Source organism: Humulus lupulus, chromosome 4, assembly GCF_963169125.1.
Source record: "Humulus lupulus chromosome 4, drHumLupu1.1, whole genome shotgun sequence".
In the NCBI taxonomy this organism is placed as follows: domain Eukaryota; kingdom Viridiplantae; phylum Streptophyta; class Magnoliopsida; order Rosales; family Cannabaceae; genus Humulus; species Humulus lupulus.
The window spans coordinates 106,362,904-106,434,992 of record NC_084796.1 but is presented as its reverse complement, the minus strand read 5'-3'; positions in this window follow the sequence as shown (position 1 = coordinate 106,434,992).

The following is a 72,089-nucleotide window of genomic DNA, read 5'->3' as shown; positions in this document are numbered from 1 at the left end:
AATTCAATTTCTTTCTCAAATTAGGTCTTTCAACTCATCTCTTCATCAAAAATCATCTTTTAATCATCCTTAGCATCATTTTGAGTCCAACCACCGCCAAGGGCCTCGTTTTTCCACCATTTTCACTTCATTTTACATTATTCTCGTGATTCATCACACCATACTACAACAAAGACAAACAAAAGCGTAATCTTGCACAAAACACACATAAAGACTCAAGATTACCACAAAAACACATTCTAAAATGACGTTAAAATGAAGTTATCACTAGGCTAGATTTGATTAGCTTCCTAAGTTTTTCTAAACTTAGGTTGGCAATACTAGGCTTGCTCTTCTTGACAAGCTTAGTTTCTTAGGTCGCTCCTTGCAAGTCGTGATCCTGCCCTAACTCCATGCCTCCCAAGTGATCAGAGACTAGCTTGCGTTCACTTGTTCAATCCAGAGTGCGGGTGCTCTTACACATATCATTAATAGTAAATGAAACCAAAAAATATAAGCAAACAATAAATTTATTTCTTACCATGTTTTATAAACACAATTTTCATTAAATGTGCCCGAACGCTACAAGGGATACTACATAAATTAACAAGGTTCCTACTCATACTACTGGTAATACCGGCGAAGATGCTCGACATTCTAGGCATGAGGGATCAGCTCCCCACTTAGTTGGGCCAATTTGAATGTCCGCGGACACACAACGCTCTCGACTTGGTATGGGCCTTCCCAGTTAGGTCCCAACACTCCTACAACGGGGTCTCGGGTGGCTAAGAAGACTCTTCACAGCACCAGATCTCCGACACCAAACTTTCTATCCTTCACTTTAGTGTTGAAATACCTAGCTACCTTCTACTGGTAGGACGCTACTCAAAGTTGAGAAGCTTCACGGAGCTCCTCCATGAGGTTCAGGGATTCTCATAGTAAAGCATGGTTCGTGGTCGGGTCATACGTATCTCATCGGTGCGTGGAAATTGCTTTCTCAACTGGGAGCATAGCTTCATATCCGTAGGTCATCGAGAATTGCGAATGGCCTATGGAGGTCATGGCAGTGGTGCGGTAACTCCATAATGCCTTAGGCAAATCCTCAGGCCAGGGGCCTTTCACATTCTCAAGCCTTTTCTTTAAGGTGGCCTTGAGCGTCTTGTTGACTGCTTCCCCCTGGCTGTTTTCTTGTGGGTGGGCCACAGAGAAGAAGCTCTTGATAACTCCATGCCGTTGACAGAAGTTCATGAATACTTCACTATCAAACTACAACCCATTGTCGAAGACTATCTTCCTTAGGAGCCATTATAGACAAATAATGTTTTTAATGATGAAGTCCAAGGCTTTTAGAGGTGATCGTTGTGAGTGGCTCAGCTTCGACTCACTTCGTGAAGTAGTCAACGACCACTATGAAAATTTCACTTGTCCCTTTCCCGTAGGCAAGGACCTGATAAGGTCGATACCCCAGACAGCAGATCGCCATGGACTAGTCATCTACGTAAGCTCATTTGGAGGCGCTCGAGGGATTTTAGTGAAGCGGTGGCACTTTTTTCACTTCTTGACATAATCCATCGCATCTCCTTTCACGGTGGGCCAAAAGTATCCTTGCCTCAAGATCTTTTTGGAAAGTGTTTGCCCCCAGCATGGCCCCCGCAAAAGCCCTCGTGTACGTCTCGGAGTATTAGACTAGCTTCTTGCTTGGACACACATCAAAGCAAAGGCAAAGAATAACCTCGTCGATATAGCTTGCTGTCCATGATTACATACCGAGGTGCCTGATAGAGAAGCTTCCGAGCTGTATTCTTTTCTTGCGGCAGCTCCCCAGAGACTATATTTTACTATTGGCTTCATCCACCCATCTTGGGGTTGTATAACTACCACCTCGTCAAGAGTTGAGATGCTCAAAGCAGCCAAGTAATCAATGGGGATAATAATTATCAATTCAGCATCTTTGGGGGTAGCCAACTTACCCAGAGCCTTTTTTTCGAGTTTGATCAAATATCCTTTACTTTTGCTGGACGGGAGCAAAGTTTGGATCGACATAAAAGGGTGGCAGATGATGTTCTAATCAATGCCAGTCATGTCGGAATGCGACCATGCAAACACGTCATGGTTTCCTCGGAGAAAGTCCACCAATGCTTCTCGGACTTCCGTGTTTAAGCTTCCCCCAACTTTTATTTTTCTATCGGGCTAGAGGTATCAAGAACTACCTCCTCCACCTCCTCTATTGGTTCAATGGCCATCTCCTCTTGAACCCTCGGGTCCAATTCATCGGATCGCCTGTACTTTCGATACCTCAGGCTGCTCAGGGACTGCTGCTTCCGCTACCATCAAGGGGGTCTTGAGAGGCACATTGTAACACTGTCTTGCCTTTTTCTGGTCTTCGCAGACGGTACCAATCCCCTCCTCCATGGGTAACTTCATGCACAAATGACGGATGGAAGTGACAGCTCCAAACTCTACCAGGGCAGGCCATCCCAAGATGGCATTATACGCCAAGGAGCAGTCTACCACCACAAAGGTGCAATATATGAAGGCCTGGCGAGGCACTTCTCCAAGTGTTACTAGGATCTTTATCTGCCTCATCAGAATTAGGGCATCTCCTAAGAATCCATAAAGAGTCAAGGCACATGAGGAAAAATCTACAGTGGTCAACCCTATTTTCTCGAAGGCTGACCTAAAGAGGATGTTCACTGACCTCTCGTTATCCACCAGAATCTATGGCACCATTTTGTTGGAGATTTGCCTCTAAATTACCGTTAGGTCGTGGTGCGGGAAGTGTACTATCCGAGTGTCGTCTTCGGAGAATGTTATGACTTGGTTAGTCATCCAGGGAATTTAGGCAAGCAATTGAGCCAAAGCCATCACCTCATCTTCATGATTTAAAGTTCATGCATACCTGTTCTACAAGCCTCTAGAGGTACCCCCAGATGGGGCCCTCCTGAAATGATTCCTACTTGCCCGTTCACTGGGGGAGGTCCTCTAGCCACTAGATGTTGCGGGGCCACGGGAGCGGCTGCTGGGATCTATGAAGCAACAGGCGGCATAGGCGTTCTTCCCATGGGTAGTTGTGCCTGAAGCGCTCCGCCCTTAGCATATTGGTGAAGATGCCATGAGGTTTTTGATATCATCCTTAAGCTAGAGTCACTCATTGGTGTGGTGCCCTATGTCATTATGAAAACGAAAAACTTGCTGGGATCTTGCCTTTCCCTCTCCCTCCGGATGAGTTGTGGCTTCCAATAGTGAACATGTTGTTCCGTGGCCACAAATATATTCTCTCAAGAGTCTACCAAGTCAGTATACCCAGAGTACTATGAAACATACTTCTCGCCAAAGGTAGTTTCTTGCTCGGCCTGTGCGATTCCATTTCCCTTGGGCTTTCGGCCCTTGTCCTTGCGCCTGCGTCTAATTCAGTCGAGACTTCGACTGGGTGTAGTAGACTGAGATGGAGCAGCATTGTATCCAGTGGGCAACACTCCGTATCCTATCAGAGCCGCACTGAAACCAGGGGCCGACACGACACTAAAACTTGTGGGCGGGACACTCAGGCTGGGTTGGACTCCCCCCAAACCTGGTTTGACAGGAGCGTAAGGCGAATACTGAAGCCATGAGGCTGGGTGAGGTCTAAGCGGGGAAGGTGACGGGCCTTCCTAATGCTCCAATCTGGGCATCCTCCTAGCTGATATACTCTTGTGCCCGACAAATGAAGTCGTCGAGCCATCGACATACCCACCTCTAGAGGTCATCCCACAACGGGGACCCTGCGCGGATGCCAACCTACAAGGCCATCAATTGTTGGCCATCATCAACCCTCTTGGTTCTCGTGGTACCTCCTTAAAGTTCTTGATGTATTCCTTGAGGGTCTCAAAGGGCCCTTGTTTTACGTTGGCCAAAGCATTGAGCTCGAAGCTCACCTTTCAAGCTCCTATAAATTGTCTTTGGAAGGAAGATGATAGTTGGTGACACGATTGAATGGATCCTGGTTGGTGCTTCTTTGACCACTCATCTGCCGGTCCCGTTAGAGTAACTAGGAACACATGACATTTAGTGTCCAGTGTCCTCAGAGACGCGATGCACCGACATCAATCTATTGAACTTAGAAAGGTGGTTGGTGGGGTCCCAGCCGCCATCATAAGGCGGGATGGGCGACATCTTGAAGCCTTGCAGCAAAGCCATAATGTGAGATGCGCATGGCTCCACTTCTTCATCCTCCGAGTCTGAGTCGTGGCCTTGCGGGTCACAGTCTTGGTTGACGCTCTGCATTGGGTTATCTCTTCTTCGGGTGATGAGATTGTCCTGTAGGTTTGACAAACCTTTCTTAGTGGGCTCGTCCCCATTAGTCTTATTGCACCTTTGGCATTAAGGTTGTATCGCAGCTCAGCTTGACCTCAAAACACATCGTTATCCTCGGGACCAGCCACCACAGTTTCATCGTCAGACTCAACATTCTCATTATTTACCGATATACTGATGCCACATTCTTGGTTCATTAAGATGTTTCTCGGGTGGACCCCTGGACCGTTGTTCCTACGGGGTTGGTGAGGTCCCGAGGGGACACCACCTCCAGGCCTTGCGCAGTCTGTATGGGTGCGTTGAGATGGAACGCCCTGAGCTCCACGGGCGCTGAGAACCTAGCGGTGTCCTCGGGCTCCTGGGCCATTTCCCCTGCCAGACTTCTTGGGAATCTAGTTGTCCTCGGGATCCTAATGAGCCTTTATCTGCTTTGGAGAAGTATTATAGTCAACTTTTCCTTTGCCACGATCCTATGGCAGCACTGGGGTTCCAACTCCAGTTGGATGCTTGGTGGCCACTCCACTTGGCAGATCTTGCGCCTTTTCAGTTGGGTGCTCGAGGAGCACTCTGACTACATTTACAGGTAGCACAGGTGGCACGCCAATTGGGAGCTCAGCTGACACATTACCATTAGGGTCCACTCGTAGCCCTTGGGATACAAGAGTTTCCTTCATGGCAAGTACCATGTCCTCTAGGGCGACGATGTTCCCCTCTTCGACCTCAATCTTTTGCTGTTGGGTGGCCACCACCATTTCTGGTGTATCCTCCGCATCCATGGGATGAGGATGCTCTCCCTCATAATACTCCTGGTCACCACCATCATCTTCGTCATTGTATTCGGTATTTTCATCATAATCCTCCATATTCTCAGGCAGGTCCTGGGGTGGCAGTCGATTGGTTTCCCCTCCTTCAACTCCGGTGGGAGGGACTACGTCATTTGTGATGATCCTTCGAGTGGTCACCCAGCTGTAAATGTTCGAAATTCTTTCTTCAGGTCCTCAATGAAAGCACAAAAATGTTGGCTGCCTTTTTTTCTATCAACCTAAAGAGGAGAGATTAAAGAAATGAACAAACAATAACACAATAGTTTTTATGTGGTTCAGGCTATAAAAGAGCCCTAGTCCACGAATCTCTAGTATTAAGGAGATTAGAAGCTTGTGAGGGCAAGCTCTAGTGGAGTTTTCTCAGGCAGTGTTTATATTACTCTGAGTACAAGGTTCTCTCTTTCTCTCTCTCTCTCTAAATTCCAACCCTTTAAAATGAGACTCCCAACCCTATCTACAGAGGCTGGGGACATTAATGCTAATTATATGTAATTAATACACACTCTCCTTGTTATTGGGATATTAATACCACTTTAATGCATTGGGTTGCATTAACTAGAGATCACGACCCATGCAAAATACGCAGGGCCCACTACAGAAAGTTACTTACTTTATGGAGAACATGCCCCTGGCACTGTCAGGGCGTGCACACATATTTCCTTGTCAGACGGCGTAGTGGGAGTGCAATTTGTCGAGTCGTACACTTGACAACACTGTACAAGGAACCCCAAAAAAGTTGTCAGATGATTCTCTGATGCTACAAACACGCATTCGTTGACGCCTGGCTAGTCCTATAGGTCTCGAGGACAAGGTCCATGACCTGGAGGACAACTGCTTGTAAAGAGCATGAGGACTACTAACTAGACCTCGGGGCACAGCCTCAAATAGAGACGCCCGTGCCCTGTCTTTACCTGATGCCCGTGGCCTTCTTTTGAGATATCCACCGTCCAAGGACTGACCTCGGAGCGTGGCCTCACTTGAAGAGATATGCATCTCTGCCACGTGTCTAGTCCACATAGGTTTTTTATTGCCACGTGTCCCTTGGTGGAAACACGGACAACAATATTAATTTCAACTAATATAAGGTTTTTCAAATAAAAACTAATTATTCATATAATTAATTAATTGCACATAAGTATTACTTAGCCCCGAAAAATTAATTAATTTGCAATTTAGTCCTTTTCTCCATTAATCTTGCATGTGACATCTTTACCCTTGACAGTGTAGGACAGAGGCGATACAGAGACCATGGACTTATAATACTAACCTCCAATAAACTAGACTATTAATTAAACTCTTTCATTAAATAATATTATTTATTAATTCCATTATTACTCCACTATAAATATGGAATTGGACTCTTAGTAATTATCGAATTATATTTATAGAGTATTCTCTTGTAGTACATTGACATAATCAATATATGCAGCTATGTCCTCCATTTATTTATTCTCTAATTAGAGCTGGTTAAGAATTACCATTTTACCCTTCTAATTACCTCTTGTTCCATAAGTACCATTAATTTACTAGTGAATAATTAATATATAATCATATTATAGATTTGAGCTCAATAACTATTCAGTCCAAGAATTAACCCTTAAGGGAACCAATATTCGATTTGCTAGGAAAGCATGGATTCCAATACTATAAAATCATGTTCCCAGCCATTCAAGATATTGAATCTCCAAAACAAAAGTCAGTGGCCTCATTATATTAAGAAACCTTAATGAATGAATCAAAATATCCAATAAACAAGAATAAGAGTTCATGACTACTCAAGATTTAGACTGATCTACAAATGATCATATTTTAAGATGTGAATTAAATATTTATAGAAAACAGTAAGTTTATAAAGAAATTATTTCACATCAGTCGTGTCATATATAATCATAATTATATAAAGTACATTTACCAAGATGTCTATCCACATCAGTAATCTGAAGTTAGATTACTTGCATCCAACCCTATGCTTATTAAACCGTACTAGCAACCTGTTCGTTTTTTTATCATGTGATTGACAATCCAACAGAAGCATGGGATAATATTTCAATGCAATAATAACAATTATTAAAGCATAAGAACGAATCACCCTAGGAACCATAACTAAAATGGGATCTTTCTCGTGCGCATGAATTTGAATCTAATAGAAACTTCCAAATACATTTTCTAGATGTAGAACACGTGTAGATCAAATAGTGTCTTAGCCTCGTAACCCACCATCTTCCTTACTATGATTCGTACAAAGAGAATGAGACATGTAAATGTCTATGCTATTTAATAGGATACACAAGAACACACTTTTGAATCTCAACACATGAGAGAGTGTCCTCGCAATTCTGTCGCAGAGTAATGACAAGAGAGTGACTAGATCATCAAACTACACTATCTTCCACAATTTCCTTTGATCACCTAGACTAGAGTGGGAAATTCTCATCACATGAGAAGGGAAAACTATAGAGAAAAAGAGAAAATATACGAGAGACTACAATAGGTCTCTTGAGTCTATGTTTTTGCTTTTTTCACTTCACTACTTTCAGATTACAAAATCCTAGACTTAAGTACCTATTTATAACACAATTTAGGGTTAATTCAATTTAATTAAATAATTAAAATAAGACCCTTATTAATTAATTAAATAAGTATAATATAATATATATTATATACATTGATTTCGTATCTAACGAAATCTTTAAAGTTTTATTAAAAATTTATAAATATATAATTATAATATATTTAAACAATAATTAATTAATTATATCATTTATTCAAATCAACTAATTATAATTTCAATATTGATGTAATACTATTTATCAATTCGACACCAATTTGTCATAATTAATAAATTTGCTCAAATTTCTCTTTACTTCTCTAAATTCCACATCTTAGTAAAACCGTCCAAAATTGACACAAAATAATTTTGACAATCCTAATTGATAATTAAATCAATTAATCAAGACTATCTAGATGATTTAATCAAAGACATTGTGGGGACCATGGACCCACGAATTCAAGCTAAAATAAGTTATTGTATGTTGATCCTTGATTTGGCCAACGACACCGAGTCAGAATTACGACAAGAAATGCGATGGTAGTCAAGAATGGAATCAAATGGTAAAGAAATGACACAAATGATTTATAGTGGTTCGACCCCAATGAATGGTAATGACCTACGTCCACTTAGTGTTCTTATTGATATTGAACCTCAAAAACCATGATCAAGGAACTAGGGTTCTTTGAGTTTCACAAGCTTTGATAGGATTACAATTTCGGTGGATAATCACACTATACACTCTTTCTATGAGTATTCAGAAAAAGGTTTAAAAATTACCCTCCTTGAGCCCTCTCACTCATATTTCTAGGCTCAAGGGAGTTACATGGGCCAATGGGCCTTAATTATCCTTAATATCAGCGTATCAAGGCAATAAAGAGGAAATAATAAATTCAGTTATTACAAGATTACAATCTTTAAAGGAAAGAAACTGAAGCATGCGACCAGACTGGTCGCATCTAACCGCAAGATTTGATGAAGCAACAAGGAGCTGGTCAATAGGAGAACAACACCTCTTCACCGTGACGCTGCCATGTGCCAACGACGTGTAATAAGTTCTTGCCATGTCATCAGGAGTCATTTTTGGGTAAACATTTTCCCCCCAAGTTTATTTTACTGCGACCAGCATAAAGTAAACTTAGGAAACTGACCCTTTGCGTACCCCACCAAATCTGCCAGAGCCGGCCATGCCTTCTCGAAAAAGGTAATCAATCATGTCCAACCAAGTCTTTTCGGTTTCCCAAAAAATTGTCTGATGGCTATTTCCTTTCCCCAAGCTTTGAAAAAAGTAATTCCATGATTACCTCTTTTACAGTGCCACGATCAATATAAATAATCCCCCAAGATCATTTTTTTTACTTTTTACTTTTTACTTTTTACTTTTCACTTATCTTCTTTTCCTTAAGAACATTGAAGAACTCTACACTCAGAGCCCAGAAAACCCAAACGGTTCCATCGTTTCACGGAATTTCTGCCCAGCTAACCGACTTAGTATCTCAGAGACTTGCTTCACTCTTTCATCAAAGTAAGTTTATCAACCCTTTCAGCCGTTTGAGATGCCATGCAAAATTATTTTTTACCTGTTTCGTATCCTGGGTTCTTGAGCATTCTCGACTGTTCTTGAAAAATAATTGCTTCGGGGTAGACGATTATATTGATCTGTGTTTGAGAGGGTAGTGAAATAATGCTTATAGGGTTAAGAATCAGTTTGGTAGTTGAGGTTATAGAAATAGGGCATAAAATCGAAGTAAAATTTCAATTTTTAAGCTAGTTGAAAAACTGAGTTTTTCCCGCCCTTTCAGAGTCGAAAAGTTTTTCCTAAAAAACGTTTCACTTCTGCTTTTTAATCTCTTTTCCAAACTGCTCGCTTGAAATATAGTGTTTCTTTAGAATGCTACTGATCGTATAACTTTTATACACAAGCAGCGTTATTCCAACTTTTAAACACAAGTTTTTAGGTTGTAGATTCTCATCTCCCCTTTTCTGTTTGCAGACTTTCATGCAAGATCCGTGGGGAGGTGAGAGGCCTATCGACGATGACCTGTTGGCCAAAGTTCTCAAGGACGAAGATCAACCGTCACAGCTAATTTTGGAGATCCCTTTTTCTTGTATCACCCTAAAAAGTCCATCGACCCCACCTCAAAACATGGGTCGTGTAAAGTCCAAAGCCCAGAAAAAGAAACCATCCAATCATCCTTCAAATCAGCTTGCTCCTCGGGCTGAAATTCCTTCGACCAGTGGTTGAGAAGAAAATACCCCAAGCCAGAAATCCAAAATCAAGCCCAACTCCGAAACGCCATTCAACCAGACGTTGAATGGTACCTTGCTCCTCCTAGCACAATCACTACTAGGATGATAAATAATTTCCTTAGAAAGTATGGACTTTCTGGGGTTACTCTATATCTTCCCACCAGAGACCAACGGGCAAACCTTCCTGGAGGCGCCTTCAGCGCCTGGTCGCGGTTTCACATCGAGGCAGGAGCGATCCTGCCTCTCCATCCTTTTTTCCAAGGAGTAGCCAACTATTTTGGGTTCGCTCCTGTCCAAATATCCCCTAACGGGTATTGAATGCTTTCCGCACTCTATATCCTGTGTAGTCATAAGAAGTGGCCTGTTCCTACGCCACATGAGGCTAACTATCTATTCGACCTCAAATCCAACCCCGACCAGGAAAATACGAGGTTTTTTCATCTTTTCCACCAGGAAACGACCAGCACTTTCCTGAGTGATACCACCTTCAAATCCAATGTGGGGAAGTACCATCTAGAGTACTGTTTGACTACTGACTTGGTCGCCAACAACTTAGCCTTCACCCAAGGAGGTAACAACTTTGCTCTCATGGTCGTTTATTTTCCTTTATTTTATCTACATTTTCCTTAGAAATTTAGCTTTCTTCAGGTCCATGACGGCGACCATCTCCTACTCCAGAGATGGAGCTTCGAGCAGCCTTACTGGCCAGCATGTCTGACATAGAGAAGAGCGTCAAACAGCTGGTCACTGAGGCAAACTTGAGACTGGTCAGGCTTCTGGCGCCTCATCAGGACGTGAGGGAGTCCACGGCGAGGAGTGCCACCAGCGAGGAAGTTCCCAAGCAGCACCTAGATGTGTCACAACCTTAAAGGAGGAGAACTACTGGTGTGACAATCAGGGAACCCTCTAGCACCCCGCAAGCGGCTGAGCCCCCTGGCCCTTCGGGAAAGGGAAAAAAGAAAGTCTCAGAACCCCTTGAGCCTCTTGATGAGTCTTCGGATGAGAATGGTACTGACCTCTCGCTCTTAGATAGTTTTTCAATTCCCTGTCACTTATTTGACGGGGACGATAACTTTAAGTACAGTCCCAATTTAGATTCAGACTTCTTCATGCCAGAGAGTGAGTGTAACACTAGTAGAGTATATAATGTAGCGACCATTAATGATAGCTCGGGTAATTTACTTGCAATTTTCTTTGTTTCTTTTTCTGACATAGCACACTCATTTATTTATACTATCTCACTACTCGTGTACTTGTTTTCTTGCAGACATGGCATCCTAAGACATGTTCGATATGTACAGTACACCCGAAGCTCCTGCGAGCAAGAAAAAGGCAAGCAGGCGGCATTACGGGGAATGCAGCAAAGCGCCTCCGGCTAAGAAAACCCGCACTGTGGACCCTCTGACAGCTGGACCTTCAAATAATACAACACCACCTCCTTCTCCCCTCCAACAAAAAACTCCGTCTGCACCAGTCGGGTCGACCCCTTCCCCACTAGCTCCTGTCGATCAGACACAGCCGGTAACCCCTACTCCCACAGGGGACGATAAATCCAGCCGCGCTCTAAGATCGGCCAAGGACAGGATGACGAGGATCCGGAGGCATGAGCGCAGCCGCGAAGCCATGGCTAGGACTGAGTCGATGGAGGTCGACCAGATCTTGAACCGAGCACTAAACGATCTCGCCAGTGTAAGTTGTTTCTTCCTATTTGAGACTCGACCTTTTTATTTACCAGTCATTTTAATCTTTGGTTCAGATCGCAGGCAATGCTGACTGTAACTGCCAGCCGGCTCCCCTCGGGGGTCGTCACCAAGCAATCCAAGGAGTCTGAGCGACGACATGCTGAGGAGATGAAGGCCGTCAAAGTGAAATATGCCGAGCCGAGCAGCTTGAGGCTGCTCAGAAAGAAAATGCAACATTGCTCGAGGATAAAAATACACTGGCTGAGGCGAAAAAGGAGAAGTAGGCTGCTCTGGACAAAGCTATCGAATCCAAGGAGAAGTACAAAGAGTCTCACATCATCAAATATCGCGAAGCCAAAAAGCTCGAGGCAGACATGATCGAGAGCAGGCAGGAGGCTAAAAATTTGGAGGCTCGCATCACCGAGCTCGAGAAAACCAATGCCAGCAATCTTGAGAGGTACAAGGGTGCCACGTCTAAGTGTTTCTACGACTTCTGGAAACATAATCAAGGGGCCAACTTCAGCTATCTTCCCGAGGGCATGAGGAAAACTGAGATAGCCCGATGCGTTGCTCACTTGGCAGAAGAAGAGAGAGCAAAGATCCCAGCCTCGCCAAAAATCTCCTTGGCCACCGGCGTTGAAGCCGTGGACGATGAAGCCACTGCTGCAGTCGATCAAGAACATCCACAAGACCCTCCTGCTTCTTGATTATAATACTTTTATTTTAATTTTATCTTGTAGATACATGACCTATGGGTCGTGATGTTAAGAAAATTTTTATTTTTACTTGCTACATGGGCAACTTTTTTCCTTTTAACAAACAATTACATCCGAGCAGTGACTGCTCGCGGTGTAAAGGGATTAACTTTTGATATTATAATATTTGCATTTTATTATAATACATGTTCGCATGACCGAACTTAACATAGTACTTTGGATTGATTTAATAAAATAATGTTTTTTTTTAAATACTATAAGTACCCTAGAATGCTTCCACTTATTTTGCTCATGTGTTTACATAACTTTCGATATAATTTGCTTACTAGATGCCTTATATGCCCGCCAAGTGATTGAGGAGCTTTAGGTCCTTGGTCACTTACCTTGACCAAAACCTATTTGAACATTACTACTCGTAGTAGAGTATTTAGAACGATAATATAGCAAAACAACACACGTAATGATAAAATACTTGTAATAAAGACAATAATTGGCAAGAATGACTGGCAGCGCACATTCACTTATATTTCTCGTAATAAATGGACAAATCGTGTCTGTACAAGTGATCACCGAAATGATCTTACACTTATAACCAATCAGTCACATAAAATGACCAACCCTTTTTCATAACTTGTAGAAAGTAAAATTAATACAAGACTATTCTTTAAGAAGAATTGTTTATTGATAGTACTTGCGCAGGTGTTCTCCATTCCAATATCGAGGAATGAGATCTCCATTTAAGAGAGAAAGTTTGTACGTGCCTGGATGGAGGACTTCTTCAATCTGGTACGGTCCTTCCCAATTAGGTCCAAGTACTCCAGTAGCCTGGTCACGGGTGTTGAGGAAAACCCTTCAAAGTACTAGATCTCTGATATTGAATTTCCTTTTGCATACTTTAGAATTGAAATACCGGGCGACCTTTTGCTGGTAAGCTGCTACTCGGAGTTGGGCTTGCACACGCTTTTCATCGACCAAATCCAGAGATTCCATTAATAGCTGGCTATTGGAGCCTTGATCATACGTTATTCTTCGATGCGATGGCGGATCTAACTCAATAGGCAGCATAGCCTCATACCCATAGGCCTGGGAAAATGGAGTATGGCATGTTGCTATTCGATGGGAAGTTCTGTACGACCAAAGGACTTCAGGCAATTGCTTTAGCCATGCCCCCTTTGCTTCCTTAAGTCTTTTCTTTATAGTATCCTTTAGCGTTTTATTGACTACTTCGACTTGTCCATTTTCTTGAGGGTGAGCAACTAAAGAAAAGCTCTTGATAATTCCATGTCTTTCGCAAAAATCCGTGAACAAATCACTATCAAACTGGGTGCCGTTGTCTGAGACAATCTTTCTTGGCAATCCATAGCGACACACGATGTTTTTAACCATGAAATCCAGCACTTTCTTGGTCGTTATGGTTGCAAGTGGCTCATCTTCGGCCCATTTAGTGAAGTAATCGACGACCACTATGACGTACTTGATGCCGCCCTTTCCTGTGGGCAGAGATCTGATTAAATCTATACCCCAGACTGCAAACAACCACAGACTTTTCATCTGTTTTAGCTCATTAGGGGCTGCTCGTGGAATTTTGGAGAACCTTTGGCATTTATCACACCTCCGCACAAATTCCATCGAGTCTTCATTCATTGATGGCCAGATGTATCCTTGCCTTAAGATCTTTTTTGATAAACTCTGCCCCCCAACATGGTCTCCACAAAAGCCTTCATGGACGTCTTTCATCAATTCTTTGGCATTCTCTTTTGAAATGCAACTGAGGAGTGGCATTGAGTATCCCCTTCGATACAAGATTCCATCGACCAGGATATACCTAGCAGCCTGCTGCTGAAGGGTCCTAGCTTTGTTCCTGTCCGTAGGTAACACGCCTTGTGTCAGGTACTCCATGTAAGGTGCCATCCATGTATCTGTGGGGAGGTGAGAGGCCTATCGACGACGATCTGCTGGCCCAACTGCTCGAGGATGAAGAACAACCATCACAGCTAATTCCAGAGATCCCTTTTTCTCGTATTTCCCCAAACAATCCATCAACCCCACCTCAAAATATTGGTCGAGTAAAGTCCAAAGCCCAGAAAAAGATACCATCCAACCCTTCTTCAAATCAACCTGCTCCTCGGGTTGAAAAACCATCCAACCCTTCTTCTAATCAGCCTGCTCCTCGGGCTGAAATTACCTCGACCAGTGGTCGAGATGAAAATATTCTTGACCTAGAAATCCAAAATTAAGCCCAACTTTGAAACGCCATTCGACCAGATGTCAAATGGTACATTGCTCCGCCTAGCCAAATCTCGGTTAGGATGATAGCCAACTATCTTAGGAAGTACGGACTTCCTGGGGTAAATTTAGTTCGACCAACCAGAGACCAACCGGAAAACCTACCTGGAGGCACCTTCAGTGCCTGGTCGAGGTATCATATCGAGGCACGAGCGATCCTGCCTCTCCATCCTTTCTTCGAAGGAGTAGCCAACTATTTTGGGGTTGCTCCTTTCCAAATAACCCCTAACGGGTATAGAATGCTTTCCGCACTCTATATCCTTTACAGTCATAAAAAGTGGCCTGTCCCTACGCCACACGAGGTCAACTATCTGTTCGACCTCAAATCCAACCCCAACCAAGAGAATACGAGGTTTTTTAATCTTTGCCGCTAGGAAACAACCCACACTTTCCTGAGTGATACCACCTTCAAATCCAATGTGGGGAAGTACCATCTAGAGTACTTTTTGACTACCAACATGGTCGCCAACAACCTAGCCTTCACTCAAGGAGGTAATATCTTTGCTCTCATGGTCGTTTAATTTCCTTGTATTTTATCTGCATTGTCCTTAGAGATCTAGCACATTTCAGGTCCATGGCTGCAACCGGCTCCCACTCACGAAATGGAAGTCCGAGAAGCACTCTTGGCCAGCATGACTGACGTAGAGAAGATTGTCAGACAGCTAGTCACAGAAGCTAACCTGAGACTGGTCGGGCTTCTAGCACCTCACCAGGATGTGAGGGAGTCGACGACGGGGAGTGACACCGGCGAAGAGATTCCTGAGCAGCACACTGACGTAACCTCAAAGGAGAGGACAACTGGAGTGACAATCAGGGAATCCTCTAGCACCCCACGAGCAGCTGCTCCCCCTGCCCCTATGGGCAAGGGAAAAAAGAAAGCTTCCAAACCCCTTGCACCCATCGACGAGTCTTCAGATGAGAACGATATTGTCTTCTCATTCTTAGATAGTTTGCCAATTCCCTGTCACTTATTTAACGGGGACGACAACTTTAAATATACTCCAAACTTAGGTTCAGATTTCTTCCAAGCAGTAAGTGAGGGTAGCAGTAGTTCAGTAAGTAATGTAGTGACCAGTAGTTATAGAACGGGTACATTACTTATAATTTCCTTGCCTTCCATTTTAGCTTCATCTATACATATTGTCTCACTGCTCGCAATGTTTCCTTACATGCAGATATGTCGTCTAAAGACATGTTTGATCACTACACCACCACTGCTACTCCCTCGAGCAGGAAGAAAGATAGTAAGAGGGTTCGCGGAGAAAGCAGCAAAACTGCTTCAAAGAAGGCCCAGACTGAGGGTCCTTCTGTAGCTGCTCATTCCGAGGAAACCACGCCACCTCCCAGAAAAGATACAACGCCGCCTCCTTCCTTAATCGACCAGTCGTCTTCAACTGCACCAGACGACCAACACTCTACTCCTCCAGTGCCTACTGACCAGCCACACCACACTCAACTCGAAGACACTCTGGCCAGCACCATGGTCAGTTCGGCCAGGGAGAGAATATACAAACTCTCCAAGAACAAACGTAGTCAAGAGGCCATCGTCGGCACCAGCTCCATGGAGGCTGACCAAATAATAAACCGAGGGCTGAACAAGATACCCAGTGTAAGTTGTTTTCTGTTGTTGAGTCATTTTACTCTGTTGATTTCTGCCATCATCTTATTTATTTTATCTGATTGCAGGGATTGTTGACTATCACTGCTGGTTGGCGCCGCAAGGGTACTTAGGTTACCCAGACCAAAGACTTTAACATCAGGCACACTAAGGCAGTGAAGGTGCTCGAGGGGAAGAATGCTGACCTGCTCGAGAAAAACACAGAATTGACCAACCAAAACGATGAACTGTGCGAGCAGAAAGCCCAACTGACCGAAGAGCTGCTGGAGTTCCGGGCTGCCGTGAACATATTTAATGAAGATAAAGAAAAATACATGGAGAGTGCCAAACTCAACTTCCAATAAGTCAAACATCTTGGGCTCGATCTGACTGTGAGCAGGAAGGAGACGGAGGAGATGGAGGGGCGCGTTAAGGAGCTTGAAGAGACTAATGCCAAAAATTTGGAGAAGTATAGGGAAGCCACTCACCTTTGCTTTTACAAGTTTTGGAAGCATAATCAAAAGGACGACTTCAGCTATCTATCTGAACACTTGAGACGAACTCAAATAACCTGATGCACCATTCGCTTGGAGGAAGAAGAAAGAGCCAAAATTCCTGCTTCCCCTTAGATTTCCTTGGCAAAGGGGATTGACGGCGCGGACAATGAAGCTGGCACTACTGTCGACCAGAACACTCCTCAAGATCCTCCAGCCTCGTAGTCTTTTATTTTTCTTATTATTTTAGTATCTTTTGAATACGCGACCTACGGGTCGTGATGTAAAGACAATTTCATTTTTTATTTTTATTGTTGCATGGGCAGCTTTTACTTTTAACAAACAATTACATCCGAGCAGTTACTGCTCGCGGTGTAAAAAGATTCCTTTTGATATTATAATATTTGCATTTTATTATAACATCTGTTCGCTTGACTGAACTTAGCATAGTACTTTGGTTTGATTTAACAAAATAAATTTTTTTGAAAAATTCTCTAAGTTCCCTAGCATGCTTTCACTTATTTTTCTCATGTGTTTACACACCTTTCAATATGCTTTGCTTACTAGATGCCTTATATGCCCCCCAAGTGATTGAGGAGCTTTAGGTCCTCGGTCACTTGCCTTGACCAAAACCTGTTCGAACATTTCAGCTCGCAATAGAGAATTTAAAATGGTAATATAGCAAAACAACACACGTGATGAGCAAAATACTTGTAATAAATACAATAATTGGTAAGAATGACTGGCTGCGCACAATCCCTTATATTTCTCGTAATAAATGGACAAAACATGTCTGTACAAGTGACCAACAAAATGATCTTACACTTATAAGCGATCAGTCACATAAAATGACCAACCCTTTCTCAGAACTTGTAAAAGATAAAATTAATACAAGCCAATTCTTTAAGAAGAATTGTTTATTGGCAGTACTTGTGCAAGTGTTCTCCATTCCAATAGTGAGGAATGAGATCTCCATTCAAGCGAGCAAGTTTATAGGTGCCTGGTTGAAGGACTTCTTCAATTTGGTACGGTCCTTCCCAATTAGGTCTGAGTACTCCAGCAGTCTGGTCGTGGGTATTAAGGAAAACCCTTCGAAGTACTAGATCTCTGACATTGAATTTCCTTTTACGCACTTTAGAATTGAAATACCGGGCGACCTTTTACTGGTAAGCTGCCACTCGGAGTTGGGCTTGCTCTCGCTTTTCATCTACCAAATAAAAAAATTCCATCAATAGCTGGCTATTAGAGCCTTGATCTTACGTTATTCTTCAATGCGATGGCAGATCAAACTCAACAGGTAACATAGCCTCATATCCATAAGCTAAGGAAAATGGAGTATGGCCTATTGCTATTCAATGGGAAGTTCTGTACGACCAAAGGACTTCAGGCAATTGCTCTAGCCATGCCCCCATCACTTCCTCAAGTCTTTTCTTCAGAGTATCCTTTAGCGTTTTATTGACTGCTTTGACTTGTTCGTTTTCTTGAGGATGAGCGACTGAAGAAAAGCTCTTGATAATTCCATGTCGCTCACAAAAATCTGTGGACAGATCACTATCAAACTGGGTGCCGTTGTCTGAGACAATCTTCCTTGTCAATCCATAGCGACACACGATGTTTTTGACCATGAAATCCAACACTTTCTTGGTCGTTATGGTTGCAAGTGGTTCAGCTTCGGCCCATTATGTACAGTAATCAACGGCCACCACAGCGTACTTGACGCCGCCCTTTCTTGTGGGTAGAGGTCCGATTAAATCTATACCCCAGACTGCGAACGGCCATGGACTTTGCATCTGTTTTAGCTCATTAGGGGTTGCTCGTGGAATTATTGAGAACCTCTCACATTTGTCACACCTCCGCACGAATTCAATCGAGTCTTCATTCATTGATGGACAGAAGTATCCTTGCCTTAAGATCTTTTTTGATAAACTCTGCCCCCCAGCATGGTCCCCACAAAAGCCTTCGTGGACCTCTTTCATCAATTCTTTGGCCTTCTCTTTCGAAATACATCTGAGGAGTGACATTGAGTACTCCCTTCGGTACAAGATTCCATCAACCAGGATATACCTAGCAGCCTGCCGCTGAAGGGTCCTAGCTCTGTTCCTGTCCATAGGTAACACGCCTTGTGTCAGGTACTCCATGTAAGGTGCCATCCATGTATCCGCCGCCTGGATCATCAAAGAGGTCTCCTCTGTTTGGATGCTTGGTGCAGATAGTCGGTCAACTTGCACTATGTTCAGAGTGTCAGCATCCTTGGCACTTGCCAGTTTGGCCAAAGCATCAGCGTTTGAATTCTGGTCACGAGGTACTTGCTGGAGAGTGTACTTGTCGAACTGTGCCAATAGATCCTTCGATTTATTCAAGTAAGTGACCATTTTTAAGCCTCGGGCCTGGTATTCTCCAATGATCTGATGGACTACTAACTGAGAGTCACTGTAGATGTCAAGTGACTTTATGTGCATACTCTTGGCTAACCGTAATCCAGTGTGCAGTGCTTCATACTCAGCTTCGTTGTTAGAAGAAATGAAGTCAAGCCTGATTGCGCAGTGAGATTGATGCCCCTCAGGTGTTATCAAAATCACTCCTGCTCCTGCGTGCTGCTCATTAGAAGAACCATCCGTAAACAACTTCCAAGAAGGAGTTGGGCTTTGAGACTCAGGTTCTTCATACCCTTCTAGCTGCTCACTGTCTGGAAGCCCAGTGAGTTCTGGGACGAAATTGGCCAGAGCCTGTCCTTTTATCGTTGCTCGTGGCATGTAAGAGATATCAAACTGCCCAAGTTCGACCGTCCATTTCAACAATTTGCCTGTGGCTTCTGCAGAACTCGCCGTAGAGGTTGGTCGGTCAAAACTGTTATTGGGTGAGCTTGGAAGTAGGGTCGCAGCTTCCTAGAGGTTAATATTAAGCAATAGGATATCTTTTCAATAGGTTGATACTGAAACTCCACTCCTATTAGCCTCTTGCTTACATAATAAACAACTTTTGCATGCCTTCCTCTTCTCTTACTAGGACAGCACTAGCAGAGGATTCAATGATCGCCAAATAGATGAACAAAGTCTCTTTATATCCCGACTTTGATAGAATCGGAGGTTGTGACATGTGAGTCTTTTAGGCTTGAAAACCTTGTTCGCACTCCTCCGTCCATTCAAATTTCTTGTTGCCTCTAGTAGATTAAAAAATGGGACGCATTTGTCCGTCGATTTGGAAATAAATCTACTGAGAGCAGCAATTCTTTTGGTCAAGCTTTGAATATCCTTGATCTTTGCTGGCGATTTCATATCGACTAGGGTTTTGATCTTCTCGTGATTGGCCTCAATTCCTCGCATTGTTAACTATAAATCCCAAGAACTTCCATGATCCTACTCCGAAGGAGCACTTGAGGGGATTTAGCTTCATCGGATATTTGTTCAAGACGTTGAAGCATTCTTGCAAGTCCCCTATATACCTTTCTGCCTTCTTCGACTTAACAACCATGTCATCGACATATACTTCCATGTTTTTGCCGATCAGCTCCTTAAACATGTTGTTGACCAGTCGCTGGTAAGTCGCACCAGCGTTTTTCAAACCGAAGGGCATTACTTTGTAATAGTAATGCCCTATGTCAGTCCGAAAGCTAGTGTGATCCTCATCAGGAGGATGAATACTGATCTGATTATATCTGGAGTATGCATCCATGAATGAGAGAATCTCGTGCCCTGCAGTGGCAACGACCAACTGGTCAATTCTAGGGAGTGGGAAACAATCCTTAGGGCAGGCTTTATTAAGGTCTGTGAAATCCACGCATGTTCACCAATTACCATTTGGCTTGGGAACAAGCACGGGATTAGAGACCCATGATGGATAAAACGCTACCCTGATGAATTCATTCTCCTTCAGCTTCTCGACTTCTTCCTTTAGAGCCTTTGATCTATCATTGTCGAGCAGCCTCCTTTTCTGCTATACTGGTAGAAAATTCTTGTCTATGTTCAGGACATGTCTAATGACTGCAGGGTCTATTCCAACCATGTCTTTATGCAACCAGGCAAAGACTTCTTGGTTTTTCCTAAAAAATTCCACTAGTGCTTGCTTCGTTGTTCTCTCTAAGTTTTTACCGACTTTCACAACCCTTGTCAGAACTTCTTCATCGAGTTGGACCTCCTCAAGGTCCTCGATGGGTCCTATCTCTTCATCAAAAACCCCAAAGTGAGGATCTAAATCTTTGTCCTCACTTTGGGCAACGCTCTATTTGGTGACATCATCACCTGATTGGGCTAGTACACCAACAACCATTTGCGACTCTTTTTCGACGACTTCCGTCGATACACCTTTCTTTGCTTTAGATACCGAGGCATTGTAGCACTCCCTTGCTTTCCACTGACTTCCCAACACGCATCCTACCCCTGCATCAGTTGGGAACTTCATGGCAAGGTGCCATATTGATGTAACGGCTCACAGGTCGACCAGAATAGGCCTCCCAATTACGGCATTGTATGCCGAAGGACAATCAACTACTATGAAAGTAGTGAGTAATGTCCTATTTGCAGGTGCAGTCACTGTCATAACTGGGAGCCTAACTGACCCAGTTGGGGTGAGCCCTTCACCAGAAAAACCATAAATGGTTTGGTTGCATGGTTCTAGGTCCTTGACGGACAATTTCATTCTTTCCAGTGAAGACTTGTATAAGATGTTTATTGAGCTTCCTGTGTCAACCAACACCCTTTTAACCATCATGTTGGCGATTTGAACGTCAACGACCAGCAGATTGGAGTGTGGGAATCGTACGTGCTGGGCATCGTCTTCAGAGAAGGTTATCAATTCCTCTTCTGTTCGAGCCTTCTTTGGTGCTCGATCCTCCACACTCATCATCTCGATGTCCTGGTCGTGGCGTAGGGTTCAAGCGTATCGCTCCCTTTCCTTCCCACTACCCCATGCAAGGTGTGGCCCACCACAGATGGTGAGTAACATGCCTGCCACAGGAGTTGGCTGTAGAGGCGGCGAGCGTTGGCGTGCAGGTGCCTACTCATTGCCACCTTGAGCCTCTCGCTAAGACCCTCATGCGGCTCGCACATATCTCCTTAGATGTCCCTGCCTGATCAGGAACTCAATTTCGTCCATCAACTGGTTGCACTCATTGGTGTTATGTCCATAGTCGTTGTGACAATGACAGAACTTTTTTGTATCTCTCTTGGAGATATCCTTCCTTATAGGTGCGGGTTACTTATAAGGAACATTGGAGCTGGTCGCCTAGTAGACCTCTGCTCGACTTTCGACAAGGGCCGTATAATTGGAGAATCTTGGGTCATATCTATTGCCCTTGGGGAGTTTATTCTCAGACGTCGGTGGCTCATTACCTGCCCTTATTCCACCATTCCTACCGTTTTCGTTCCCATTGCCCTTGCCATTTCCATTGGGTTTATCCAACCCGTTGGCAGCCTTGGCGGGTTCTTCCTTAGGTCCCTTGTCTTTCGTAGGAAATTTCCCCTCGTTGGCAATCGCGTCTTCGAGCTTGATGTACCGATCTGCTCGATCCAAAAACTCGTGGGTACTCCTTACCTCGTTCTTCCTTAAGTTGTTCCAAAGGGGAGAATGGTGTCTGACCCTGACAGTTAGGGCCATCATCTTTCCCTCCCCGCCCACTATTTTAGCTCCAGCTGCTGCTCACATAAAGCGCTGGACATACTCTTTTAAGGGCTCTTCCTCCTTTTGGCGTATCTCGACCAGCTGGTTGGCCTTAGTGGGGTGTACGCGACCCGCATAAAATTGTCCATAAAATTCCTTCACAAACATCTCCCAGGATACAATACTGGCAGGAGGGAATTTAAAGAACCACTCCTCGGCGGTATCAGATAGTGTGGTAGGGAAGATCCTGCAGCGAGCATCATCCGACACCTTCTGAATATCAATTTGTATCTCAAATTTGTTGACATGAGATACTGGGTCTCCATACCCATCAAATTTTGGCAGTATTGGAATTTTGAATTTACTGGGGGTTTCTGCCATAGCAATCCTTTGCACAAACGGAGTGCCCCTCCTTCGATCGTACTTTATGTGGGATGTTCGATTCCTGACCAGGTGTTGTACTGCCTGGTTTAGGGCATCGATTTGTGCCTGAACCGCGTCTGGGATTGTTGGGGCGACTGGTGCTGGAGGAGCGTACTCATTGTGCCTCTCGCGACGGTCGTTGAGCACGTCCCTCAAATCATCATCCCTGCGCCTCTGTTCGCTAACTCCTAGCCGATCAAAGACGTTATTTTGTCAGGGTTGCCCCCCAGTGTTATGGCTCGTCGGCCTATTTTCTCTAGGTGGGGGGGGGGGGGGGTCTGTCTCCACCTCTTTCTTCATTCCTCATAACAACATTACCCCTGCCCGAATCAGCCTCTTTATAGTCATGGACATCACTAAACTGTGGCCAACTATGGCGCGATCGGCTACTCACGTTGTTTCCTCCTCAAGTTGGCATCCCCCGAGTGTCAGGGGGAGGCCTGCACTGGTCGTGGGGTCCCCATGCATTATTATGAAATGGGGGGCCCCTGACTGCAGAGCTTGACTCGTTGTACCTTCTATTGGGAGAAGGACGCTGCCCCCTGCTCGGTGGATTTGGCACTTCGTCCCCTAGGCGTCTAGGGCTGCGGGGCGGCTGCCCGGACCTATTCTGCCTCTGGTGTTGGGGATTGCCTTAACCAGCTTGAGATGGAGGCTGCTGCTCAGGATCCTGAATTGGCACATCATCCTGAGCTACAGGTGGCTTCTCCGGCCTTTGAGGGCTTGCTGGCTGGAGCGGAGGACTTCGATTGGGAGCCCGTTGAGGTGGTGCACTCAGTGGCTGATCCACTTGAGAGGCTGGCACAACTTATCCTCGAACCAATTGAATGGCTGCTTCAAGAGCGGCTGTGGCATCCCTCTGTCGACGGTCAATGTCGCCTGCTGCTTGTTCAGCTCCTCGCGCTAACACTCAATCTCCTTTTGCTGCAGTGCCAAGGTTTCTGCTGCATTCTCCTGGTTGGCCCTCTATAGATGATCTACAACTGAGTTGGGTATAAATTACTGTTTTACCCCTCATTGTATTTTATCCTTATATACCATTATGTTTCTTGTAAATGACTTTTTTGTGAACTTTAATCACAAAAATGAGTACTTAGTCATTTAACTCATTGAACCAAACTAAAAGGTGATCATCATTTCACTTCTTGCTAGAAGCTATAGATGTCCACACTCAATAATACTGCCAAGTCCCCACGATGTAAGTATGCGCTAGTCCGTAGAGTAAGCTGGTAACGAACAAATCAAAGGACTTGAATAATACAATCAGTTATAATACTAGCCACTCAAAATTAAGTTTGAATTGACATATAGTCAACTTTATGATATGACTATATGAAATAACGGTACATTTACTTATCTATCTAAAGTCTATATCGATCCAGTCCGATGTAACAAATACATCCGATCTTATCTACTTTGCTAATGTTTTGGAATTAACATAGCACTACAATGTGTAAGTAGACCATATCGTAGATTGGCAAGTTAGTGTAATCTTGTGCACAAACTAATCTTAGCACTAACTTATTTTGGAACATATAATCATATTTATATTCCACTGTGATTACGTCACTATAAATATGATTAGCTATATGATCGAGATTTAATACAAGTTTATAATAAACAAATACTCATGAAAATAAAACATGTGAGCAAAGTGATTGACCAAGTCAAAAATTATTTATATTCTTTTATTGATGATAAAATGAGATTACAAAGAAATTGAATTTTAATTAGGGCATAAAACACCCAACAAACTCTCACTTTCTCTAATTGAAACTAATGCCTTAATTCGACTAATCCTATTTCCTTGATATGCTTATCAAATGTAGCTTCTGGTAGTGTCTTTGTAAATGGATCGACAAGATTTTCTTAGATGCAATCTTCATAACCTTCACATCTCCCCTGGCCTCATATTTTCGAATTATGTGATACTTCATTTCTATATGCTTACTCCTCTTGTGACTTTGATGTTATTTCGGGTTGGCTATCGCTCCTGTAATGTCACAAAACAACACAAGTGGTTTATCCATATCTTGAATAACACCAAGGTCTGAATAGAACTTCTTTAGCCAGACTATATCCTTAGCTGCTTCAGATGCAGCTATGTACTCAGCCTCCATATCAAAGCTCCATCACCAAGTGTAAACACCATTCCAGAACTAGACGTCCTGTCATCGACATCAATCTGGAAATCTGAATTGGTGTAGCCTACAGGGTTCACAACACCACCCTTGTAGACTAACATATAATCCCTAGTTCGTCTTAAATACTTCAGGATATGCTTAATTGCTATCCAATGTTCGAGTCCTGGGTTTGACTGATACCTGCTCACTACTCCCACTACATAACAGATATCTAGTCTAGTACACAACATAGCATACATCAGGCATCCAACTACAGATGTGTAAGGAATTTTTTCATTGCATCTTCCTCTTTAAGAGTCTGGGGAGACTGCTTCTTTGAAAGATGAATTCCATGGTGAGACGGTAGATGTCCTTTCTTGGAATTTGACATTGAGAAACGTTCAAGCACTTTATCAATGTAAGCTGCTTGAGATAGAGCAAAGATTTTGTTCTTTATATCCCTAATGATCTGGATACCTAGAACAGAACTTGCTTCACCCAAATCCTTCATCTTGAATGGAGTGCTCAGGCAATTTTTCACATTTGATAATTTCTTAACATTGTTTCCAATGAGTAAGATATCATCTACATAAAGAACTAGGAATACCATTTGCCCTTAGTTGGTAAACACAAGGCTCATCAATATTTTGTTCAAAGTCATAGGTTTTGATTATCTCATCAAACCTAAGATTTCAGGAAAGAGAAGCTTGCTTATGTCCATAAATGGACCTATTCAACTTGCAAACTTTTCCTTCTTGTCCAGCTACTTTAAATCTTTCTGGCTGATCCATATAAATGACTTCGTCAAGCTTCCCATTATGAAAAGTTGTCTTGACATCCATTTTCCAAATCTGATAGTCGAGAGTAGCTGCTATGGATAAAAGGATGCGAATGGACTTGAGCATGGCTACCAGAATAAAATTTTCCTCATAGTCCACACTTTCTTTTTGGGTATAACCATTTGCCACTAATCAAGGTTTATAAGTTTTGATCTTTCCTTCAACACCTTGTTTCTTCTTGTAGATCCACTTGCACCCAATGGCCCTAAAGTCATTAGGTGCTTCCACAAGATCCCAAACGGAATTTGAGTACATGGACTCCATTTCCTATTTCATGGCTTCGAGCCATAATTCATTTTCAAAGCAAGTCATTACCTGTTTGAAAGACAATGGATCATTGCCACCAGTGTTACCAACAACCATATTGGTTTCACCATGCAAACCATAGCGAACTGGGTTCCTTGCAACCCTCCCACTACGACGAGGCTCCGTGACAGTTTGCTCAGGAAAAGTGGTACTTTCTTCATTTAAATCGACTTGCATCAGTTGGACCTAAAGAGTGGTAATTTCATTATCAACTTGCATTGATGGTGATGGAACATTGGTTGGAGTCAATTCTTCAACCATCTCCTCTAAAACTACTTTGTTGCGCGGTTTGAAGTTTTGAACATAGTCATTTTCCAGAAAAGTAGCATTCGTAGAAGTAAACACTTTCTTTTCTGAATGACCATAGAAAATTCCACCTCAAGTTCCTTTAGGATAGCCAAAAAACATACAAACTTCATTTCACAGTTCTGGCTTTCCTTCCTTTTCTGCAGGTTGTGGGCGGGTCACCCCTAGATTCTATAAGGGCATAAACGATGTTCATGACCATTCCAGCATTCTAAAAGTGTTTTGGGGATTGATTTGGATGGCACAACATTTAGAATGTTGTTCAGAGTTTCAATTGCATGTCCCCAAAATGAAGTTGGAAGAGTTGAGTAACTAAGCATGCATCTAACCATTTCCAATAAAGTTCTGTTCTGGCGTTCCACTACACCATTTTGTTGTGGAGTACCCGTGGCAGTAATTTGAGATCAAATCCCAATTTCAGTTAAATGATCTTGGAACTGCATATCCAAATATTCTCCACCCCTATCAGATCGCAAGATCTTTAACATTTTACTTAATTGGTTTTGAGCCATAGTTAGGAATTCCTGAAACTTTGAAAATATTTATGATTTCCTATGCATTCTGTAAAGACATGAGTATCTAGAGTAATCATCAATAAAAGTGATGAAATACTCAAAACCACCCCTGGCTTTCACATTAAGAGGTCCACAGACATCTGAATGTACTATTCTAAGTGGTTCTTTGGCCCTATCACCCTTCATAGAGAATGGACGCTTGGTTAGTTTGCCTTCCAGACATGATTCACATACAAGTAATTCACCTAAGGTGAGTTCCCTCAAAGGCCCATCCTTTGTAATTCTTTGAATCCTATCATAGCCAATGTGACCTAGTCTTAAATACCATAAATATGTCATGTTATCGTTATCGATCTTTTGACGTTTATTGGTCCTAGGTTTAGCGACTTTGAATAATTCATTATTAAACGCAAGGGGCTCATTAGGATGTAGAATATAAAGCCTGTTTTCAAAACATGCAATACAGAATTGTACTCCATTGAAAGAAATAGATATATTCAGACTTGTAAAGTCATAACAAATCGTTCTAATAGCAACATGGAAACTGAAATTAAATTTCTACTAAAATTTGGAACAAAAAAATACATCATTTAAAATTAAATATTTATTTCCAAACTTCAAGCGAGCTCTTCCTCTAGCTTGGACTGCAACGAACGCTCTGTTCCCAACTCTAAGCTTTAAGCCGCCTTCGTCCACCTCCTCCCACGATTCAAGAAGTTGCAAAGAATTACAAACATGGTTAGTAGATCAATAGTCGATAATCCAAACAGATTAATCATTCTCTAAAACACATGTTTCTAAGATAAATTAACAATAATCATTACCTTTGTTTTTCGCTGCTAGAAACTTGGGGCGATCCTGTTCCCAATGCCCTTTTTCATTGCAGTGAAAGCATTTACCTTTACCTTTCTTGTTCTTCTTTTTCTTCCCCTTAGGCATCTGTGCATCTAGTTGTGCACTCATCTTTGCAGCCATTGTAGGCTTGAGGTTGGTATTATGCCCACCATTCTTCTTGTTTCCGGCTCTCGACGATGAAGCTATGTTAGCTTCATCCATAGTTGGATCAGCAGCACCACCAGTAGTGTTCTTTTCTCCTCCCTTACTCGGTCCACCCATGATAGACTCAAAAGTATGAAGCTCGTTCATGAGTTGCATCAGACCATAATTAAGTTTACCAATCATATAGTTGGCGGTGAACAATAGGAAAGATGGAGAGAAACTGTTGAGGATTAAGCCGACTTGAGTCTCCTCATCTATTGTAGCTCCATGCAGTTCAACTTCCTGAATTTAATTCGTCATCTTGATCAGGTTATCAAGAACGTGCTGAGACACTGCCATCCAAGCATTAGCATATTTTTTGGCTGCCTAAAAACGAGTTTGCATAGACTTTCCCCGAACATGACTTGGAGCTGATCCATGATTTTGTAGGTCGTCTCGAAATTCTCCATCTTTGTCTTGAGAGTGCGACCATACTAGTCAACATGTAGTATTTTGCCTTGTTATAAGCTGCCTACCAATGCTCGTATTTGTCTTTTAAAGATTTGGTAGCTCCTTCAGCTGGAACTTTCAGGGGTTCCTCAGTCATGACGAACTTGGAGTTGTCACCAATCAACACAATGTTGATGTTCTACTTCCACTTAAGGAAGTTTTCTCCAGGGAGTTTCTCCATCGAAAGTTGAGAAAGGATGGGAGTAGACACAACCATAATTAAAACTACCATTAATCAATAATATAGAAATCAATCACTTTTGCTCAATAAATTTTTTATTCACACAAATTTTAAGAAATAACACAACATATACCAAATATATGGAAGATATGAGGAAAAATACCAAAAACAATCATATCTCTATTTCGTTAGGTTTTTAACTAATCTATGATATCCTTGTCTCGGTTGGCGAGAATAAAAAAATACCATTAGTTAAATAGAGTCGTAAACTCATTTAATAATGGACGCCATTATTAACAACCTAATATTTGATCACAATAAGAAAACAAAATTTCTTATTTTATGAGCTAGACCCACGGTTTCAATAATCATAGATTAAGTCCTAGCAGTCACCATTGGGGTGAGACTATTAGAATTTGACCTATAATTATCTATCTTTCGAAATCTAACATTGTCAAAATAAGTAATGAACACCTTTCGTAGGGGGACGAATCAAAGCGTCTCGAGACCCCCATTAAGCTATCGACCTTGTTAAACTAACAGTGGAGATCTAATACAATTCTTAAAACAAGCTCATTATATAATTAAGTATTTTTATTATCATTTTTTTCGAAAATTAATGACTAAGGTTCTTCAAAAAATTAATTTGTAAAATAATTTTTAAAACCAAAGTCCTATAATCTTTTATTAATTCTAAAGTGTCACATTGAAAAAAATTCAATTAAATTAGAATTAATTTGTTCTTAATCAATTATTAGGGTCAACTATCTACAAAAATAAACCTAAGACAATTAAGTCCAACTCAAGTAAATTGGCCTTAACAATTGAGTTTGCATAGAGGAGGATTGCGTTCAGTACGTCGTACCCTCTACTAATGCCCCCTAACTTCCACACAAAGCCCAAAATATATGAATTTAAATCTTCATTTTATTAATTGTTATCAATTGATTAGACCAACTATAATCATGCAAAGCAAATGGGCCTTCACAAGTGGAATCACCCACAAGAGTGGAATTTAAACTTTACATTTTCTAATAGGCCCAAATAAAACCTATCACATTATGAATATTTTATTTGGAAACCAAAACCACGTATATATCCAAGACATGTGGATCACTATATGCATCTAAGCTCAATTGCAAAAATCACATATAATTCACAGATATGTCACATAATTGAATATTCTAATCATGTTACTAAATGAGCAATATCTATGTGTTTGTGCAAAAATGTCACAATTGATCACATTTGCAAAAATAACATAATTAATTAATATATAATTTATCTACACAAAATTCATAATTAATTACAATTTTACAAAAATAATTAAGTCAATTTAAATAAAATCTATCAACAATTAACTAAGTTAATTTCGATTTTATTTATCAACAATTAACTCGATCATGTTATTTTAGGAAATATATTAAATTAATAAAATTTTATTTAATATCTATGGGATATTTTATTTTATAGAATAACTATACAAAAGTCTAATAGATATTAAGATATTAATAAAACTAATTTATATTTTTGTACAAAATTAATTAATTTTTTTATTATGATAACCAAAATATCTTAAAAATATCCATTTTCAAATTCGACCAAAATATCTTATTACTTTACAAAAAAATATCTATTTTCAAAAAATATCCTAGATATTTACCATAACTTTAAATATCAATATCTAAAAGAAGATATTTTGATAACTTCAATTACAAAATAAATTAATAAAAAGATCATAATTTAAAATTAAAATATTTTTGGCAAAAAAAAATTGGTGAATAAAGCCCACCACGAGGACGCCGTATGAATGCCCTGGCGACATTTTACTGTGTGCCCAGTACACAAACTGCCCAATCAATCCCAAAAAAAATTTAAAATTCTGTGTAGTTTTTCAATCCTAATGTAAACAAAAATTGGAACAAATACCCTTAAACACAATATGCTTCATACTAAAACAAAATCCAATCCATTATGCTAAACGTATCTCAAAATTCATTAAACATATTCATGCATGAAAATATTGATTACCAAGTCTCTGAGGCAAGTTGTGGGTATTACATTTTACAGGATCATAAATATTTTCATGTATGTTTCATATATTAAACAAATTAACATACAAAACATCCTTGAAACATGTTTATAATGAATTCAATAAGTAAATCAAATAACAAAGTTTAAGATTCATACTTTTACGCAATGAATAATGAGATTCCTTCATTCACTCTCTCTAACCCTTGTTCCTTTCTATCGCAAAGTAATGACAAGAGAGTGAACTAGATCTTAAAACTACACAGCCTTCCACAATTTCCTTTGATCACCTAGACTAGAGTGGGCAATTCTCAACAAAGGAGATTGGAAAACTATAAAGAAGAGGAGAAAAGATATGAGCGGCTACAATAGGTCTCTTGAGTCTATGTTTCTGCTTTTTTCATTTCACTAGTTTCAGGTTACAAATCCCAATACTTTAGTACCTATTTAAAGCAACACTTTAGGGTTAATTCAATTTAATTAAATAAATAAAATAAAACTCTTATTTATTAATTAAATAAATAAATAAATATAATATATCTTATATACATTGATTTCGTATATTATGAAATCTTTAAAGTTTTATTAAAAATATATATATAATTATAAATATATTTAAAAAATAATTAATAAATAAATTAAATTATTTATTCAAATCAAATAATTAAAATTTGTGTTGACCACGATTTTGGCCAACTGCGAGTAGACGCAAAAACGACAATAAACCTTAAATAGAAAATAAATAACACAAGTAGTTTTATAGTGGTTCAACCCTAATTGTTGGTAATAGCCTAATCCACTTCGAGTTGTGATATATATATCCTACACTTAAGATCAGATGAACCTGACCCAACTGAGTTTCTTAAGTGTAAGTAGAAAAACATAGAGTTTCTCTCTAGAGAATACAAGCTTTCTCTCTCTAAGCTCTCTCAGAAAGTGCCCCAAGAATGCCCTAAGTAACAATCCCAAAGTCTCAAAATTAGAGAGTCTCCAAGTCTCAAGATGATCAAATCCCCCAAAATGATGCCATGAGCTCTTTATTTATAGGCTCATGGATCGTACATGAAAAATATCCTGTTTTGACGGGGTCCTTGGTTGTTCCAACCAACTTCAATTAATAAATAATAAACAAGTTTAAATTACAACAATATAGCTATTACTTCGGGATATTTGAGAGATTCCCACGGTAGTTGCAAATGATTCGGGTTGCAGCTGTTACTAAGGATTTACTAAACAATCACTAAATGGTAACTTCTGAGATTCTAATCTGTTGACCGACCAAATCCATCCTTCGAAGTGATTGGTCAGGCATGGCAGACCACTGGTCGGGCATGGCACATCTCTGGTCGGGCATGGCACATCACTGTTCGGGCATGACAAATCACACCACTGGTCGCACATGGCACACCACCGGTCGGGCATGGCACATCGCTGGTCAGGCATGGCACACCACGGGTCGGGCATGGCACACCACTGGTCAGGCATGGCAAATCACACCACCGGTTGGCTAAAGTTATTCCTGGCGAGTAATATCACAACTCCTTAGGTTAAATCTCAACCTTTTCATCTCTTTAACACATTTGTTGTCTATTAATGTGTCATTTATTGACCATGCCCTGCCACTTGTCCATCCGATTGCCACGTCATTGAACAAAATATTGGGGATAACATTTTCTCTCCAAGTTTATTATATGATTTTCTCATATGATAAACTTTTCTTCTAACTCCTTGCAAGGATCTGTAGTAAATTTAATAATTATTATGTCTTAAAATTCCAAAAATGACCTTCTATATTCTCCTGGCTTTTCAAGTAAACACACGGTTGAACTTTTCAGTCCATGAAAATGGTAGTTATCAGTTTCCCATCTTCCATTGCACTCTTGGGTTCATGGGTTTGTATGAACTTTGAAGTATTCTTGAAACTTTTTGAAAACCTTAAAGTTCCCTTCTTGATCTTATTTGCACAGTCCAAGATCAAGAACATATGTTTATGCATCATGCTCCTTACCCTTTAGCCCATCAAACCCGTGGCCTTGGCCATTCCTAGCCGATCAGACTGCCCAGATGCATGCCCTTGCTCCTCGGACACCACTCCTCAGGCATGCCATCCTCTCAGATGCACCAGCTCTTCGAATGACCAGCCCAGTAGCTCCTCGGATGCACAACTATTCGGACATGCTGCTCCTCAGATGCACCAGCTCCTCGGATGCCCAGCCCAGCAATTCCTCGGATGCACGGCTACGCTGCTCCTCGGACGCACCAACTCCTCGGATGCCCAGCCATCAGCTCCTCAGATGCACGGCTACGCTGCTCCTCAGGCACACCAACTCCTTAGATGCCCAGCCAGCAGCTCCTCAAATGCACTGCTACGCTGCTCCTCGGACGCACCAGCTCCTCGGAAGCCCCTCGAGCCGCTTGGACACGCGACTCCTTCAGACGTTCAGGCACACGGTACAGCCACTCAGACATGTACCCCAGCTACTCGGGGGCATTGCACAGCCCCTCGAACACATGCCCGAACCACTTGAACACCCCAGCTTAGGCCTTATTCCTCCGAACACCATTCGACACTCAAAAAAACTTGTGTGAGTCTCTCAAAATTACCAATATTTCCCAAAAGAATAAATGTCTTTATTTGGGGAAAATTTATCTTTCCTCTCAAAGAAATTGTTTTTCATTCACTCTGTATTTAGTTTACTCACCTCCCCTTATCATTTGTAGATGAATCGATTCGACTACATGGGAGGTGACGAACAAACAGACTCCGATTCCTCAGTTCCCACTTCAAGAGACACATTTTCGAGCCGTGATTCTTCTTCCAAATCTCCCAGCAAACGAACTCTTGAAAACCGTCTCCGTCGTCTCAAGAAAATCCTACCGCAGTCAGCTTTGTATTTTCTTTATAAAGATTAGTTCCTTAAACAACAACATCAACACCAACCGATGAGGGTTAAGAAGTCTAATCGAAGATTGAAAGTCTAACTAAGTCTGAGAAAGATCTCCAAAAAAAGACTGAGCAGGCTGAGAAAATAATTGCTGACCGAGATAGATCGTTGAAGGAGTTGGTTGATGAGAACAACAAGCAAGTCCAAGCCAATAAGACATTGATCGACTAGCTGAAGAAGAAGACTCAAGAGAATGAAGAGCTAAAACAGGATAAGGAAACTGATCCAGCTCGTTATGAAGGTATTTGCTTCAACTGTTTCTATCAGATTGGGAAGTTAAACAAGCCTCTCAACCTCGAATTTCTCTCTGAAGAAGCCAAGGCTGAAGAACTCGCCAAATGCAAAGCCAAGGTTGCAGAGGAGGCAGCTCTTCCAACTGACATTGTGCCTGCGTCTCCTGCTCTATCACTCCGACCAGAGGAGGTCTTGGATATCAACGATGGTGTTGATCAGCTAGGGACTAGTTTACCCGACAAATAGACACTCTTAGTCGACCAGAGAGCTTCCTATCCAACAACAGAGTTTCTTACTCGACCAGTGATACATGCTCAGCTGACTAGGGAAGTTGTATCTGCTCTCCTGACCAGGAAAACTTTGCACCTGACCAGCTAAACGTTGTATCTAGACAGTAGTTTACTCTTTTTTCTTATACTTTTGTGAAGACAATTGCTGCTTAGCAGCTTTGATATTTTTCTCGTACAGCCGAGTTGTTGGCAATTATACTTTAATTTTCTTTGCTAACTTGAAATATTAGAAGTTTTTTGTGAATAGTAAAGTCACTCTGATGTATGCCTTATATTTTAGCATGAGTACTTAGTTTTCTAACTTAGAAATTCTAGACATTTCATAAGTCCCTACTAAGTATACTTTCTCACACTCATATTTTTCTAAAATTTTATGAGCATAATGTTTATTGTCACACGAATATTTGCTCTTAACTTGAAATCTTGAAAATTTCCAAGTTACTTAAGCTTTGTCAAACAAGTTAGCTTAATGGCCTTTTTTTACTTCGAAAATTTACAGGTCAGCCTAAAAACAGATATCTTAACTCATGCTCTTATTGCCTGTGTTAAATTATATACCAGTATACCCCATGTGCCCCCCAAGTGATCGATGGTTGAAAGATCCTTGGTCACTTTCTACTTGACCGAATCTGTTCGAGCATTTAATTACTCTTGAAACACATAGAATATATGGAAAATATTCGAGCAGTTGAACACTGCTTGAACGTATCGACAAGTTGAACACTGTCCGATTTTACCGGCCAATTGAACACTGTTCAGATAATTAACACACATGCACATTTGTAGCAAGAATTGACCAAGCTGCGCGTAGTCTCTTTTATTACTCGTAAATCAAAAAAAGGACAAAACGCGTCTAATAACAAGTCTTAAACAACAACAAATTTTCAAAAAATAAATGACTGGTTAGCAAATAACCAGCTCATTGTAACGCCCTACTGCCTTAGAGCCGTTACTAAGTGAGTTTAAAATGTGCAATTAACTCGCTAATCGAGGTTTTAGGACAAAAGTGTAATTAAACCATAATCAGAGTCATAAACTTTAAAAATAAACCATTTACTGAAAATTATAAAGTGTTCAACATTTGGGATCCCAAAATACCGTTTAGAAATATTTACAACATAAAAATATAAACAGTGTCGGCTAAACGACAAAACCTAGGTTTCGTACAATCATCTCCCAAAATACCCCTGGCCGTGGCAGCCAGGCAGGCCAAACATGTACACGCCGCTTCACGCTCTTCGTACTCATGGTTTGTCGACTTTCCCCTTGCCCTTACCTGCACCATAGAGCACCCGTGAGCCGAAGCCAAGTAAGAAAACCCTCACAAGCAAATAACATATGCATATCAACACTTAGCATTTAAACAAGCCATCAACAGGCAATACACATACGGCCATGTCGTCCCAGGTGCTTTACCAGGCCCTAGGTTCGCAGTCCACACCGTAAGGATATCCCAGGTATCCTTTAGAGTCTCGCCCTGGCAACTTGCACTCCGCGTGCTAAACACTTCATGTGCTTAACGCCGTTCGCGGCCCTCGCCGTTCCCTGCTCTTGCCGTTCATTCAAATATATGCACACATAGCATAATAAAGCAAATACTTAACATGAATAAACTCAATCAAAGGGCTATGCCCTGCAACACAATCATATAGGGCCCTGCCCTCCATACAAGCTCTACGGGAACAACAGTTTTCTTACCTGTGTCCCGAGCGTTCCAAGCACTGATGTCTTGAGCACAGTCCCCTAGTCCGAGCCTCGCTGAAATCCTAGTCACAACGCATTAACAATATTCATCCATCAAGTTCTAATCCATTAAATAACTTCGAGCCATAATTCTAATCTCCGGGACATTGAATTTTATCAATCTGGGTGATAAAATCCATCTCGAACCTTAACTACTGAATTCCTGAGCCTAAAACCTCTTAAAAACCCCAAAATGCACTAAGCGTTGTGGCCCTAGGAATTCATGCCGCGGCCACCAGCTCAACCCGAGGCCCTGCTTCATTTTAGCCTACACGCGCCGCGACCCTTCCTGAAGGGTGCCGTAGCGTGCCTCCATTTCCAGGCACCCCAAAGTTCTAAGGGGTCGCGGCTCAGCAAGAACAGCGCCTGTAACGCCCTACTACCTTAGAGCCGTTACCAAGTGACTTTTAAGACAAAACAGTGCAATGAACTCGCTAACCGAGGTTTTTAAATCAAAAGTGTGACTAATAAAAAGTTAAGGCTGTAATCTTTGGAAATACGTCGTTTCATTAAAACTTCTAGTATTAAACATTTGGGATCCCAAAATAAGGTTTGAAAACTATTTACATCTTAAAATAAGTTTACAGTTGACTAGTTATAAAAATCATAGGTTATTACAGCCATTTCTCATATAAACCCCCAACCAAAGCAGTCGGGCAGGCCAAACATGTACGCGTCGCTTCACGCTCTCCATACTCATGGTTGGTTGACTCAGCCTTTGCCCTTACCTGCAACACAGAGCACCCGTGAGCCGAAGCCCAGCAAGAAAACTCATGCAGAACATAACATATGCAATTTATACAGTTTATCATATCAGATAATCCACAGATAAACAAGTCAACCATTAGACTAAGCAAACACGGCCATGCCGCCCCAGAAGCCTTACCAAAGCCTGGGGTCTCGGTCCTTACCGTAAGGATCTCACATGTATCCTCTGGGTCCTACCCTGACTATAAGCATCCCATGTGCTAAGTGTTACTTCCGGCCCCGCTGCCGTTCTCGGCCTTGCCGCCGTCGGCCATATCCGTTCATTTCACTATAATCACACATATAGTATATCTCAAAATAACATTCAAACAAATATCAATTCATTTAAATCTGCACCCTAACATGTAATGCAATATAGAGTCGTGCCCTGCAATCATCTCATCATGCAACATGCAATATAGGGTCGTGCCCCGCAATCACACTATGGGCCCATGCCACATCCTACGGGTGTTATAGTTTTCTTACCTTTCAATTCGATAGCTTAGATGACCTGACTCCTTGAGCACGATCCCACTCGAGCCTTAGCGCACACCTAGGCACAAACATAGGTCAAAGTCAACACCAAACCCCAAGTCCGAATACCTAGCCTCGGGACCAATCCCGAGCCCCCGGGAAGTCCTAAATCCCCAAAACAAAGTGGCGGAATCGAGCCCCGAACCCTAGGTCAAAATCCCTCATCAAAAACCCAAAAATCCACTTCTGTGAACAGTGTAGCGCTACAACGCTCTAAAGAGGGCACTGTAGCGCTATAAGCAGAACACCCCCCCCCCCCCAAGAACAGGGGCTAGGGCTACAGCGCCCACTGACTAGCGCTAGTTGCAGCCCAGCAGAACCCAGAAATCGCTTCTTGCGATTTCCTTCAACCAATTCAACCCCAAACTTGTCCAAACCTTTTCCAAACCCAAAATCAAGCTTATAAACACTCTCCATTCATCCCAAGCATCCCCAAATCTCAAAACCCAAGCACAAACATCCCAAATCTCAAAATTCACCATGAACAACCCTAAACCCAGAAATTCAATCAACAACAAAGTTAAAGGCTTAGAATTCTTACCATTGATGCAAATTTCGACCTTGATTCAACCCTAGACCTCCTTAGCTTGTCCATCCTCAAAGCTTGCCCAGAAATTCCCTAAAATTCCCATCAACTCAGCTCAAAACACAACTCAAACCATCAAAACCCTTAAAACTGAAATCTCTAAAAACTTACCTCAAAAGTTGATGTGTTCTTGCTAATCCTTGCCAAATCTTCAAGTATAACCTTAAGATTCTTGATGCTTAGCCTATCCTAGCTCTCCACTGAGCTTTGCCCCAAGAAAAATGGAGAGGAATGGTGCAAGAATGCACAAACCGCCCCATTAGGAAAACCCTCTGTTTTTCTCTCTTTTCTTTCTTTCCTTTTTCTTTCTTTCTCTCCACAGCCAACACTTCTCTATAAATCCCACTAAGGGTAAAGCCTTATTTAATCTATCTCCAAAAAGCCAAATGACCAAAATGCCCTCCCTATAAATTCTAAATCCTTTTGTCCAAGTAGGGCCATTTTAGTCATTTTACCCAATTACCGCTAATCCTCAAGTGTCTCTAATATTTTCCCGTTGCTTTCCAACACCTGATAAATCACCAAATAATATTCCTCGATATCAAAATAAACACCAATAAACTCAACAGATCCAATTTATACCCCAGGCTCGCCCCGAGCCGGGTACAAATTCCCGCCATGACTTACCGCTAGCCTGCTCACTGGGATCGCCTCGAGTCACAAATCACAGATACACCCACATACCACTGTGGTCTCAACAATCATCACATATCAATGCAGTTATGCCCAACATGGCCAAAATTACAGTTATGCCCTTCTAACACGATCCGGGCCTACATGCATACTAATATACATAGTCATGCATCTCAGATAAACAAATAGTCATATAACATGCTTTAAATCATAATCATGCATTTAACTCATAAAATCACACATAAATCCCATCATGCCCTCCTGGCATGCTAATCAAGGCCCTTAAGCCTTATTAGCTATTTTGGGTCGTTACAACTATCCCGTCCTCATAAAAATTTCTTCCTCGAAATTTATCCAAACACATCAGTCAGTAAACCCGCAACTCTGACCATAATTTCCAAGGCCCACCGCCTTTACTTTACTTTTCAACAACACTCTCACAAGAGTAACAATCTTGCCCCTCAAGATTTTGTCTAATAGCCATACTCTCGATAGCTTCTTGTTTACACCGCAACCCTGCTGAAACCTGAGGGTCTGCCTAGATTACAATGACCAATTCATTGTCTTATTCCTGATTCCAAAGATACTCAAAGTCGTCACCTCTACTAGGTGGGATCAATTGGTAGGCCCCGCTGGCCTAACCCTTGGTAAAACTTCATAATTTTATGTTGAATTAAGAGTCAGAACTCTCCCTTCTTTCTCTGAACACCTTACAGATCCTCGTCTGTTATTACGCAGAGACGCAACTCTTTCTTCCCGGAACTTCATTTCCTCATAACTTAGCAATTTACCAGCTCTTTATTCTTTCAAATAGGTAGACACTCCTGCCTTAAGAAGTTTCAACGACCTCTTTGGCTTTCTCTCTGAACTAAAGCCAAACTGTAGTATTCACTATCATTCACCTCTTACCAAGCCCTATGTCGCATTACATTAACAAGACACCAGCAACTGCCACCACGACTAATTCATCAGGGATTACACTTCCCTTAATACCTCAAGTATTCGCCTACTCAGCGCTTAATTCTTTAAGATATCTGATAAACTTTCAGACTGCCATTTCACTTGCAATCAACTGATAATCCCAGATTCCCACTCTGTTCTCTTCGTTCTCTAGATCCTTTCCAAAAATTTAAAATACTATAGGGTCTCAATTCAGTATCATCGACGTTCTATCCTGAAACCAGTTCACTTGACCCAACAACATTAACTCAAACAACCGAGTTAAAACTTTTCATGTCCAAACGTCTTACTTAAGGTCTATTGTGGTCCATCCCCACGATACACCACCACATCACCTAACCCCTCAGGGTCCAAAGGAAAACACTAGATTCTGTCACCCGCTCAACCCTCCCGGTACGACGTACCCTAGGAGGTGGAATGATATCCATTCAGAATTCTTATTCATAAACCAAATCTAATTGGATCCTTTATCCATTCCTGGTATCCTAACTTGTACCACCTTAGCAGGGTTCTTCCCTACTTCAACCAAAGCCAATGCTTCGGATTCCATAGCTCAGTGAAACCCACCAGCTAACCATTACCTATTAACGTTATGCCGAACTCAGTCATTGCCTTGTCCACTCCATTACAATCTATAGCGTTATTCCCTGACTGACACACGCCTCCCAGTTAGGAGTTCCGCCTCCAATTATATCTCCCCTCGCTCAATCGAGGATTTCAAACACTGATCATCCGTCTATTACTTTTCACCGCATCTGGATCTCAACGTTATCTTTCTTACTAACACCCAATACTCAAGCACCTTATGATATGCATAAATGTCAACTTAACGTTCCAAGGATATCAACCATGATCCATTCTTTCATCTCTCGCAAGGTTCGATCCATCCTCGCGCCAAATGCGCCTAGGCGTGCACAATCTGTGATGCACTCCCACCGTTCCATATCCTCGTCATAGTTCAAGTCCTTTATGCTAATACTCTATACTTAACCATATCACCCACATATTCCAGCATCACCAGATATCAATCAATTCTTACCTTGTCTTCTGAATTTTCTGATTTGACACCACTCATTCCGTCTAACCTCAAGTTTTACTAATCTCCTCATCTCTGATGTAGTTGTCTCCGGAGGTGCTTATGCAATAGATGACGCGCTTACCAGTCTTGTTATGCTTTCTACTCTTTAGATATTCATCATTAGCTTCTCTGCGGCTTCAGATCAAATCTCCTCATACCTGTCCTTCCTTCTCGTAGCTCTACACTGAGTACTCTTGACGACACCCAAACTAACACTCCGTAAAACCTTACCTGAGACTCCGCCTTCTGGGTACGAACGTCTTCCGCATAGTCATTTGCTCACCATTTCCGTCTGGGAGTAATCCACATGTACTGCTCGTGAGCTTGAAGGGGACTTGCCCAGACCATTCACGCATTCTCTACCTAAAGAACTTACCTGTGCTGCTGCAGCTTAAACCATTCTAGAGTCTTTGTTACCAACTCCTCACACCCTACCCGGTGCAAACTAGACAATTTTCCGAAATGTCTCTATCCTTGGTTTCCAGCTGGTAATAACCAGGTCCTAGATCAACTCTTGGAGACATCGTCCCATCTTGTATCCAACGTTGTACTTTTCGTTCTAACCCGACGATGCTATCAATCCCCGCAGTATAACACTCTGGCTACTCCAGGGTCAAATTCCTTCGATTGCTTCAACAGACTTTCTGTCAGCCAAAACCACCTTTTACATCATTCTTTATACCAATCCTATCTGTAGTCTGACCTTGAAGTACCCCCAAATCTTCTTTACATACCCACATAATTCTCCCACTGGTCAGCCCAGTTTCCACTCAGTCTCATTTTCATACTCCAGATGCTATCCTCAACAATCCAACTGCCAGAGTTTCTAATTCCTTCTCAATAAGCATTACTGTCCTCAGCCTCCCGAATAACACCTTTGAGGCAACCTCTCTATGTCCATCACCCTCTTGGAGCATTCTCAACACCGAGTCCTTCCAGTTCGTTACATACCCAAAGCATAAGCTCGTCAGTTAAATACTCATCCTTGAGGACTCAGCCTCGAACTTTGAATGTATCGATGCATTCCAGTTCTCCGTTTCCTTCACCATGGGAAATCCATCCTAACATCTCGAGTCATTCTATGTAGAAGTCATGCCCTCACCTGACCTCCTCTCAGGTGGCATCCTCTCCCTCATGTGCATACCAAATAACCTCCCTGGTTCCTGTCACCATCTTGATAACTACCTTTTCAATCAGGCTTCTTTCCAATCTCAAATTAGGTGCCCAAGCACTGTCTGGGGTCCTTCTACCTCAAAAATTGAGAATCCTTCCTTGCGGAATTCTAACAATAAAAGTACCATCTTATCAACCAGACCTTTCCCCCTTTCTGCCAAAACCAGAAGCCACAAAACTATCCGGGGTTCTATCAACTTGATTATCACAATTCTCTCTTTACTAACTCCATCAAAGGAAGCACTGCCTTTGCGGCTCTAGCACTCATGCTCTATACATCAACCATCAGTTCCTCGAACAACATGGCCCTCTCCGCCATCCACATGCAGGCGATAAATTCTTACATCAGAGCGGCCCAAATACCTTGGACTATCCCTGAGTTCAATCTTTAAATGGGTCGCCATCAATTCCGGATACATCCATCAGTATAAATTCCCGAAATGAATTATCCAATTCACCAAACCCATTGATTTACACTGTTGTTACCCCCAACAGTCCAAACCAAACTTATAAGCCCACCAGTCTCCACGGTTCAAATCATGTCTTTAAAATCTCTTCTATCAATCACCATCTAGGTTCTTTCCAGCCCAAAAAGCCAGTACCTCAGCCCGAGTACCATTTCCAGGCATCTCCTTGCCTCAACATTTAACACAACCCTCTAATCAGGATCTCTCATCCTCTTAACCAAGGGTGGAATTAACCTTGCCCATCCACTGATAAATTCCTTGTCTTCCCGTATTTTCCTCAAAACTAGAGGATAACACCCTTTAAGCCTTTCATATAATACCCTTATCCGTCCATACCTCACAGTAAACCAACACCGGTAACCTTACTGTTAAAACATCAAAATCAGCTATTTCCCCAGAGAAATCCGCTGTTCTTCTATCCCATCTCGACTAACAAACTCCACAGCTTACTCACACACTAGTGACCCTCTGCTGTTGCTTTCAGGGATAACTGGAGATCTCAACTCCAACTTATATCTAGAATCCCCCTTTCAACACAATATTAGGTCCCCAAAACCCTTCTAGGAACAAACAACACGAGTTCACCTGTCAAAACTGACCCAACTCATGAACTTTGTGGTTCAAACTCTGAACCAAACCACAACTAGATCCAAATGACCACAGTTATCATGCACACACAAGCATATATAGGCTGAATCCACAATGATATACATTTAGCTACCAGATTTTAACATCACTAAGTATACCCAGGTCTCAACATGCTTCATACAAGCAAATAAACGGATATAACATACAGATTCAATTTAAACAATCAACCACATAAACTCAATATGCGAACCATTATGCCAATATTCATCCACATGCATAATAATGTTATTCAACACGCATTAATCTCAACATGCAACAGTCAAGGGCCCAGCCCAACAGTATCTCCTGCATATGTCAACTCATTACTCATGCTCCATATAGATAAGCAGGCAAACAAGGCATTCAAACATATATATTCAGACATGTTAATCAATCATACCAACCAACCCTGAGTCGAGCTTGTCACTGACAGCGAGCGTACATGTTCGGTCGATCTCCAGAACCAATAAACCTTGGCTCGCTCTGATACCAAGTTGTAACGCCCTACTACCTTAGAGTCGTTACCAAGTGAGTTTTAAGACAAAACAGTGCAATGAACTCGCTAACCGAGGTTTTTAAATCAAAAGTGTGACTAATAAAAAGTTAAGGCTGTAATCTTTGGAAATGCGTCGTTTCATTAAAACTTCTAGTATTAAACATTTGGGATCCCAAAATAAGGTTTGAAATCTATTTACATCTTAAAATAAGTTTACAGTTGACTAGTTATAAAAATCATAGGTTATTACAGCCATTTCTCGTATAAACCCCCAACCAAAGCAGTCGGGCAGGCCAAACATGTACGCGTCGTTTCACGCTCTCCATACTCATGGTTGGTTGACTCAGCCTTTGCCCTTACCTGCAACACAGAGCACCCGTGAGCCGAAGCCCAGCAAGAAAACTCATGCAGAACATAACATATGCAATTTATACAGTTTATCATATCAGATAATCCACAGATAAACAAGTCAACCATTAGACTAAGCAAACACGGCCATGCCGCCCCAGAAGCCTAACCAAAGCCTGGGGTCTCGGTCCTTACCGTAAGGATCTCACATGAATCCTCTGGGTCCTACCCTGACTATAAGCATCCCATGTGCTAAGTGTTACTTCCGGCCCTGCTGCCGTTCTCGGCCTTGCCGCCCTCGGCCATAGCCGTTCATTTCACTATAATCACACATATATTATATCTCAAAATAACATTCAAACAAATATCAATTCATTTAAATCTGCACCCTAACATATAATGCAATATAGAGTCGTGCCCTGCAATCATCTCATCATGCAACATGCAATACAGGGTCGTGCCCCGCAATCACACTATGGGCCCATGCCCCATCCTACGGGTGTTATAGTTTTCTTACCTTTCAATTCGATAGCTTAGATGACCTGACTCCTTGAGCACGATCCCACTCGAGCCTTAGCGCACACCTAGGCACAAACATAGGTCAAAGTCAACACCAAACCCCAAGTCCGAATACCTAGCCTCGGGACCAATCCCGAGCCCCCGGGAAGTCCTAAATCCCCAAAACAAAGTGGCGGAATCGAGCCCCGAACCCTAGGTCAAAATCCCTCATCAAAAACCCAAAAATCCACTTCTGTGAACAGTGCAGCGCTACAACGCTCTAAAGAGGGCACTGTAGCGCTATAAGCAGAACACCCCCCCCAGAACAGGGGCTAGGGCTACAGCGCCCACTGACTAGCGCTAGTTGCAGCCCAGCAGAACCCAGAAATCGCTTCTTGCGATTTCCTTCAACCAATTCAACCCCAAACTTGTCCAAACCTTTTCCAAACCCAAAATCAAGCTTATAAACACTCTCCATTCATCCCAAGCATCCCCAAATCTCAAAACCCAAGCACAAACATCCCAAATCTCAAAATTCACCATGAACAACCCTAAACCCAGAAATTCAATCAACAACAAAGTTAAAGGCTTAGAATTTTTACCATTGATGCAAATTTCGACCTTGATTCAACCCTAGACCTCCTTAGCTTGTCCATCCTCAAAGCTTGCCCAGAAATTCCCTAAAATTCCCATCAACTCAGCTCAAAACACAACTCAAACCATCAAAACCCTTAAAACTGAAATCTCTAAAAACTTACCTCAAAAGTTGATGTGTTCTTGCTAATCCTTGCCAAATCTTCAAGTATAACCTTAAGATTCTTGATGCTTAGCCTATCCTAGCTCTCCACTGAGCTTTGCCCCAAGAAAAATGGAGAGGAATGGTGCAAGAATGCACAAACCGCCCCATTAGGAAAACCCTCTGTTTTTCTCTCTTTTCTTTCTTTCCTTTTTCTTTCTTTCTCTCCACAGCCAACACTTCTCTATAAATCCCACTAAGGGTAAAGCCTTATTTAATCTATCTCAAAAAAGCCAAATGACCAAAATGCCCTCCCTATAAATTCTAAATCCTTTTGTCCAAGTAGGGCCATTTTAGTCATTTTACCCAATTACCGCTAATCCTCAAGTGTCTCTAATATTTTCCCGTTGCTTTCCAACACCTGATAAATCACCAAATAATATTCCTCGATATCAAAATAAACACCAATAAACTCAACAGATCCAATTTATACCCCAGGCTCGCCTCGATCCGGGTACAAATTCCCGCCATGACTTACCGCTAGCCTGCTCACTGGGATCGCCTCGAGTCACAAATCACAGATACACCCACATACCACTGTGGTCTCAACAATCATCACATATCAATGCAGTTATGCCGAACATGGCCAAAATTACAGTTATGCCCTTCTAACACGATCCGGGCCTACATGCATACTAATATACATAGTCATGCATCTCAGATAAACAAATAGTCATATAACATGCTTTAAATCATAATCATGCATTTAACTCATAAAATCACACATAAATCCTATCATGCCCTCCTGGCACGCTAATCAAGGCCCTTAAGCCTTATTAGCTATTTTGGGTCGTTACAGTGCTGCGGCCCGACCCCTCGAGCCCAGAAAAACTCACCATTTTCTCTTCCAAAACCAAGCCAAATACCCCTGAAATCCATCTAACAACCTAATTTAATTATCCTAGAGGTTCCACTATGTTCCCAGCAGATAAACCTAACAAACTCCAGCTTTAAAACTCATCAAACCCAAAATTCAATCTCAAACTTTAGAACCTTAAGAAAACCAGAAACTCAGCCAAATAATCACAGAATTCAATGGTTAGAATCACAATTAAAGGTTTACCTTAGCCCCTGTTTGAATCCTCAAAGTGATGCTGAGCAGTTCTCCAAGTTTAAATCTCAAATCCTAACTTGATTTACAAAGTCTCCCCTTGGTAAGGTTGAGAGAAAACAATAGAAAAGGAAGAGAGGTTTGGGTCGGTTCTCACAATTCTGAAAGCTATTTATGTTTTGTTTTATTGAATTTAGTCTCTAAGGTTACCTCAAGGCTCGGGGTACCAAAAATGTCCCCGAGGGCAAAATGGTAAATTTCCCCCATATTCCCTCCTAAACATCCTAACCTCAAATATATCTCCAAATATTTATTTCCATAACCCGATAACCCCATAAAACGTCTAGTACCCGAAATACCCATCAACTCGCCCCGAGTCGGACTATCTCGGATCGTGCAACACAGATATACCACAAGTATATCACAATTATCATAATTATACCCTCAACGGGCTAAAATTACAATCATGCCCCTAATAACCAGACGGGACCCACATGCATATTTAATTCACCTAAACATGCATCACTAATCACATATTCACACAAATTCACATATTAAACAATAATTCACTTATTTCCCTCCAGGCACGCTAATCAAGGCCCTAAGCCTTATTAGCAAATTTGGGTCGTTACACTCATAAACCAAACTTAAATAACAAGTTAAACAACTTAAAATTAAGCTACCACTCTGAAAGTGGTATTTAGACATAATATATCCATAGACGCTCGCCATTCCAATGGTTCCTGATCAAGCTCCGTTCACCCAATCTCATCCTTGCACTCTAGCTCATGTCGAAGTGTCTGGGCATACTTCTCCTTTTCTTTGTTACTATCCCCAGCCAAGTGTGGACCTCCACATATAGTGTCTAAGGTAATACCCACAGGCCTTGTTTGCAAGGGTGGAGATCTCTGTCGTTTGAAGCCAAGATTGTTGCTGCTTCCTTCTCCTTGGGGTGTCTCTGCCCGGTACTTTTTCAACTGGCCCGACCGGAGAAGAAATTCTATCTCATCTTTGAGGTGATTGCATTCATTCGTGTCGTGAATGAATAGCAAGACATCTCTTTCATGTCTTATTCATGTCTCTCTTACTCATCTCTTTCCTGATGGGTGGAGGTTTCTTTTAGGGAACCTCTTCATGACTAGCAAGACACATTTTTGCCCGGCTGGTCGAGAGAGTGGTGTAATTAGTGAACTGAGGCTCATAGTTGGTTGGCTTTTCGTTTGAACTCGACTTAGCCTTCTTTTCTTCATGGCAGTCAAACCTGTTATTCCCACCATTTTGACCGTTTCCACCATTCTTAGGAGGCTCAGCCGATCCGCCCGGATTGTTTATGCCATTCTCCTCTTTCTCGATTGCATCATCCAATTTCATTTACTTGTCTGCTCGCTCAAGAAATTGTTGAAGTGTTGAAATTGGATTTCTATGTATACTATCCCACAAAGAACTCTGGTAAGTGATTCCAGAGGATATGGCAACCATCTTCCCCTCGTCTCCTACAACATTTGCTCTATTGCTTCTCTCATGAATCTCTGTATATAATTCTTTAGAGACTCATCCTTTCCTTGTTTGATATCTGCCAAGTGGTTGGCATAAACTGGTGGAGTCCAGGTAGCGCTGAAATGTCTACAAAACTCATTCCTGAATGTTTCCTAAGAGGCAATGGAATTCGGCTTAAACATCCAATACCACTCCTGGGCAGTATCTGACAATGTAGTCGGGAAAACTCTACACCGATAATCGTCACTTACCCCGAGTAGTTCCATCTGGTCCTCAAATTTCCCAACATGTCTGATGGGATCTGCCTTTTCTGTATATACCGGCAGCACCGATGCTTTATATTTTGTCAACGGCTAGGCTGCTTTCATCAATCCCGGAAGGCCGTTTTGATAAACCTTGCACTGCAGCCATTAGTGCATCAAGCTGGGCTTGGATGGCTGGTGCAACTAATGAGGCTCCAAAATTTTGACCTCCAGGTTGGGCATTTCCATCTGCAGCACTGTCGTCAAGCATTTCTAATTGACTGACAGGGCGATTCAGATCTTGCCCTTCGACTGGGACGGTCCTCCTCTTGTTGGTGATAACGTCCCTTAGATTCTTTCGGGAAGCATGTTTTCCTACCCGATCGAACACCGTACTTTTTTATTTTTCAGAGGGCTTACTACGCGGGACCTGCCTCTCCCACTACGCTGTTGGCCGGGATGTAGTGGTGGCTTTTCGGTACGTCCCGGGCAGTCTTTTCCTCAATGTTGGTCGTTGCCCTTTTTTCTTTATCTTTTGATCGGTCAATCTAATGAATGTCACCCTCGTCTCAACCATGTCCATATTTGTATCTAGGATTTTTTTTTACCTCGAGGAGCTTTGGTTTGGTTGTTTCCAGGTGGAGTGTGCTTACTATCCGACCGATAACTCTCTGATCGAGAGGTTTCTGACCGGTGACTTTTGGAAGGGGTTTTAGAGTTCTCCCTTTGTGTTGATGCAGTTCTAGAGTGGACTCCTTCATCTGCCCAACCAGTCTGATTGCTTCGACTCCGGTCAAGTCCCTGAGAGTCTGCCTTCCAGCAGGGGACTTCCGACTAGCATTGTCCTTTCGTGCTCCTTTGGCGGCTGCTCGTGCCGTGGCTTGAGCATTGGCTTGGGCCAATTGGGTAGCCACTTTTAGAGCATGTGCTGCTTCACAATGTCTTAGGTCGGCTTCCTCCTGTCGTTGCTAATCTCTTCGCTTCTGGCCTCCATATCGCGCCTTTGTTGTTCTAACGCAGCTCTCTGCCTAGCCAACTCTTCAGTGAAAGACTCTTGTTGGGCATTAAATTGCATCATCTCCTGTTAGAAATCCCCAATGGCCTCCTGGAGTTGTTCGACCTTTGGAGTTGTCTCCTCGAGAAAGACCCTGGGCTCAGTGTCAGGATTCTCAGGTGCAGGACCTTCTGGTCTAACAGTTTCCTTTGCAGTTGATGTACCGGGCTTCCTGGGCACCATATTGGTAGGATAGTAGCGAGTTTATTCTATTCAGGCTCTCAACGAAAGCACCAAAAATGTTCACCACGATTTTGGCCAACTGCGAGTAGACGCAAAAACGACAATAAACCTTGAATAGAAAATAAATAACACAAGTAATTTTATAGTGGTTCAACCACAATTTGTTGGTAATAGCCTAATCCACTTGGAGTTGTGATATACGTATCCTACACTTAAGATCAGATGAACCTGACCCAGCTGAGTTTCTTAAGTGTAAGTAGAAAAATACAAAGTTTCTCTCTAGAGAATACAAGCTTTCTCTCTCTAAGCTCTCTCAGAAAATTCCCCAAGAATGCCCTAAGTAACAGTCCCAAAGTCTCAAAATTAGAGAGTCTCCAAGTCTCAAAATGATCAGATCCCCCAAAATGATGCCATGAGCTCTTTATTTATAGGCTCATGGATCGTACATGAAAAATATCATGTTTTGATGGGGTCCTTGGTTGTTCCAACCAACTTTAATTAATAAATAATAAACAAATTTAAATTACAACAATATAGCTATTACTTCGGGATATTTGAGAGATTCCCGCAGCAGTTGCGAATGATTCGGGTTGCAGCTGTTTTTGAGGCTCTACTGAAGAATCACTAGATGGTAACTTCTGAGATTCTGATTCGTCGACCGACCAAATCCATCCTCCAAAGTGATTGGTCGGGCATGGCAAACCACTGGTCGGGCATGGCACATCTCTGGTCGGGCATGGCACATCACTAGTCGAGCATGACAAATCACACCACTGGTCGGGCATGGGACACCGCTAGTCGGGCATGGCACACCACTGGTCGGGCATGGCACACCACCGGTCGGGCATGGAAAATCACACCACTGGTCGAGCATGGCACACCACCAGTCGGCTAAACTTATTCCTGACCAGTAATATCACCACTCCTCAGGTCAATTCTCAACCTTTTCACCTCTTTAAATAACACATTTATTGACTATTAATGTGTCATTTATTGACCATGCCCTGCCACTTGTCCATCTGATTGCCACGTCATTGAATGAAATTTTGGGGATAACAATTTGAATATTGATTTAATACTATTTATCAAATTGACACCAATTTGTCATAATTAATACATTTTTCCAAATTTCTCTTTTCTTCTCTAAATTCTACATCTTAGGAAAACCGTCCAAAATTAACACACTAAAGATCAATTAATAATTAAATCAATTAATAATCAAATCAATTAATTGATAATTGAAACGTCCAAAATAATTTTGACAATCCTAATTGATAATTAAATCAATTAATCGAGACTATCTAGATGATTTAATCAAAGGCATTTTGGGGACCATGGACCCATGAATTCAAGCTCCAATAAGTTATCGTAAAATTATTATCGAATAATTTTACTACCTTATTAATCCATCATGACTCCACTAAAGACTCAGATTTGCACTATTGAACTCATAGAACGCTTTAAACTTAAGTAAATACATAATCCATTGTTACAACCATAATTTGTCATTCAATCCTCTATGGATGATATACAACTGATTCGTGTGCAAATTACTATTTTACCCCTCATTGTATTTTATCCTTAAATACCACTAAGTTCCTTGTAAATGATATTTTCGTAAACTTTAATCACAGAAATGAGTACTCGATCATTTAACTCATTGAACCAATCTATAAGGTGATCATCATTTCACTTCTTGCTAGAAGTTATAGATGTTCATATCTATGATTAACACTCCCACTCAATAATACTACCACGTCCCCAAGATGTAAGTATGGGCTAGTCCATAGGGTAAGCTAGTAACGAACAAATCAAAGGACTTGAATAATACAATTAGTTAGAATATTAACCACTCAGAATTGAGATTGAATTGACCTATGGTCAACTTTATGATATGACTATATTAGATAATAACGATACATTTACTTATCTATCTAAAGTCAATATCAATCCACTCAGATGGAACAAATACATTTGAACTTATCTACTTTGCTAATGTTCTGGAAAGAACATAACACTTCAATGTGTAAGTAGACCATATCATAGATTGACAAGTCAGTGTAAATCCTCTGTACTAACTAATGTTAGGAGTAACTTATTTTTGAACACATAATCATATTTATATTCCACTATGATTACATCACTATAAATATGATTAGCTATATGATTGGGATTTAATAAAATTTTATATTAAACAAATAATCATGAAAATAAAATATGTGAGCAAAGTGATTGATCAAGTCAAAATTGATTTCTATTCTTTTATTGTTAATAAAATGAGATCATAAAGAAATTGATCTTTAATTAGGGCATAAAACCCCAACACTATAGGGCTTTGGGCCCTATGGTATTTTATCACTATAAAATATTATTTATCGGACATTTATCATATTATTTTATGTAGTATACAATTATACCACAAAATTAAATATGATTAAATTATTTTTCAATAAAAATTAATTTCACCAAATTAATAATATAATTTTATTTCCCATTAAATATTATTTCATAAAAAATATTTTAAATACTATTTCACAAATAATATTAGTTAGTGAGATTAAAATAATACTTTATTATTTTTTTAAATATTTTCTTTTAATACCAAAATCCTACCTCTGTGTTACGAGGACATTATGGACCCGTAGTTCTAAGCTCCAATTATTTAATTAATTTCACTAACTCTTAGTTCCATTAATTAATTTATTAGTTACAAATTATTCCACTAGAAATTCATAGTTGAACTCTCAGAATAATATTCTTACATTATTAGAAGCTCTAATTATAAAAATATTGTCCATTGATTTAGTCATTTTCATGAGTTATGACCCTCTGCTGGTTGCTCATAATTAGAGCTAGGTCTTAATGTTCGTTAACCTCTCTAATTATGTCTTTATCAATTAGTTCCATTGATCCTCTAATGAACATTATTCTATAAATTTAATTATCGAATGAAATTTCTGTTCTCTAACATAAATTTGAGCGCTCTATGTTCAAGCCTCGAATCAACACTAAAAGTAACAACTAATCTGCTTTAATTTTAAGTAAGGAGTAGATTCCATATCTATGAAGTATGTTTCCAGCCACTTGTAGTTCTATGACTCCAAGATATCAGGAATTCGATCGTAGGAATATTAAACCTTACCTATTAAGTCAAAAGTCATAAAAGCACAAATACGAGTTCATTACTCAGTTAAGGAATGAGGTCAAGTCTCAAAAGACCATGGATTGATGAATGTTGAAATTCTATATTTTAACAGAGATTATCAGAAGTAATTTCTTTCATCGTGTCCCAGTCCAATACAATCTATATTGTATACTGTACCTTTATTTCTTTGTGTCGCTACACTTAATAATCTGGATAAATTGCTCTGTCTTAAACAGAAGATAGACCGTACCGATAATCTTTATTAAATAAAGCTTCCACTCTATTTAGCAATTATGGACAATTTTTATATTATTATCTTGAATTAAATCATCTTGTATATATATATCATTATACATATACTTAATTCAAGACCACATCAATAATATTGGATCTTCATGATAAATGGCATGTATAATTAAATACAAATATGAGTGCAAAATATTAACTTTATTTTATTAACATTAATCGTTCATACAGAATACACATTAAGGGAACAAATCCCAACAATCTCCCACTTTCCCTAAAGCATATGAGACATGTCGCATAATCCTAAATCTAAGAAATGACTATCAAAACTCGTAGCAAGCAACGTCTTAATAAAAGAAACAACATGGTTGTTTGCTGATTCAATCTTCTAAACGATTACATCCCCTCTTTGTACTATCTCTCTTGTGAGGTGGTACTTACACTCTTTATGATTGGCTCTCTTATGGCTTCTCTATTCTTTTGAGTTGGCAACTGCTTCGCTGTTGTCACAGTAGAGTATGATTAGTTTATCCATATTTGGAACAATTTCCAAATCACACAAAAAATTCCTAAGCCATACAATCTCCTTAGTTACTTCGCTTGCAGCAATGTATGATGCTTCCATGGTGGAGTTAGATGTGAAAGATTTATTTATACTCCTGCATATAATTGCTCCACCCCAAGTGTGAAAACAGATCCAGACGTAGATTTCCTAAAATCTTTGTCAGATTGGAAGTCAAAATCTGTATATCTAATTGGAATCAAATTCTCTTCGGAATATACTAGCATATAGTCTTTCATTCTCCTAAGATACTTGAGAATGTATTTGACTTTTGTCCAGTGATCGAATCCTAGATTTGACTGGTACCAACTTACTATACCCACATCATAGCAAATGTCAGGTCTAGTACCTAACATTGCATACATTAAGATTCCTACTGTGGAGGCATATGGTATCGATCTCATTTCCTCTTCCTCTTGGGGTGTCTTATGACATTGGTTCTTGGAGAGGTGAACACTATGACAAGATGGGAGGTTTCTCTTCTTGGAGTTCTGCATCGCATACTTCTCAAGTATTTTATCTATATAAGATGCTTGAGACAGTGCCAGCAACTTCTTCTTGTGGTCACGGATTAATCGTATCCCAAGAACGTAGCTTACCTCTCCCAAATCATTCATTTGGAATTGGTTGGCTAGCCAGACTTTTATGTCACATAATTTATTCACATCATTCCCAATGAGTAATATAAAATCTATGTACAAAACTAGAAATACCACTTTTCTTTGTCAATTTTCTTGTATACACAAGGCTCATCGATATTTTGATCAAAACAATAAGATTTAACAGCTTGGTCAAATCTTATTTTAACGTCCCAAATTTCTAATAAGGCTTAGAACCTTGATTAGTGTGTTGACATGGCATAATTGGAATTATATGTGGAATTAATTGGATATATGTGTGATTATGTGGCATACATCATTTACATGGTAATATGAATATATAAATATGCATGTTTATGTGTATTAAATATGCATGTGGGCCCATTCTTGTTAATAAGAGCATATTTGTAATTTTGGCCCGTTAAGGGTGTAAATGTAATTATGGGTATCATATGATTGAGACCACATTATTATGTGGATATATTTGCGATATTTGGCTCGAGGCGATCCTAGTGAGCGGAATAGTCACATCGGGGTTAAATACCCTGCTCGGGGTGAGCCTAGGGGTATTTTGGCAACTTGGTGCGTATTTGGGAATTTACCGCGTAACAGGTAGTAATTTGGCGATTATTTGGGTATGCCGGGATTAATTGGTAACTTATAGGACTACTTGAGGATTAGCGGGAAAGGTGGCAAATGACGATAATGCCCTTGGGGCGTTAAAAAACAAGATTTAACCTTGGGGCACTTTGGTCATTTTGGTGCCAATGGATAACTTAGGAAGCTGGCAGGAAGTAACCAGAAACACCAAAAAACACTTTCAACTCAGTTACTCTCTCATGAGTTCTCTCATAATTTTGATTTGAAGCTCTTGAGCCTTGGAGAATTGGGAGAAGGGATTGTTGGGGATTGAAGCTTAGTGTGGAGTTGGAAGCACACAAATTGAAGAAGTAGCTAGGAATGGGTTAATCAGAGGTAAATTTATGTTTTAAGTTTTGAGTTTAGTTTTCTTTGAGTCTTGGAGTTTGGTTCGAATTTTGAGTTGGGGTAAGATCTTGGTTAGTTTTGGGGGTATAAATGGTGCCCATGATGCATTGTTAAGAGTTTTAGACTCAATTCTGGTTTTATTTTATGATTGGGGTGAGATTTGGTGACTTTGGTTTTGGGGAAAACGTAGGATAAGTGCTGGAAAAATTGGGTTCACTGAATTTCCTTGGCACCGCGGCACTAGGCAGTTTGCGCCCCGGTACGTGTGCAGGAAATGCCTAGGAATGCTCTCTGTTATGTGTAAATATTTGTAACTATTGTGTCATACATGTGTTTGTGACTGAGCGGCAAGGGCTGAGATCGGCCATAGGCATGCTGAATGCCGACTGCCATGGTAGACTCATCTGAGGGTACCGTACTCACCCGCTCGGTTAGAATCATGAACTTGGTGCCTGGTAAAGCACCTTGACCAGCTTAGGCCGCTATTGTGAATTTTAATGGAAGCATGTGGATTGTCTGTCATGTTTAAATAGTTATGCATTTATTAAAATCAGTTATTTTATATGCTAAGTTGGTGAAGTTTTTTTGCTGGGCCTTGGCTCATGGGTGCTCTATGGCGTAGGTAAGGGCAAGGAACAGGTTGACAAACAATGAGTTGGAGGGCATGGAGTAGTGCGTACATGTTTGGCCTACCTAGCCGCTACGGTTGGGGTACTTTTGAGGAGCGCAGTGTAAAAGTCTCATTTTGTCACCTAGGTTGACTATACAATGACTTTTGAGGTGTAAATATGTCTTAAACAACATTTTGGGATCTCAATGTAACTCTTTTATGATGTTAATGAAAGTTTAAATCTTTTATATGGAAGTTTTATCAAATGAGTCTTTACTTTAATTTAATTACACTTATGGGTCTAACACCTCGATTAGCGATTCAAATACACATTTTAAAACTACATGGCAACGACTCTAGGGTAGTAGGGCATTACAACTTGGTATCAGAGTGTGCCAAGGTTTATGGTTTCTGGAGATTGACCGAACATGTACGGTCGTTGCCAAAGACAAGCTCGACTCAGGGTATTAATTGAAATATTTGCTTAGTTGCTTAACTGAATTGCCCTATCTGCCTATTGATATAAAGAGCATGATGCGTATATAATGCTAGGGCATGGCCCCTTGATTGGTATATGATTATGCTATGTGTATATTGTACTGGTTTGTTGTTTGTGATTGATCGGTTGAACCGGGGAGTGGTTTCTTTGGATGTTGTTATCGTGCCTCTTGTGTGGCATTATTGATTGCTGGTGTAATGTCCTCCTAATCCAGGACCGTTACACTGTGTACTTTAAATAGTGTCAGACTTGCTAATCAAGTCATTTGGTTATAAACGTGTAACTAAGGTTGGGGTACTTTTGAGGAGCGCAGTGTAAAAGTCTCATTTTGTCACCTAGGTTGACTATACAATGACTTTTGAGGTGTAAATATGTCTTAAACAACATTTTGGGATCTCAATGTAACTCTTTTATGATGTTAATGAAAGTTTAAATCTTTTATATGGAAGTTTTATCAAATGAGTCTTTACTTTAATTTAATTACACTTATGGGTCTAACACCTCGATTAGCGATTCAAATACACATTTTAAAACTACATGGCAACGACTCTAGGGTAGTAGGGCATTACAACTTGGTATCAGAGTGTGCCAAGGTTTATGGTTTCTGGAGATTGACCGAACATGTACGGTCGTTGCCAAAGACAAGCTCGACTCAGGGTATTAATTGAAATATTTGCTTAGTTGCTTAACTGAATTGCCCTATCTGCCTATTGATATAAAGAGCATGATGCGTATATAATGCTAGGGCATGGCCCCTTGATTGGTATATGATTATGCTATGTGTATATTGTACTGGTTTGTTGTTTGTGATTGATCGGTTGAACCGGGGAGTGGTTTCTTTGGATGTTGTTATCGTGCCTCTTGTGTGGCATTATTGATTGCTGGTGTAATGTCCTCCTAATCCAGGACCGTTACACTGTGTACTTTAAATAGTGTCAGACTTGCTAATCAAGTCATTTGGTTATAAACGTGTAACTAAGGATAATGACAATGGTTAGGGTTAAAATTTTTGGTCAAAACAAAATGTTGACTTTTCATTTAAAAGTTTATTATATACATGAGATCCAAAAATAACACAAACATATGTTTAAAAGGTTATATACATATCAAAATACAAGCCAAGCCGACCTAGGTGGCAAAATAGGGGATAAAACCCTAGTTCCTCTAAGATATCCTCGGCCTTGGTGGACGAGTAGCTGAATATGTACACACCACCACCGAAGCACTCCAACTCATGGTTGGTCTAGCTTTCCTTTTCCCTTACCTGCACCACATAGCACCTGTGAGCCAAGGCTCAACAAGAAAACTTAAACATGTGCATGAGCAATAAATACAGTTTCCAAATACATATCTAGCATGCCCAACAGTAATAACCTACTCATGCATGCATACAATTACAAATAAACGATCATTGGATCATTCTGGGACCCACTGCCCTAAATAGATGACCATAGAGTCGATCCAGGGCTCTGTGCCCTAGCTATGTGACCATAGAGTCACCTGGGGCCCTTACCCTTAGCTCTGAGTAACTAGCCCTAGAGCTAGCCAAGCGCTTTGTTTTCCAACGACCATAGGGTCAGTCAACATAATTGTACGTCTCTGATTAGGCCTAAGCCTCTCAACCAACGTACAATGCTTTATTGCCGCCCTTGTCTAATAAGTCATGCCCTGAACCAGGTATTCAGATACAGATACAGGTATAGATAAGCATACTTCAAACAATACAACACTCTTGGCAGTCCAACCTAGGGGAGGTCATCGTGAACTATCTACGACCCGTGTGGGTGGCCCGAGTACGCACCCTCCTCCTCTACCACCGATTGCACCATACTCCTGCCAGAGGGATCCATGCCCTTCTTTGCACAAGCCTGACAACAGTTTGCGGGTGCACTCTGTGAGTCCCAGCTCCAGAACTCGCTTTTACGAGAATGAGATACGCAAGTTGCACATAAAAAATAGAAGGTTGGAAGCTACAATAGAGAACATGCAGGAGGTGTTGAATGACCTGCTGCACGGAAGGTCAAGCATACCCCTTCCCCAGCATAGGAGAAAAATGCATGCATGAGGAGAAACCACCATAGCCGTGGACGGTGATAACACGCAGCTCTCCACTTGTTATACCCCTCACCCAGAATGCAAGGAATATTATACACTAGTGGCGAAACTTGGCGCGAACCCCACCTACAGGAGGTGCGGACCCAAGATTTCCCCCACAAAAGCCTCACCTGACTTGAGGGGGAAATTTAACCAGAGAGGGTCTGGAGTAAAAACCACACCCCCGCAGCTCCCCCGAGGGACACAGCCAAAGCAAGGGTTTAGTCTGAGAACCCGCAAGACTCCTTAAGCAAAAATAAGAAGGAACAAGATACCGAAATGCAAAGCCCTCAAGGCAAGATTATCACTGCACCTGGGGGGCACAGAGATGACAAAGAATTTGACCATGATTCTTCGTTCACAAGGGAGATCCAGGTTGACCAACTCCCCACTAGCTTTAAAGAGCCTCGTATAACTCTGTACGAGGGTACAACGGATCCAAAGTATCACTTCGAATCCTTCAATAACTTGATGAGGTTAAGGGGAGTCAACATCAGAGCAAAGTGCCATTGCTTTGTTCTTCAATCCAAAGTATCACTTCGAATCCTTCAATAACTTGATGAGGTTAAGGGGAGTCAACATCAGAGCAAAGTGCCATTGCTTTGTCCTTACACTTAAAGGAGTTGCGTATAAGTGGTTCAAGAGGTTAAGGCATGGAACAATCAAGTCGTGGCAGCAATTCTCTGGCGAATTTCTTCGGCAACACCATGCAGTCTGTGATTACGTTATGCCAATTACCAACCTTGCTAACATAAAACAAGGCGAGAATGAAAGTCTAAAGAGCTATATCCATAGGTTCAATATGGAAGCAACAAAGCTGGGAAGTTTAACTAAAGCGGAACTCAAGATGGTTATTGCAGCCGGAGTCCGTCCAGCAAGCAAGTTATGGAGTAACATGCTTAAGAGAGAGGTTACAAACTTAGATGACTTCTTCGAAAGAGCACAGAAGTATATACGTGTGGAAGAGGGCCATAAGAACTTTCATGTTGAGGGAAGTAAACCTTCCTCCAATCACCCTTCTACCAATACATCTGATTATTCTATGTAAAAGAGAACATCATGATAGAGGAGTCGCTGATTGTTATCCAGATTTCCTGATAGCGTTTAGATTGATGACCTCGGGGAAGCAGAATTATCGCTGTCTTTCACGGTAGGTGACCAGAGCTCGCGGAGGAACAGAAAGGCTTCGCCTCTCCCGTTTAGTGTCCGGATTACTCTTCCAAGCAAACACAATACGGAAACTCGTCAACTCTCCCGGACCCCCAAAGGGGCATCCTTCGGGGAAGCTCCTTCCAGGAGAAGCTCTTCGAGTGGTCTCCGCGGAAGCAGTTCCGTGCCTCGCACGGAACAATGCCAAACGGTCGAGTCCTGGAGGAGGCATATTTGGAATGATATCCACCTGACACAGGATCCCGCCTGACACGCCCGTCAGGTCAAAGCCGCACACATCCCAGCACGCCTAAGGGTACCTTTTCGCCTACTGTTCCGCTGACAACTTGGAAAAGACGGCTGACTTTGTGTGTTCCCCATACTTTCACGTAAATATACCCACATAGAGTCTTGTAGCCATGCTACTACAGTAATTGTATCCCTATTTATGGCTGGTGTAATTAAGACTCATGTACGTAGAGAAAAACCCTAATCCAAAACCCTAGCTATAAAGACCCCTTCATTTTACAAGAAGAGGGACGGAAAAATGATATAGCAAAAACTCTACTAAAATCTCTCTAGCTTCATCTTCTTCAAGAGAACCCGAGAGAAACACTGTGAGTGTGGGAAGTTCTTGTGCACCAGCCATCTTACTGTAACCTTTTCCAAGTATAATAACATCGACTCGTGGACTAGGCTTGTTAACGCCTGAACCACGTAAAAACACTGTTTGTTTAGTTACATTTCAGCATTTCTACAGTTCTTATCTTTTTATTATTCTGTTAGTTATTCGTTCCCGAAAAACTCGGTAAACATTTTGGTGCTTTCATTGAGAGCTGTAGGAAGTTGTTAGTCAGCTCTTTTTCTGTGTACGTTTTTTGTATTCACTTCATGCTAAAGAGATGGTGACTACGAGAAAATCCGCTGTTGACAAAAATGCTACGGTCAACCCCGATACCGTGATGGAAGATGTGGTGCAAAGCGAACCCTTAGACTACCAAGGTGAAGACCCGACATCCCGCCAGGATCGGGTCAGTACCGAAGATACAACATACTTAGAAGACGAAGAAGAGTATGTCCAAGACGGTTATTACAAGGATGGCTGCTACTATGAGAAGGACCCAGAACTGGTCCAAGTAGCCGAAGAACTGGTGGCCACTAAGGCCAAGCTTGCTGAGCAGGAGCGCGTCTCCGAAAGAATGCAACGCATCATGGAACGCCTCCAAAGTAAGTTCGGAGATCTAGGCGACTCGGACGAGGATGCCTCTGTTCTAGGTGGTGCTGATGCCCCCATGCCGGATCCAGCCGCTGCTGGACCATCCAAAGCCGCCCCTAACAAGGGCAAAGAAAAAGTTGGAGAGCCTGTGCGCGCTGACGCCCCTGCACCTCCTAAAGGCGTGAATCACCAGGCCGACTGCCCCCCCCCGCGCGCAGAAGGTCTCTGGCGCTCCTAAGCCCAGACGTCCTTCAGCCCCAAGGGGGCACTCTGTGCCTAAAGGGCCCGGTGCTAAGGCACCCAGGCCTAGGGGAAGGAACAACCGCCCCAGTGATTCCGTCAATCAGGACGGTCGGGCTGCGAACTCGCACTCCGAAGATAGCTGGTCCACGGTGGACCTAAGAAGAAGGTTGGAGGCCAAGTATGAAAAGGCCAAAGGAGAAAAGGCCCGGCCTCGCGGAGATGACCTCCGAAATCATATTAATGACAAGCTCCGGGGACGTGACCTCCCGGAAAGTGATACGAAGAGGCTCGAGGAACAGATTGCTGCCTTGACCAAGCTGGTCCGGAAGCAAAGTGGGGTCCTGTCAGACTCTGAGGAGGAAGACCCGGAACCATGTATTAGGAGGATCGCGGAAACGTCCCTCCCGGATAACTTCAAAATGCCTCACATAGAATTATATGATGGGAGGACAGACCCGCGTACCCACCTAGCTAAATACAATAAAATGATGCAAGTGGCGCGTGTCAGTGAGGACGCCAAATGCATGTGCTTCTCACTCACCCTTACCAAGTCCGCGGAGGACTGGTGGAAAAGATTAGCTCCCGGATCAATCCACAGTTGGAAGGAGCTACAGTCCGCGTTTAGGAGGCAGTTTATTGCTGCCCGCGACCACGACATGGAGGTTGGTTCCTTAACCAACATCAAGCAGCAACCCACTGAGAACCTCAAAGCTTTCATTCAGAGAATGATGGAAGCTGCTGCAAAAACCAAGGTCAGCGATGACATGAAGCTGATCGCCCTTCAATCGGGCCTTACTGTCGGCTCCCTGCTATGGGGGGAAATGCAAAGGAGACGGGCAGAAACGCTGTCCGAATTCATGTCAAAAGCTCAGGGAATCATCAACCTTGAGGATGCCTACCAGCAAGCCTTTGGAGTTCCCCCGGCTCCAACGCCTTCCGTGACTGCGCCGAGCTTTGCTTCGCAAGCTCCCGCACCAGCCCTCACGCTTCCAGGAGCCCGATTCACTCCAAGTGTGTATGGGCCTTCCGCGTCTGCTCAGACGCCGAGTCAAACCCATTTCTCTGGGTACGGAGCAGTACAAACCGGATGTAGTATCGCTCCTGGCATGCCGCAGCCGCAAGCGGAAGCCCCAGAACGAAATTTGAGCCAATCACGGAGCAAACGAAGCGGAAGAAACTCCAACCGGGGAGACCATTCAAAGAAACCCCGGAAAGACTATGAGCCCAAGTTCACGGAATATACCAGTTTGATAGACTCGCGAGAGAATGTCTATCGGGCGACCTGTAATATGGTCAACTACAGGAAGCCCCCGAAAGTGTCTCACGGAGGAAGGCGTCCGCGAGACTCCAATAAGAGGTGTGAGTTCCACGGAGACGTGGGGCACACCACGAACGAGTGCCTTCAGCTGAAGGATGAGATCGAGTCCCTGGCAAGAGCGGGACACCTCGGCCAGTGGGTGAGGATACCCATTATTTATCCCGGGCAGGGGATAGTTCACGGAGCTGCATATTCCCCGGGACAGAGGGGGGCTGCTAGCGCTCCTGGAGCCGGTCACCCCCAAACTCCCGGGTCTCAGTTCCCCGCACTTCCTGCTCCACCCGCTCTGGCGCCCATTGCCTTGTTGGCTCCAGGACCAGGCAACCCATATCCGCCCGGCCTTGCTCCGCCACCCGTTGACGGACACGTCGCCACCATTTCCGGAGGACCACACCTTGCCGGAAGCACCCGCAACTCCCAGAAGAGGTACTTGAGGGAGTTAGAGCACGCTGAGGAGATGTGCGCCTTGGTTCAATCACCTGCTCAACGTCCCCGAATGATGGATCTTCCCATCACCTTCACGGAGGACGATGCTCGACATGTGCACTTCCCCCACAACGATCCCCTCGTGGTGGAAGCCCAGATTGCCAATAAGAAGGTCTCACGGATCTTGGTCGATAACGGAAGCTCCGTGAACATCCTCTTCAAAGCGGCCTTCCACGCGATCGGATTGACCGAGACAGACCTGGCCCCATGCCCCATCCAGCTTCAAGGTTTCAATGGGGATGCACTCATGCCATTAGGGAAAATTCAACTGCCAGTCACCCTTAGAGGAGAAAGCGACGCTTGTGCCTTCAAGCATAGCACATTCGTGGTGGTCGACTGCCCCACGGCGTATAATGCCATCTTAGGCCGACCGGTCCTGATCGATTGTGGGGCCATAACCTCGATACGCCACTTATGCTTGAAGTTTCCATGCGACGATGGGCGTATTGGCACCCTCCGAGGAGACCAAAGAAGTGCACGGAGCTGTTATAACGTCTCCATCCGATCCGTCTACACGGTCCAAGAGACGTTTGCTGCCATTCCTTTGGCGGAAGAATTGCCAGAAACTGGGGGTGCTCAGGAGGCATACTTTGACGAACTCGACCCCAGAGTGGGAATCGAGAAAGCAATAGAGCCGATGGAGGAAGTCGAAGAGGTGATCCTCAACCCGGGAGAACCCACCAAGGTCATTCAGGTGGGGAAAAACCTGCCGTCGGCCGTTCGAGATAAGATCGTAGCCACTATGAAGGATAATCAAGATATCCTGGCATGGTGCCACGATGATATGACGGGGATTAATCCCAATGTTGCGTGCCACGCACTCAACATAGACCCATCTGCAACTCCAATTCGCCAAAAGAGGAGGCCGCTGGACCCAGTGAGATCCGAAGCCGTCAAAGCTGAAGTGGACAAATTAATGTCCATAGGCTTTCTCCAGGAGTCGCACTATCCCGTGTGGTTGGCCAACCCAGTTCTGGTCCCGAAACCCAATGGGTCCTGGAGAATGTGCATTGACTTCACGGACCTAAACAAGGCCTGCCCGAAAGATTGTTTCCCTCTCCCGCGAATCGATCAGATGGTAGACGCTACTTCCGGGTACGAACTCTTATCCTTCATGGATGCGTACTCCGGATACAACCAGATCAAGATGCATGTCGCGGACCAGGAACACACCAGCTTCCTCACAGACAAGGGTGTCTACTGTTACGTGGTCATGCCTTTCGGTTTGAAGAATGCTGGGGCGACGTACCAGCGTCTGGTAAACAGAATGTTCAAGGACCAACTGGGGAGGAACATGGAGGTGTACGTGGACGACATGTTGGTAAAGTCCAAGACCTCCGGGGACCACAGTGACGACCTTGAGGAAGCTTTCGCCGTGATCCGAAAGTACGGGATGAAACTAAATCCAAAGAAATGTACTTTCGGGGTCTCGTCTGGGAAGTTCCTCGGTTTCATTGTCAGCTCCCGCGGAGTGGAAGCCAACCCTGAGAAAATAAAGGTGTTCATAGATATGCCTTCCCCCCGGAAACATAAGGATGTCCAGAGCGTTACCGGAAGGATAGCTGCTCTCAGCCGCTTCGTATCCAAGGCCACTGACAAGTGTATCCCCTTCTTCAATGTGTTGCGAGGAAACAAGAAGTTCGAGTGGACCCCCGAATGCGAAGCAGCCTTCCAACACCTCAAAGAACATTTAACCCGAGCTCCCATTCTGTCCAAACCCGTCGAAGGAGAGGCGTTGTTCTTATACTTAGCTGTGACTGAGCATGCAGTAAGTGCCGCTCTCGTCCGGGAAGATGGCCGCATCCAGCTCCCTGTGTATTACGTAAGCAAGAGGTTATTGGACGCCGAGTCCAGATATTTGATGATCGAGAAACTCTCCCTCTGCTTGCTGATCGCTTCACGGAAGCTGAGGCCATATTTCCAGGCGCACACCATCAAAGTACTCACCAACCACCCTCTCCGACAAGTCCTGCAGAAGCCCGAGTCTTCTGGCAGATTGCTTAAGTGGGCCATGGAACTGAGCCAGTTCGACGTCCACTACCAACCACGTGTTTCCATAAAAGGTCAAGCTCTCGCGGACTTTATTGTGGAATGCTCGGGAATGAACGACCTCCAGGAAGATCTTGTCCCGGAACTTCCCACCTGGAAGGTCTATGTAGACGGAGCCTCAAATGAAAAAGGAGCTGGAGCGGGGGTCATCCTAATATCTCCCCAAGGGCATCAGCTCCAGAGCGCCATCCGTTTCGCGTTCCCAGCATCCAACAACGAGGCAGAACACGAAGCCATGTTAGCTGGGTTACGACTGGCCAGAGAAGTCGGAGCCCAAAAAATCGAAGTATACAGCGACTCCCTACTTGTGGTAAACCAAATATCCGGGGAATACCAGACGAAAGGCGAAAGAATGGCTGCCTACGTGTCTCTCTCCCGCGATCTACTGCAGCATTTCAAAGGCTACCAAATCCGCCAGGTCCCCCGGGACCAGAACTCACTCGCGGACACGCTGGCCAAGCTTGCGACGGACCCGGAGATTGAACAGTATGGCTTAGTCCCCATCGGGCACTTAGAAGCCCCCAGTACTTAGACACGAAGGATAAACGCCATCATCGACCATTCCCACTCCTGGATAGGACCCATCCTCAGATTTCTCACCACCGGAGAGCTCCCCACTGATAAAGCTGACGCAAGGAAGCTCCAATATCAAGCTCCCCGATACGTGGTTATGGATGGAAAGCTTTACCGCAGGGGGTTGTCCATACCCTTCCTTAGGTGTGTTGCCGGAACCGAAGTCAGCACCATCATCCATGAGATTCACGGAGGGTTCTGTGGCGATCATACCTCTGGGCTGAGCCTCTCCAAAAAGATCCTTCGACAAGGATACTTCTGGCCCACCATGAAGAAGGATTGTGTGGATTATGTCAGGAAGTGTGAGCAGTGCCAGAGGTACGCCAAGGTTCCGCGAGCGCCGCCTACAGAAATTACCCTAATGACCAGCCCCTGGCCGTTCGCCGTTTGGGGCATTGACCTAGTAGGTTCCCTCCCAACTGGAAAGGGTGGAGTGAAGTACGCCATAGTCGCGGTAGACTACTTCACCAAATGGGCTGAAGCTGAACCTATGAACACGGTCACATCTAAAAAAGCACTGGATTTTGTCATCAGGAATATAGTGTGCCGTTTTGGGCTTCCACGGAAAATTGTGTCCGACAACGGAAAGCAGTTTGACAGTGAACACTTCACGAACTTCTGTGCTTCGCATGGAATTATCAAAAGCTTTTCCGCAGTCGCCAGACCCCAGGCTAATGGGCAAGTGGAAGCTGTAAACAAAATATTAAAGACCACGTTGAAGAAAAAACTCCAAGCCTGCAAGGCTCACTGGCCGGAAGAACTTCCGCGAGTACTTTGGGCCTATCGCACAACAGAGAGAACTTCGACGGGGCACACGCCTTATTCCATGACCTTCGGTTGCGAGGCCGTCATCCCAGTAGAAGCTATGATCCCCTCTCACAGGCAAGACACCTACGATCCTACCCGGAACCATGCCCTCCTCCTGGAGTCCTTGGACATGATCGAAGAGCTCCGGGAGCAGTCGCAGGTCCAACTAAAAATGTACCAAGGCAAGATAGCCCGACACTTTAACATGAGAGTCCAGAGCCGTACATTCGAAGTTGGGGATCTTGTCCTACGGAGAGTATTTCCTGCTACGCAGGATCCGGGAGTAGGAGTCCTCGGACCCAACTGGGAAGGCCCCTACGAAGTCCAAGAAAAAGTGGGCCATGGGACGTATCACTTAAAGAGATCGACGGATCTAAAGTCCCGCGCGCCTAGAACGCGGAGCACCTCCTCCGTTACTACCAGTAGGCCCTGGACCATCAAGTCGGAAGTCCTTGGTGAAAATAGCAAAAGTGAAAAATGTGGAAATAATCCTCCCTGTTGTAAAACTCACGCCTAGCAGGCTAATTTAATGAAACACGGAGAGATTCACTCCGCTTTTACTGCACTTTTTATCCCTATGTTCAAAGCTGCGTTTTAACAAGTGACCACGCGGTCCGGAGACGTCCGGACCCCACGCTCACTTGGGGGGTATACATGGCTAAGGCATAGCCATACGCCCCTTGAACAAAACGTACACAGAACACCACTTATGTGCTAGCATTGTGTTTGAAATTTTTAAATTGTTTGAAATTTTTAAATTGTTTGAAATGTTTAAATTGTTAAGCTTAGGTTTATTTGTTGCCATGAACATGCTTGCATTACGTGTCATATGTGCATTATGTGCTTATGTGAAAATTGCCATGGAAATGCCTGCCATTATGTATCATGAGAATTATCTCCTGTGTAGCCCAGCGATGGACGGGACTGGGGGTTGAGGCACATTCATAGAGCTACGCCACAACACCCCCAACTCCCTGACAAGTCCTTTGCAGAATTCTCCGCGATCGCTGTAGATCTTTGCTTCGCAAACTCCAGCTCCGGGTCTCGGAAGGCAAAAGATGGCAAGATCCGCGAGCGCTGTAGAGCTTTGCTTCGCAAGCTCCAGCTCCGGGTCCCGCAAGGCGAAAGATGGAAAGATCCGCGAGCGCTGTAGAGCTTTGCTTCGCAAGCTCCAGCTCCGGATCCCGCAAGGCGAAAGATGGCAAGATCCGCGAGCGCTGTAGAGCTCTGCATCGCAAGCTCCAGCTCCGGGTCCAGCGAGGCGAAAGATGGCAAGATCCGCGACCGTTGTAAGCCTTGCTTCACAGGCTCCAACTCCGGATCTCACAAAATAATGCATGGCAAGCTCCATGGCCATTGCAAGTTTCAGCTCCAGAAGCAGACATGCTCGATCCCCCCACTCACAGCCGGCTTTGCTTCGCAAAGCCCCTGCTCCAAGATCACACCTGGTGGGCGTGGCGATTTCCCCGACAGCAATAAGCCTTGCCTCGCAGGGCTCCATGCCAGGTCCCTGAAGTCAGCCACCATGAGGTTCGCAACAACAGTTAGTTTTGCTTCGGAAAGATCTAACCTTAAGTCTAGCGACGCTCACCAAAAGAACTCCCGTTCCAAACAATGGAACGACTCACCTTAGCAATCCCGGCGAACAGTATAACTACAAGTCCCGGGATTGGCTATTTGCCTCAGGAAAGCTAAAGTACGGTGAAAGGAGCCTGGTCGTTGGAACCAGGAAACCTTCGTAACCTAGAAACTACATGGGAAAAAGACATCATCCGTTAAAGCTTCAAGTGGGAAGTGCATAGGTTTTGGCCGTTGGAACCAAAACCCCATACGCCCCTACAACAGTTTCTACCGTATAAATGTCTACCCTAAGCGCAAAGATAAATAAAGAACTCGGCAGAAAAGAAAGGAGAATGCTATGATTATGGCAAAAACTCAAAACGAAAAATAATTAAAGATAAAACCCCTTCAAGCATTGGGGGTAACTACAGCTTCCACGACCGCAGCATCGGGGGCATCGGTTTCAACTGAGGCTGGCGGAGTCGGCTCATTGGAAGGAGGAACTTGGTCATGAGAAGGTTCAGAGGTCCCCGCTTCTCCGGGATCTCCCGCCTCAGGAGCTTCAACACGTTCGTCAATGTTGTAAGTTTGGACGTACGCCTCTGGGCCCTGATCCCACACGAGTAGCTTCTCCCTCATGGCTTCGGCATCATCTCCTAGATAGCCTAATACCTCCGGGTTCACTTTCCAGAGTTGATGCATGAGGACCACATGCGATATATTAATCGTCCTGTTCAGTATCACCTCAGCATCCTCCTTCTCCTTCAAGCGCTCCGCCTCGGAGGTTGCCAGCTGTGCTTCCGCGACAGTTAGTTGGGCCCTAAATTTTTCCATTTCAGTCCTGGAGGCATCCCGCTCCCCCTTAAGAGAATCAATCTCCTTGCGCTGCTCCCTATTTTGGTTCAGCATGGATTGTTTCTCGGTCACATGCCCCCTGGCAGTGAATTGCAAGGCCCCGATCTCTTTATCCTTCTCGGCGAGCCCCAACTGCAGAATAGACACGAGATCCCTGCTCCTCTTATGGAGTTGCTCCTCCTCGTGCAGCTTACCCTGAAGAGTGGAATATTCCTCTTGCCGCTTAAGGAGGAGATCGTTTTTTGATTGCAAGCGGGCTTCCAGGGTATCCTTCTCCACCTTGGCTTGGGACAGCACTTCCCGGAGCTTGGAGTTTTCGGCCTTAATCCCATCCGACCGCTGTCTAAACTCATTCTCTGCCTTGGCCCGGTACTCTTGGTATTTGGCAAGATATTTCTTCTCCGCCTCTTCTTCAGCCGTGCGCCGGGCCTGATCAATTTTCTCCGAAGCCCCCAAGGCCTGTTGGGTCAGTTTCTGTTTCTCCGCCTCCAAGGCCTGGCGAGCCAGTTGGCTCTCCTCCAGCTGAACCAGAGCTGCACCAACCTCCCGGAACGAGCGTTCCGCGATCATAGAGGCCTGCAAGGAAAGACAACAGAATGAGCTAAAGCCTGACCAAAAGACAGGTGATCCCAAAAAATAACAACTGACGGCTTACCCCGGACAGTTGCTGCTTCACAGCGTGTGTCAGCAACAGCGGATCCTTGCTGCTACTGATGGCCCATTTCTCAGAATGGAGCTCGCATAAGCTCAGGGCCATGTCCTCCATCATCTCAGCTCCGAACGGCGCCAATGCACGTCCGAGCCTAGGCACCAGCCTCTTCTCCAAGGCTGGACCATCCAGAACCGCTCCGGCCGGGTGAAGAGATCTCACCCCCTCGGCCAGTTCAGCTCTCTTCACGGCAGACAAGTTATCTGCCCTTCCCTGAGTAACAGCCTTCTCCGCCTCTAACCGCCTCTTCAAAAAGCTATCAGCCCGTCTTACACCCTCCAGGAGGGCAGCGGGGAAACTGGTCGGCTTCCGTGGGAAGTGGAACTTCAGGCCAGGCAGGGGAAGGTTGGTTGTCTGAGAAGAAGGAGACCCCGGAAGGGTGGACCCCCTTTGAGCTGGGGGAGGAGGCAGGCGGGGTATTAAGGCCCCGGTCTGTTGCTTTTGCTGCTGCGGCAGCAGAAGTAATTGCCCTTGTTGCTGCTGCTGGTTTGGATGTTGTGGTTGCTGCAGCTGTGACGATGGTGATTGTGTCTGTTGTTCTTGTTGCTGCTGTTGTTGTAGTTGTGCTTGCTGTCGTTGCTGTTGTTGTTGCCTTCGACCAGGAGAAGAGTGTCTAAGGCGTTTCTTCTTAGCACCCTCAGCATCTTCTCCCGGATGCTTGCTCACCCCAGTTGTCTTCACGGGGAACACAAGCCCTTCCCCGTCGCTGCTGCTACTCGAGACCATCATGGTCTCGGAAGGCCCGTCAGCAGGAGATTTCTCTACCCTCGGAGACACTTGCGCCTCGCCACTCGTCTTCTTGGGGGAGGCCGTTTTACCTCCCCTACCAGCCATGGTCTTCCGTCCTTTCCCCGTGGACGGGTCTTGGCTAGTGGCGGCCTTCTTAATGAGCAAAGTCACTCTCCCCAACATCTTGGCTTCCGGATACTCTGCAAGAAACGTACAAAGCAAGGTTAACGAACCAACGAGCAATGAGAAAGAAAATAAGTAAGAAGCGGCAATCAACAAAAAAGCACAAGCAAGCGCGCCAGCAGGGAACAAGAAACGAGAAAAAGAAAAGTTTGAAAGGGACGACCATGCACGAGAAACGTGGATGGCCTTCCCCGAGCAAAACAAAACATCGCTTCCTGCTCCAGGAAACTCCCGTGCTCCTTGAAGTCCGGGAATGACATGCTGAGAGAAGAAGGGTCAACCATGATGACACCTTCTGGCAGACTATCGTCACTCAGACACCAGAGGAGCTCATCTACCTTATCGCAATACCTGTCGAAAGGTATCCTACGCGGATCTAGCCTAAGGAAACAGGGATCAAACCCCATCTGAGAGGTCCGGGAAACCTCAGACAGGCTGGGGGTGTGAATCAACCGAAAACTAGTCTTACCTCTCCCGGAGGTACCTGCCCCCGGAGCCCCTATGTTAGGGTAAGCCGCGGCGTGGCGAGCCTCGATCTCCTCTTCCTCCGGCTGGGGGTCGGGGAACCTCTCCGCCCAACTAGGAGATAAAGTATTTTCGTCCCGGGCTGCTTGGGTGATCACCTTAGACAGCTCCAGGGAAATCTGCTCCCGGATGTCAGCCGACACCTGAGTCTGCCCCCTGCCACTCACTGGCTCGATATTTTGGAAGGAGGCGAGTAACCCATACTCCCTCAACGATTCGGAGGTCACAAGTCCCTCCACTTTCAACTCTTCCTCAGAAAGCCCTTCGTAGAACTTGGACCTCCTTATCATCTCCGCGCAGCGAGGTGTCCGCGGAACGACTTCTGCAAAAATCAAATACAAGCGTTAGAGATCCTCCCAAAAGGAAAATCAAACGCAAAGAAACAAAGTTGAAAAGGAGAGGAAGGAGCGCTTACCAGGGATTTTGAAGTCCAAAGATAGGGCTGGCACCCTCTTCATCGGGAAGCCAGTCGTCAGGAACCAGTATTCCCGGAGGTCTGGAACCCTCGCGGTATGACAAGTAGGGCACATCACGTCCGGGTGCCTTTCTAGCCTGTAAAACCCCACCTTGTCTGAATGACCCCTCATAGGCTGAGACTTCAACCCGTAAAAGTACAGCACCTCCTCCGGGGTAGGAGCTTCCAGTCTCCGGGACTTGCAAAAGATGAACCACCCTGCTAAGAGCTTGTAGCTGGGAGGAATTAACTGGAAGGGGGCAATCCCCGCCTTCACACAGAAATTGGCGAAGTAACTCCTTAGGGGCAAGTGCGCCCCACACACTATGTGTGCCCAACTCTAGGCACCGAAGCCCTCGTGACTCTGGCTAGCTGACTCGCCCAGCACCGACAGACGGTGCCATATCAGACCTGGGATGTTCTTCAGGCCTGCCTCAGAGGAATACAGCTCCAGCATGCCATAATTCCTGAAAATGTTCGGCTTTTGGTCCATCTCCCAGATGGAACTATTGGAGGTTGGTGGGCTAGCCGCGACCACTTTCGCCTTTCCTTTCCCCTTTCCACCAGCGACAGGAGAACCCTTCTCTTGGGCAGAATCAGCCTCCCCCACAGCAAGGAGTTGTTCCTTTGAGATGTTCGTCACTGGACAAAAGAAAAGAAAGAAGAAAACACTCTAAGCAGTCAGCACCCTTGTCATACCCTAGTGGTATCAAAGGCGTCGGGGAGACCCTCCCCGAAAACTGCTTGGAGAGGCTCCCACCGAGCTTACCGAGGGATTGGCACCATGCCACCCGAAGGGCAGCAAGGAACCAGACTCAGACCCCGAGCCTAAGCCCACCAAAAGAAGTGTTTTTCCAGAGAAAGACACCCTAAAGGCGTTCATGCTTATGCCCTAAAACAGCAAAACAAGGAACGACTTTCCAAACGCAAATCACCAAAGCATGCAGAAAAGGCTACTTATCGACTCACAATCGATCACATGCCTACCAAAGCCCTATTCACGCATGCACATAAGCAATAATGGCAGAAACCTCTACTCTAACAACTACCAACAACCTAAGGTCTGAGAGGAAAGAGCAAAGTAGAAATACTTACTGATATTCGGGTAGTTGGAGGTTGAAGAACTAACTGGATCACTGCACAGCACGATCGCGAGAAGTAAAAGCTGCAAAGACGAACGACGATTCAAACCAGGAACTTCGGGGAATAAACCCACTGCCAAATCAAAAAGAAAAGTTTCCAGATACTTACCAAAAGAAATGGCAAGTTCGGGGGAACGTAAGCTGGGAAGCCTGAGAGTTCGAAGGTTTGGAAATCTGAAAATCCTAAAGATGGAGAATCTGAAAGCGTAAAGAGGAAGAAAGGTCCTTTCCCTCGTTTTTATAGCAGGGAAGAAGCCGTTTCGAATTCCTCAAGTGGACGGTCCCGATCTTCCCATTCCGTGTGCGTCAGATCCAACGGCTGGAGAGGAAGCGACGATCCTATTTATGACTCCTCGGATAGGAATAAAGTATTTATTTCCCATCATTACACCACCTCGGGCCCTGAGTACCATTAAAAACCGTCAAATCATTAGTCAGATGACTGACGCACGCATCCTCAACCAGTCGCCTCACGCACACGTCTTGGTCGCAGAACCATTCCCAGAATGACACGTGGTCCTTGCCGCACTTGAGTACTTGATCTCAAACAGAAGAAATTCCCTTTCTTTTTCATACTAATATTCAGGCGGGAAAAAGGAACCCTTCCGGGAACACAGAAGATGCCCCCTCGCCTAGTCTAAAAAACCGATTGTACAAGCTCCCGGATCTCTCAAAGCTCCGTGACCTTGGG